Source organism: Helianthus annuus, chromosome 15 (assembly GCF_002127325.2).
Source record: "Helianthus annuus cultivar XRQ/B chromosome 15, HanXRQr2.0-SUNRISE, whole genome shotgun sequence".
NCBI lineage: Eukaryota > Viridiplantae > Streptophyta > Magnoliopsida > Asterales > Asteraceae > Helianthus > Helianthus annuus.
In genome coordinates, this window is record NC_035447.2 from 6,133,187 (window position 1) to 6,203,823 (window position 70,637).

Sequence of the window (70,637 nt, forward strand, 5' to 3'; positions counted from 1 at the left end):
GAAGTTTCTTAGGATTGGCCGGTTATTATAGAAGATTTATTCGAGATTTTTCTAGAATAGCCATTCCTTTAACTAAGTTAACCTGTAAATCTGTTAAGTTTGAATGGGGACCAAAACAAGAAGAAGCCTTTAGAATCCTTAAGCAAAGATTAACCCATACACCCATACTAGCATTACCAGAAGGAACTGAAAACTTTGTAGTCTTTTGTGACGCTTCTAAGTTAGGTTATGGATGCGTATTGATGCAACGTCAAAAGGTTATAGCTTATGCATCTAGACAACTTAAGAGTCATGAAGGAAATTATTCGACCCATGATTTGGAATTAGGAGCCATAATTTTTGCCCTTAAGATTTGGAGACATTATCTTTATGGTAGTAAGTTTACCATATTCACTGATCATAAAAGTTTAAGATATGTTTTCGGGCAAAAAGAGTTGAATATGAGACAAAGACGTTGGATGGAATTGCTTAGTGATTATGACTGCGATATTCAGTATCATGCAGGAAAAGCCAATGTGGTGGCTGACGCTTTAAGTCGAAAATATTATGAAAAGCCAAAAAGGGTACGTTCTCTTAAATTAAATCTGCAAGTAGATTTAAACGAACAGATTAGAAAAGCACAAGAATCAGTAATCAAGGAAGATACTGAAAAATTAAAGGGAATGATTAAGGAATTAGAACAAGGAACGGATGGAATTTGGAGATTCCATAAAAAGAGAACCTGGATACCTAAGTTAGGAAACTTACGTTACCGTATATTAGAAGAAGCTCATAAATCTAAATATACGATGCATCCAGGAAATGATAAAATGTACCAGGATTTAAGAAAAAATTTCTGGTGGATAGGAATGAAAAAGGATATAGCAGTTTATGTTTCTAAATGTTTAACTTGCTCACAAGTTAAAGCTGAACACCAGAAACCCTCAGGTTTGTTACAACAATTAGAAATACCAGTTTGGAAATGGGAATTGATAACAATGGATTTTGTTACCAAATTGCCTAAAACAAGGAAAGGAAATGATACAATCTGGGTGATTGTAGATAGGTTAACCAAGTCAGCTCATTTCTTACCAATAAAGGAAACCTTTAGTATGGAACAATTAGCCAAATTGTATGTAAATGAAATCGTTTCTTTACATGGCATACCTTTATCAATTGTGTCTTATAGAGATAGTCGTTTTACTTCTCATTTTTGGTCAAGTTTTCAAAGAGCAATGGGAACTAAGCTAAACTTAAGCACCGCTTATCATCCTCAAACGGACGGACAAAGCGAAAGAACAATTCAGACGATGGAGGACATGCTTAGAGCTTGTGTAATTGATTTCGGAGGTAATTGGGACGAACACTTACCTTTGATAGAATTTTCTTATAATAACAGTTATCACACAAGTATCAATGCTGCACCATTCGAAGCAATTACCTGGACCCGAGATAGTACAAGAAATAACCAATAAAATTATTCAAGTCAAGGAACGACTGAAAGCAGCACGTGATCGACAAAAGAGTTATGCCGATAACAGACGTAAACCCTTAGAATTTCAAGAAGGAGATAAAGTATTATTGAAAGTTTCACCCTGGAAAGGAGTGGTAAGATTCATCAAAAGAGGAAAGCTAAGTCCCAGGTATATTGGACCTTTTGAAATTATCCGAAGAATAGGACCTGTAGCTTATCAGCTACGACTGCCAGAAGAAATGGCAGGAATACATGATGTGTTTCATGTATCCAATCTTAAAAAGTGTTTAGTTGACGAATCACTCGTAGTACCTCTCAAAGATATAGAGATAAATGAGCAACTCAAGTTTGTGGAGAAGCCTCTACAAATTGAAGATAGGAAAATTAAGAATCTCAAACATAAAAGACTAGTTCTGGTCAAAGTGAAATGGAATTCCAAAAGAGGACCCGAGTACACATGGGAACTTGAATCGGAAATGAAAAAGAAATATCCACACTTGTTCCAGTAGATCTCGAGGACGAGCTCTAAAACAAGGTGGGGAGGATATAACAACCCTCGGTAAAACCGACATTCTCATAATAATTCCGACACCCTAATATATATCAACTTGTCTTTATATGCACCCCGTATGTGAAAACCGAGCCCGAAAATAGATTATACTATATAAAATAAATAAAAAACAAAATTTGTTAAACTGAGGCGGGCCGCGTAGGGCCTCACCTCAAGTTCATACGGGCCGCGCGAATAGGAAAACCTGATATCGCCAAAACCATAAGCCCAAGCGGGCCGCGTACATGTTTGGTTTAGTTGATGCGGGCCGCGAGTGCCCAGAATTGTGGCACAGCCCGGTGCGGCCACGTGTCCAACTCGTGTCGAGCCTATAGGGTGACCCAGCCAAGCTACGCCATTGACCTAAGTCAATGCGGGCCGCGTAAGGCCTGGCCAAACTTCACGCGGGCCGCGAGAAACCTCGGATCAGACACTATAAATAGAAGGCAACGGCCTTCAGTCCGTTTCGTTCAATTTTCTTTCTGTCTCTCTACACTTTTAAATAGTGGGCATTATACCCGAGTCCAATACCCCCTAAATTAGCGAGGTTCTGCTACGATGTAAGTATTATAACCCCTGGAGACGTATTAGATACGCTGCCCGATTGATCTAGGGTTCCGTAACGGCTGTCGTGGTTCTGCCCGACGTAGTCGTTGAAATGCCGTCTCGGGGAGGGTATTACTAATGTTAAAATGGGTTATTATACTAACACACGTGCATTTGTGTAAATTATAGATATTCACCAGGAAATCATAAAGGAAAACCCTAAAATAGCAATGTGAGTAATCTCCTTTTCGTTAACAGTTTTTACAAAACCTTAAATGTTTTACAATGCAATTTAGCAGTGATTGAGTCTTTGTAATTCTACAATTACTGCCGGTATGTTGGGGTTTTGTATACAAAATTTGAGTAACGTTACCATTGGACGACGAGTTAGCCAATGTGTAATATGACCCTCAGTCAGACGTGGCACTACTGAATGAGTAATTGGGTAGATGGAAACATTGTAATCGCCCTCAATACTGTTTAAGTTAAATTAATAATTCTTGATTAAACTGAGATTCATTCACCAGTATTTTCCACTGACAAAACCTTTTTAAAACGCGTTTCAGGTAACAAAATGTGAAAGCCAAACTAGAAGCCAGCTGGACAGCACTGAAGGCTTGGAAAAGTGGCTATAAAAGTTACCTAAATAAAAGAAAGCGTTTAGTTCAATAAAGTGGGATTTATTCCTGTAATTCAGTGTGTAATAAAAACTTGGGTTTCACCCATGTGTTTGATATTATAAAATAAGGTGGTTTACTCTGATTTAAACATTTCCTAACTACGGTCCTGATGAAATTTCCGCTGCCAAATAAATTAATAACGTGATACCACCGCAACTGGCTCACGGCCGCCCATTCCCGGGAAAGAGGGATCGGGGGTTGTGACAGTTGACTTACATGATAAAAAGATAAAACCAAATTAAATAAAAAATGTATATAAGAGTACGTCAATCTTCAATGGAAATGCATAAAACAAATACAAATGAAGATTGTTTAGTAAATATATTCTGGAGTTTTAGATGAAGGGAACAAGAGAAAACCCTTTTTTCTTGGTTCCGGAGCCGGAGTATATAAATATTGGGGGTTTGGACGAGAGGATCCAAAAAATGACCTGAATACGACTTGTACCCACATAAAGGTATGACCCGTATTGGACCTAGTGCGTAAAAACCCTAGATTTCGATTATAAAAGCAACAATGATGGCCATAAACCATGGGGGCCTAGAGGCTAAGAGGTGATCGTGAACACTTTTGGGTTAATCAAAAGCTTCAAATCATTATTCCAAACCCGAAATCAAACCTAAACATGAAGATTTAAGGTCAATCACCAAATATGCAAGGCTAAATCAACTATGATCATCTTTAGGACTAGGGCTTGTGTTGCTAATTGTGTTCGTCTTGTTCTTACCTGCTTTAGGGTTACCTTATATTTTCCAAGTCACTTATCATTTATATTTCATCACCCTCAATTCATGAACAAATCCATTTCCCTTTTACTTAGCCTTAGAATCCACTCTATTAATTGCTACATACATATCCATATGAATATAGTAGTCAGTGACTAATAGAACTCATAAAAACAAGGGTAAATTGCATTTTACGTTCTTTAAGTTTCAGCAAAATTTCAGACGTTGTTCTTTAACTAACGAAATTACAACAGATATCCTTTATGTTTAAGTTTAGGCGATTTGGAAATAAATAATCTCACCTAACTCAATTTAGCCGATAATAATCCCAAGTCAGTTATTGGCCGATAATAATCCAAACTGTTCAATTTTTTTGGCAAATTGGAAATAAATAATCCCAACTCACTGTTATTGGCCAATAATAATCCCAACTCATTTAATCACCAATAATAATCCGAACTATTCACTTTTGTTTGTAAAATACTCCCACGTTAAAGAAACACTAACTAGATTAAAATATTGCTGATGTGGCTTAACATGTGTGGACTGACGTGGCTGGTTAACATCTTACCTGTGTATAAAATGATTATCAGACTCATTTGCACACCCAATCGCACTCTTCTTCAAAACCCTAATTCTACAAATTGGGCAAATTCAGCCAATTGTGTGTGCAAATAAGGCTGATAATCATTTTATACACAGGTAAGATGTTAACCAGCCACGTCAGTCCACACATGTTAAGCCACATCAGCAATATTTTAACCTAGTTAGTGTTTTTTTAACGTGTGAGTATTTTACAAAAAAAAAAAGTGAAAAGTTCGGATTATTATTGGTGATTAAATGAGTTGGGATTATTATTGGCCAATAACAGTGAGTTGGGATTATTTATTTCCAATTTGCCATTTTTTTTTTGTAAAATAGTCCGTTATTAAAATAGCTTAACGGAGTTAAGTTTTTTTTTCCCGAATTACAAACCGATGTTTTACGACTTTTGATCAGAACGAGGATACAAGTCGATTGATGTAAAACTTTCCTCGAAATTGTGCTCGAAATAGCTTGATTTTTGTTAATTGAAAGTTTAAACGTCCGAATTGAAGCACCGTTTTCGTGGGTTGGGGCAATATATCGACTCGTATCCTCATTCTGATCAAAAGCCCTAAAACGTCGGTTTGTAATTCGGAAAAAAGCTTAACTTCGTTAAGCTATTTTAACGGCGGACTATTTAAAAAAAATTAACCAGTTCGAATTATTATCGGCCAATAACTGACTTGAGATTATTATCGGCCAAATTGAGTTAGGTGAGATTATTTATTTCCAATTTGCCTTTAATTTACAACAAATGGTCTTTATGTTTTAATTTCTTTACATCGAATGTCCTTTATTTTTTAATCTTTTTGGGAGAAATGACCAAATCTGTAAATAATTTAGAACATAAAGAACATCCGTTGTAATTTCGTTAGTTAAAGGACAACGCCTGAAATTTTGCTAAAATAATGGATGTAAAATGCAATTTACGCTAAAAGAGTTTATTAAATTAGATTGAATTCGTGTATGTTTTGACTAAGTGTTACTTGCACTCCTTTCTTTCAATCATGATTCTTTTTTAATACGATAAATACAAAATCCTGATAATAATTATGCTTTATAAATAAAGAAATAAGACACAACTTCCATTAAAGCTGTTGGGTCGATTTGGAGGAGGGTGATTTCCAAGGTGGCCATGAAAGGTGTTGGGAAGGAGATAGCCAAATACCTTGGCGATTTCCAGTTTGGGGTAGGGATTCCGTGTGGGGCTGAGGCCGTTCTTCATAGTGCGAACAGGTTCCTTAATCAGTACCACCAAGATGGGTCTCTTGCTATGCTTACTGTTGATTTTTCGAACGCTTTTAATTTGGTTGATAGGACAGCCCTACTGTACGAGGTTAGGAAAAGGTGTCCTTCTATTTCTACGTGGGTCGATTTTTTATATGGTCAACCAGCTAGATTATATGTGGGGGATGAGTTTATTTGGTCTACTACTGGCGTTCAGCAAGGGGACCCCTTGGGACCCCTCCTTTTTGCCCTTGTTCTACACCCCCTTGTTCACCGAATAAGGGATCGCTGCAAACTTCTATTTCACGCCTGGTACCTAGATGACGGAACGCTTATTGGAGATGCCACCCAAGTGGCTAATGCTTTAGATATCATCAGAGCGGAGGGTCCTTCCTTAGGGCTTCAACTTAATATAAAGAAAACTGAAGTTTTCTGGCCAACCTGCAATGGTGTAAAGGTTCAGGAGGGCTTATTCCCTCGGGGGATTGGGAGGCCGGTGCTGGGTGTGAAACTCCTGGGGGGTGCCGTTAGTCGTGATGCAGGTTTTATTAGTAATATGGCTCTTAAAAGAGCGAACTGTGCAGTCGAGCTGATGAGGTGCCTTAAACGCCTACGGGACCCTCAGAGCGAGCTCCTCTTGCTTCGTTCTTGTATGGGTGTTGCTAAATTACTGTTTGGTCTTCGAACGTGTCAACCTTCTTTGGTCGGGGGAGCTGTCTCTGTTTTTGATGAAGGCCTCCGGGGAGCATTAGAGGACATTGTTGTTTGTGGGGGTGCTTTTTTTGGAGATCTCCAGTGGAGGTTGGCTTCTCTCCCGACCCGGTTCGGAGGCTTAGGGATTTGTACGGCCGAGGATGCCTCTTCATATGCTTTCGTGGCTTCAAGGGCCCAATCTTGGGGTTTACAAGACCACATACTCCGAGAATGTGGTGGGGATGTTTTAGACTCCGATTACAGGAGTGCGTTGGACCTTTTGCATAGTTCTCTTCCCGACCTTGATATTGGCGGTTTCTACATTAAAGACACCGCCCCTCCTAAATCCCAGAAAATTCTGGCGAATGCCTTATATGGCGAAATTGTCAAGAGGTTTGAAGAGAAGTTTGTCTTATCCCCTCGGCAAAGAGCTGTGTTTGAATGTCTACGTGCCCCACATGCTCAAGATTTTCTGTCTGTCGCACCTATTGAAGGCTTGGGGCAACACATGTCGGCAGTGGAATACCGTGCTATCCTTAGATACCGACTGATGATTCCTTTGTTCCCAGTTGACGAGCCATGTCCGGTATGCCGCAAAGCGTGTTTGGATTCTTTCGGCGAGCACGCGATCCACTGTAAAGAGCTACCAGGGTTTAAATATCGGCATGATTTGGTGAGAGATGTGTTATGTGATGTTCTTAAGCGGGCCGGGATCTCTGCCAAAAAGGAGGCTCCAGTAAATTTCCTGACTGACCCCTTAGAGGGGAGGTCCACTTTACGCCCGGCGGACATCCTTGTGTTTGGATGGGAAGGGGGGAAACACGCTTGTGTAGATTTAACTGGAGTCTCCCCCCTTGTTGGGCTCAAGGACAAGGGCTTTGTCGTAGGGCAAGCGGTGCTCAAGGCAGAGGCGAGCAAAGTGGCAAAACATGAGAAAGCCTGCCTGGAGAATCAACATGTGTTTGTCCCGTTTGCGTTTGATACCTTTGGTGGTCTCGCTCCTGACGCTGTGCGACTTTTGAACCGGGTTCAAAAAGTCGTTAATAGTAATTCTTCGGCGCTAAAGGTTTCAAACTTTGTATTTAGTAGAATTGGTTTTTCTATTCAAAAGGGGGTGGCGGCGCAACTTGTTGCCCGACTACCTGCCATTGCTTTGTAATTGCCTTTTTTTGTGTGGGATGATATAATGATGTCAATTTATAGATTAAAGCAAACTATAGGTCGAGAAAATTAAGTAATGTTTTGAAAACTGTATATCATACCGGTTGATCAGACTAGTTATTCAAAGTGGAGTTTTAAGTGTTATTAAACTTAAAAAATCTTTATGTTAGATGAATTACATATTTGCATTCATATTTAATATCATATATAGTATCATACAAATATATCAATATACACGAGTTTAAGTACATCAGTAGAATATGATAAAACTTTGATACAAAGTAATTAAAATAATGTCATGTTTGATTTAGTTGAATCAAATATGTAAGTCTCTATTTAAAAGTACTCTTCATCATATCATAGTTACTTGTTACTCTTTTAAGGTTTTGTGTTTGAATCTACAGCACACAATTGTATATTTGTTACATTTTTTTTATCGAGTCTAATCCTTCTAAACGTTATAATAACAGAGGAATAACTTGATTCAAGACAACCTCGAATCCATTTAAGTCAAACATCCTTGAATTTCATTTGGAACATAACGGACCCTGAGAAATCCTAGCTAATTTAATCAAGAACACCATTAGGTGGGAAAACAACTCACTTAGAACCAATGACCCATGTAATATGGTCTACGAGTGATTCAAATTTGACGTTCAAAAAAAATCTAATATGTTCCCCCAACCATAAAAGCACTTTATGGCTAATTATTGATTGAATCACCTTTTTAATCGATTGGCCAAAGCTTTTGGAATTACCTAGTAAATACAATCGATTAAATTTATTAGTCGACAGTCATCCAGAATTAGAGGACTATTAATTTTAGAAATTAAGGTGACGAAAGATGAGTTGACACCCTTGTTAATCGTACCTAAATCGTATAACTCGCTCATGATGCACGAGTCTCCTGCCAATTGATCCCAATACTGTTTTATAAATTCGAACATCAAACCATAGGGACCGGGTGATGTATCATTGTCACAACCCCAGACCACTTCTTTAATCTTCTCCACGTAAAACTTTGCTATTGACAACTCCGAGACAGAGTGTGTAGTTTTTCTAAACCATCACTAACAAGCTTTGGCCTTTAACCCATCGTTTCAGAATACTCTACATGCACGCAACTCATGATTTACCACTTTGACTGAACTTTTGAGACTTTAAACGAAAAGATTTTGAATTATTTTTTCCTAAGGCTATGTGTTGTGGTTTTAACATAACCTTTTAACTAGCTAATCTATCCTTTAACTATCACATGTCATGCTCGTCTCTTAACAAGTCGTATGATACGCTTGTAAATTAATTTGTGTCTTGACAGGTCGGGTTCGTGTAACCTGTTTATTATCAGGTTCGTGTTCATGTTTGGAAAAACTGACACGATAAGATTTCGTGTCCTGTTCTGTTCGTGTTTACCTGTTTTGTATTCGTGTCTTAATAAGTCGTGTTTGACATGATATACCAGCTAATATTCAATGAATCGATAACTACAAAATAGAAATACTTGTATGAACAAGATCTTGCTTGCATCATCTTTTAGCACATGGCTACATGAACTTCCCATCAACTGATGACCTCATCAAACCGAAGTGGGAATGTGGATTAATTTAAGCCATTGTTTTTATAATTAAGTGGGAAACTTTTCTAAAGGCTAAATAATTGCAACAAAATTGGGAAGAAACTACCCTAGGTATTACCTTCTTTTTTTTGGATAATCTAATCATGATTAATCCAAGTAATTGCTGCTTTATACTGTTTATTAATGGATTCAGATAACAAGTCAAATATGGATTTTCAAAGGTAGAAGAGGCAATTAAAATATCTACTTTAAGGTCGGTGTCTTAATATTTTCCAGTCATGAAATAATTACGTTTAAGTGTGTTTTATTATACATCGTAATATAGCATATCATAAAACATTAAATTATGTAATTAAACATAACTTACTAAAACCGGTAAATAAACTTTTTTTTTTGTTGAGAGGCGGAGATTTCATGTACCAGTAGATAAAAAGCTAAAAACTAATAAGATGGCCAAGGATGTTTCTGAGAATTTATGTAACTTATTCGAGCTCGAAAAAAGCCTATATGTAGATCGTATCTCTTATTTCAACACAACCACTTCTAAACCATAAAAACTGATTTGTAAATGGGCCGATATTGGAATTGGTATAAGTATACTATTTAAAAAAACTTAACATATATTTAGATCGTATCTCTTATTTCAAGACAATCACTTCTTAACCATAAAAAACTCGTGCCACTCGAGATCACGGGCCCTGTGCGGTGGTCCTCTCTGCACCGCATAAAGGCCGCCCATGAAGATGACATGTCGAATGGTCACACTGATCCATGGACTAAGATTGTGAATGATGTCTCATGTAGTAGTAAATAAAAAGTTAAAATGTGATAACTTTTAAAAGTTAATAAGATTGTTATTAAAATTACGTTACATGAATAATAGATGACATGTCGATGGTCACATTGATGTGTGGACTAAGATTGTGAATGATATGCTTCATGCAGCAGTAGATAAAAAATCAAAATGTAATATCTTTTAAAAACAATAAATCAAATATCTTCAAACCCACATATCCATCGTCCATCCTACAATGTCAATAACTCTTAACTACCATTGTTGGCTCCACCATCAACTTCTCCAAAATCATGGTGGTTGTTGACCTCATCTTGAATCATTTTCTTGAAGACCTTTGTTTGTCCACATATCATTTTCCCATTATCTTAGAGAAAAATGCCCGGATAGTCCCTGTGGTTTCGCCTTTTTTCACCTATAGTCCCCAACTTTCTAAAACTACCTGAATAGTCCCCGACTTTTCATTTTTTGTTCCCGGATAGTCCCTGGGTCTAACTTCAGTTTGTTTTCTCTGTTAAATGGGTGTGAAATGACCAATTTACCCTTTCCTTTAAAATGCCAAACCACAGGGACTATCCGGGCATCTTCTACATTTTTAGAGAAAAACCCCACCACCACACTTCATCTTCAACCACCACCCACCATCACCCTCCTCCACCCTCCACCCTCCACCATCACCTTCTTCTCTGCAATTTTCTTTGAAGAAACCCTAAAACACGCTAGTCACCTCACACCCCCTCATCACTAAAAAACACACAATTATTAATCAACTAAATCTGTAACCAACAATGCATTAAATTGAATACAAAAACCAGTAAAATTACATACAATACTGACATTCTCGAAGAAAAGGCCCCATTGGAAAGCTTTCTTTATGTTTAGCGGATCCCAATGAGCAAAATGACCAGATGATTGATACCCAGAAGCTAAAATGAGGATATCAACAAACCCTTTGATCAATTTTAACAGTTCTTCTAGTGAGATCTCTGGGTGAGACCAAACACCCATCTTCGTCTTCTTGCTCTTTTCCCGCCCTTTTTACATTCCGCGGTCGATAACATAAAAAAAATTACAAAAATATTGATGATTTGGCTTTGAAGTTTAAACGGTTGATAATCATTTATTTATTTCGGTTCAGTTTCGACTACAAATAGAGGTGAGTTTCTAATACTACACGAAACTAAAGACGAATTTAATAGGTTGGGTGAAGTATAAACATGCTCGGGTCAGACCATAACTAGGTTTAGCTAACACAAGTTGGTTCAGGTCGACGGGTTAACAAAAACTCAAACCTGAACTGAGCTTCCTGTCATCGACGGTCGGACCGGAGCTCCGGTGTCCACCACAGCTATCACCACCCGAATCACCACTGTCAACATCATCTCTTCCTCGTCAACAACATCTTCATCATCTCCAGAGCTTAACGTCCCGGCGAGACACCACACCGACCACCGCCGCCGTCGCTGCATCTAGCGGCTCTACCGCCGCCGCACACCACACTTTCTCTGATATGTCTCTCTCGTCCCTCTCTCCGTCTCTTCTTGTTCTGCCGCCACGGTGCCGCCGTGCGTGGCGGCTCTCTTTCTGGTTCCATTAACCGACGTAGGGGGTTTGATTGTTTGTCAATGAAGGGGTGTGGTGTGGTTTCTTGTCTGGTCGGGTTACGCAACACCGGAGCGCCGGTTAATCGGCTCCGGCATCTGTCTATCGGGGTGGGAATGAGGAATCGAGAGGGGGAAAAGGCTTGTTGTGGTCTGTGTTTGTGTTGTTTGCTGTTTTCAGGTGGTGGCAAAGAGGACGACGACAACGATGGTGGTTCTGCGCGGCGGAGACCGGCGGTGATGGTGGATGGTGGAGGAGGGTGATGGTGGGTGGAGGTTGAAGATGAAGTGTGGTGGTGGGGTTTTATAAATAAAAATGAAGAAGATGCCCGGATAGTCCCTATGGTTTGGCCTTTTAAGGAAAGGGTATTTTGGTCATTTCACACCATCTTAACAGAGAAAACAAACTGAAGTTAGACCCAGGGACTATCCGGGAACAAAAAATGAAAAGTTGGGGACTATTCAGGTAGTTTTAGAAAGTTGGGGACTATAGGTGAAAAAAGGCAAAACCACAGGGACTATCCGGGCATTTTTCTCCATTATCTTATCACTAGTAGTGAAATGGTTATACGACGCGGTTATAAGTAATCCAAAAGTGTAATCTACTTGAACAATGACTCAAAATCTCCATATTTCTAATGTGGATTATATGATGTTAAAGGAGTAACTTTAGAAACCCTAAATTTTGGAAGAGGAAACGAGAAAACGTAGGTTTCATCTACTATCGTTGAGTGATCATGCGACAAGTGAGAAGGTGTAACGATAACTGAAATGATTATTTAGTATTCGATTTATATTTATATATGGGCACACGATACGAGAGGCGCCAATATAAGTGAGTTATGTTCGTCGATCAAAGCAGATTATGGTGTATTTATCCTAGAAAATGTATGAATTGTTTTTTTTCTAAAGTGAAAAATACTAGAATAGACAAGCTGATTTTCAAAGTTAACGGAATTAGTATGCATATGCAGCCTTGGCAAAAATAGACAAAGACAAAAAGTGCCAATCAGATGACGCCAAACAAGATCCGTGGGCCAAGATGGCTAGGCGTAGCCTACACGCAAACTCATGGTGAAGTTACAATGGGGTTAAAAAACCAATAAAAATGAGTAAAGCATAGGCTAAATAGCCGGCGGATCAAAAAGCGTAGGCTAAATAGTTGGCGGATGAAAAAACATAAGTAGGCTAAATAGCCGGCGGATGAAAAAAAGTGGGCTAAATCTTATCCGTCGATTATTTAGCCTGCGTTTTTGCCTATTTTGTCACGGGCTGAAATATGCATGTCTATTCTGTTAATGTCAAAGTGAGCTAGGTCGAATCAAATATATCTTATTCATCATTTACAAAGAAAAAAATGAATAAATAACACTTAAACAATTATAAATTATAAATAATTTTGGTATACTAAGGTGAAGGTCTGGTACATAACCAAAGCAGAACAATAGTTTTGTTATACAAAGGATAAAAAAAATAACAATTTTGCTACATAAAAATGAAGAAATCATAAAGGCCTTTCCAACATTTCGAGCCCTCCATTAAGACTAGAAGGTATGGGGGCCGGCTGATGCCCGGCTAGGCCCGGCGCCGGACCCCCACACCGCCCCCTGGGGCTCGGCTCGTCTAACCCGGCAGCCCACAGCCGGGCTTGCTGCTCCTCTCTCCTCCTTTCTTCTCTCACATATACCTATACATACATACATATATATACACAAAGTGGTTCATCCCCCACCCCCCAGGTTCATCCTCTCCAAGCCACTCCTACGTGGCGCCTACGTGTCGGCTCATCCCCTCCAAGCCCATCCTCTCCATACCCTTTAGTCTAATATACGTGACTATATTGTAGCCACATTTGTGTAATTGATCACCTTGCAGAGAAAAGGTATGTGAATAGTAACATGTATAATAATTGATATATGTGTGTTATCTTCAATGCTTTGATTGTTTGTGTTTAGATTTGTTTACTTCCATATTTACGGTTGGTCAAGAGCATCAGGTGAATCACTTGTTTTAGACAAGTCTTATTCCTAAGGCTATAAGGTATGGTGATGGTTCATCCTTAGAGGATGATCCGCCACGTAGGCGACACGTCATAGTCCTCCCAAGGATGGATCATCCTCCAAAACTAGAGGGCATGGGAGGATGGTCCTAGTCATAGTCCTCCACCACTTTTATGTTTTTTTATTTTTTTTAATCTTCAACTTTTATGATGAGTTTTTATAAAAATGGAAGAGTGGTAATAAAATGTGAGAGAGAATGGGTTGGTAGAGGGTGAAAAGTTATGAAAAAAATGGTTAAAGAGGTGAGTATTTATAAAAATGGAAGTGAATTGGGGTGTTTTTTGAATTATGACCGTTTTTTAATTAATATAAATTCTGAATTAATTTTTTTTTTTTCAAACGGTCAATTGCGCAGCATGGTCCCCACAATTTTTTGTCTTTTGTGCGCGTCTTGAACGAAGGTATATGGACGTTGAGGACGGGACGTGGGGGGGAGGGGGGGCGGCACGGTGTTGACACCGGCGCCGATGCAGGACGGTGTGGGGACGAACCCCATACCGAGTAGCCTAAACTTCAGTCCACTATTGCACTATTTAGAAAGGAGTTAACTGTTGTCAAATTTTCCATTTATTACGTTTGTTACAATAGATTGTTTTGTAGGTTTAATGTGTTGTAAAATATATTAGAAAAGGTTGCATACTTCATGCCCTATCTCAAAAAGTTACATAATTTTGAATGTTAGAATGCATTCAAAAACAATGAATGTCCATACGTATGTATACTAACGTAAGAAAGCATGTCATGATATTTGCCAAAACACTGTATAAAAACTAACGCCTAAACAATAATGCATAATATATTAGGAAAACAATAAAAAATAACTTTACTACGTTAAAATTAACAGTTTTGCTACATTAAAAAGACAAAACTGCTACAAAAATGAAGAAAACATAAAGGGGTCCTACTCAACACTTAGATCCTCCCATTACAATACATAACTACATTGTAGCCACATTGTTTTATCACCATCATTGCACCCACATTGTTTTATCACCATGACAAAAGTATGAATAGTAACATTTATAATGATTGAGATATCTGTGATTTTAACTATGCTTTGACACAGTACCCGACATGATTTGTGCTTCAGGTTTCTTAACGATCCGTCACGAACATCAGGCATTGGAACACTTCTTTTAGACACGTCATATTCCTAACTTTATTCCACTAATACAGTTAGAATTTGACTATGTTAGTAAATTTATAATTGGGAAAATTACGAAATTCTTGGTTGACCAAGAGGATTTTCAATTTTGTCACTCTCTTGCGTACTTGGAAGGACCACTGAGCTTCGGAAGAGTCTACATGTTATGTTGATGCGTCCATGTCCCTAGAAGCTGACACGTGTCCCATATGTTTATGGGAAGACTCGGTGACTCTTCCGAAGCGTCGGTGGACTCTTCCGAAGCGGCGGTGACTCTTCCGAAGCGTCGGTGGACTCTTCCGAAGCGTCAGTGACTCTTCCGAAGCGTAGGTGGACTCTTCCGAAGGAGCGTGATACATGGACTCTTCAACATGATACGCCGACTCATCCCATGCTCAGTGGTCCTTCCAAGGACGCAGGAGAGTGACAAAATTAAAAACTCTCTTGGTCAACTAACATTTTCGTAATTTTCCTTTTATAATTACATACAATAACAAAAGCAGGCATCTCTTTTTAAGTGTGACGAACAGTATGGACAGGCCAACGAGGGCCAAGCGACATGTTCATTGGATCATTTTCTTCTTATAAATTTTCCCTTTTGTTATGTGTTATATGTCCCAATGTAAATTTCATTCCACCGAGTTTTGACGATGATGTACAAGTCATGGAAGATCGAGCTTACAAGCCGTCAAAGATGCTTTCAGGTTTTATGTTTTCAATTAGTTTTTTCTTGCAAATTTTAGCACTAGTTATCTAACAATATGCCTAATGTGGGAAGGATAGTTACGGAACAATATAGCCAATAATATAGTTACATTAAAAAAGTTAGCATGCATCATGCTCTAAAGAGGTATGACCTAAAGTCACCTATAGATCCACAAGATTTGAACCAACTCGACAAATCCGTGTGTCGACCCAAATTAAGTTACGTATACGTGGCAAAAAAGCACAACATGGCAAAAAGAATGTTCACATCCTCTAAAACCATGTGTAGTGGTTAAGAAAAATAATGCCCCCACCATGGGGCATTATCCGACACGTGTCATCCCAGTCAGCATGGTGCGTTATTGCAAAAGTGGCGTAGTGGGAATAATGCCCCTTCCAATCATTAAAAAAAAACTTATTTAAAAAGCTTTTTGGTCAGACCATGTCAGCCCACTTGGACCAAATACTCCTTCCCATTGGTCAGCCCACTTGGACCACTTGTATCTTTGAGCGTTTTATATAAAACGCCGGGCTTCTTTTTTTTCAAAAAAAAAAAAATACAAAATAACGCCCTATGTAATGGGTGGGGAGGCGTTTTTGGGCGTTATTTTTGAATTTTTTTAAAAAAAACGCCCCACTACACATGGTCTAATAGGGTGAAAGAAGTAATTGTCAAAACAATTGTCTTTATAAGGCCCACCACCACATGATAACGACAACGAAACTCAAACTTATTTGATATAAATACTCCATGATGAGGCAATACAACTGATCACTTACAATTACTCTCACTTATACTTAAAATTCTAGAATATTTGCTTCTAAAGAGTTGATACTTCATCTCACATGGACCAACGGTCATGAGGAGACCCCTTCATGCTATATCTTACAAAGTGAATTTTAGTTCTTTAAAGTCTAAGTTTGTATGTTACTAAGAAAGAGAAGCTAATGTAGACCTCTTATTTGAAAAGATTATAGAATGGTTCTAACTGTAAGGTAGTTGGATCAACAAATAATTGAGTCTTTTCTAATTGGCCATTGGACTTTTAGTGTATTATTATTCTCTTGCTTTTTTTCTCAACATATATGTTTGTCGGATGGTGTTTGACTTCGATAGATCACTATCTTCGATCAAATAGTAGTGCATCTCAATTTTATTTCAACATATAGCTTCCAATCCTTGTCATAATTTGGAAAGTACAGTGACTTAGCTAGATTCTTCAATGAACATGATTGAGATTGGTGGCCACAGCATTTGTGTGGTCACTTTGGTCTATTGCCACACCAAACAGTAGCCATTGTTATGGAACTTCCCTGGAGGGTTAGCTGTAAACCATGAAAGTTGATTGTTGATTCCTCGTACGTGCACACCCTTTCTTGGGATTCAAGTGTGGAGATAGCTAGATAGAAACATTTATTTGTATTTCTATAAGTAATGGTTAAGTGTTGAATGAGTAAGAGGTCTGAACCATTAAGTGCTGAACTAGTAAAAGGTTTGAAACATTAAGAACTAGTATAACGCTTAACCGTTCAAAGACAAATGTCTGACCAATATAGATTAGAGATCTTAACCATTCAGACTCAGTATAATGCTTAACCATTCACAGGAAAATGTCTGAACCATTCAGACATATGCTCGCGAAACAAACAATTTGAACTATTAACTACTGAACCAGTAAGAGGTATGAATCATTAAGAACTAAACAAATTAAGATTAAAAGTTTTCGTATACAAGATTACTAAATTTATAACCTGGTCATTTTCTAGAATCTCTATGAGACTATGAGTCCAACTGAACTCGTACGGTTGCAATGTAGGGCAGCTAAAAGAGTCGTGTTCTCTAGTTGGCGAGTCAAGCCTGAAAATTTTACAGGAACCGAAAATTGTGTCACAGGCATGAATCTAAACACGACATGTGTAATCACGGGTTAACACGAATACAATGATTTTACACGGGAAAAAAATTATCTATTTATTTTACACATTAATACTTTAAAGTTCTAAATTGATTAATTTATATATTATAATTATATTTTGAGAAATTATGTCTAAAGTATGACACTTTGATTTTTAAACTTTTTAGATCTGACTTAAAAGTACCCAATAGTTTAAGTTAATATATAAAACATATGTTAAAAACTAAAAATAAATAAATAGGTTAAACAAGTCAACCCACGAGAACATGTCGATTTGCACAAACACGACCCTTTTAGCTACGGACCCCGAATTTGTTAAGAATAAACTCTAGCCCACGAATTTTGTGTTAGCCATATAGGTTCATTCAAAATGACCAAACCTTTTCAATATAGTTTAAAAGAATCATGCATGTTTGAAATTCACATGTACGTATTTGTAGTAAACCATATCAGTGTTATTATCAATTAACCGAAGATAGTTTCATACCACCAAGGGGTTGGGCTTTAAGAACATGGAAGTGATCATTGCTTAAGTGACTGAATGAAAGAAACTTTGACAAGGCCCTTGTTTGACTTAGTATGTCCCTAATGGCATTATGACCCATCAATGTATCATAACCCTAATAGTGGTGGAGAAGAAGGCATGAAGTTGTGGTCGAATGTAACCGCGGCCCGACTGGTGGTCCAAAGAAGGCATATATCTATCGTGTGGACGCGTCTCGACCACACCACCATCTCATGCTACTATATATACATCACTTGCTTTTTGGTCATGTCATGTTATTCCAATTTGAGATCTTCTTTCACATTCTAAATGATTCACACGTCTTGTTACTGTAGATGTTACTGAAAATATATTGCAAAAGAGTTTGAACAAAAATTTGAAGTAGAAAGCTTTTGTATGAATTGATGTTTCTACAGTTTATTTATTATTTTTTTTTTTTGGGCCCTGTAAAATGTAATAAGCTAGGTTCCTGTAGAAAGGTTCTTTTCTTGTTTAACTTTATAGTTATAAAAAATTAGTTTAAAAAAAAATCTAAAAATGTATTGAATTTGCTAAATTTTGATTCTTATAGAAAACCAGTTGGTTGTTTTTAAGTTTTTTTTTTATTAAATATAATGATGACTTGTTTTAAAAGATCATCTATTATAAATTTTAGTTGATTTATCACGTTTATTTTTCGTCATAAATATCATTGTAACTTTTCTTAAATTACTCTTAAATGTCATTAAAAAGGCAAAATAACAAACGAATGACAGGTCCATCGTCACAAAAGAAATAGTCTTAAATGTCATTTAAAAAAAATAGTGAGGAAATTATGTGCGACCGGTTTATCCATAGCAAGTCATTCGCAAAGGGATAATTAGTGAGGAAATTATATGCGGCGAGCTTTAATCGTCACAAATAGGACTTATGTTATAATGTTATCGCTTTGGTTCTTTGTGTTTTATATCATCTATAGATTCTTTTTAAAGAAAGTTGTGGTACACACTTTCATATAGTCGATAAACGAACTTAAGATCGATGCATTATTTTGAACTTTATGATTATCTCAATAGAACGCAAAAGACAATTTTATCAATTTCATAACGCAATTATATGGGGAAGAATTTAGAGATTTATTAAAAGTTTAATATTTTTTTTAGTAAATTATATATTTCATTCCAATCATCAGGGAAAATTACATAAGAATAGCAGGTAGACAGCAACAAACTGCGCCGCCATCCCTTTCTGAATAGAAAACCCTAATCTAGACGAGCAACAAACTGCGCCGCCATCCCTTTCTGAATAGAAAACCCTAATCTACTAAAAACAAAGCCTCGCCCCTGAGGGGTCGAAAGAGGGGTCGAAAAGTTGCTGTGGACCACACGCTGAATTCTAGACAAGAACCGAACTGCCTCCGGCGCCAATGAGCCGAACGTGTCAAACGCCAGGGGGACAAAGGCATGCTGATTATCCTCACAAGCTTTCGCGTGCTTTTCGCGTGCTTTTCCACCTTGATTATCCCCCCCCCCCCAAACCCATTTACCCGGAACCCGGCTAGGGGGGATACACCTGTGAGATCGACACAAGCATGTTTCCCGCCCTCCCAACCAAAAACTAGCACGTCAGCTGGGCGTAGGGTGGATCTCCCCTCCGACGGGTCTATAAGAAAATTAACCGGCGCCTCTTTATTTGCCGAGATCCCTGCTCGTTTGAGGATATCCATTAACGCGTCTCGAACAAAGTCATGGCGATACTTAAACCCCGGCAACTCTCTACAGTGTAACGCATGCTCCCCGTATTTATCCAGGCATGCTTTACGACAGACTAGGCAAGTTTCATCATTCGGGAACATGTGGATCATCAAACGGTAATTAAGGATTGACCGGTACTCCACCGCTGACATACGTTGACCCAAACCTTCAATAGGAATAACAGTTAAGAAATCCTGAGCGTGAGGCCTCTGTAGGCATTCAATGACGGCTTTCTGGCGGGGGGACAAATAGAGATCTTCTCCAAAACTTTGTGCGATTCGACAACAAAGGGCATTCACCAAAGTTTTCTGTGGCTTTTTGGGGGCGGTGTCCTTGTTGGAGAAACTGCCGAGATCAAAGTCAAGTAGAGATTCATGTAAGCGTTCTAAGGCGCTGGCATAATCCGGATCAGTGTTAGCAACCCCACTGTTGCGTAAGATGTGGTCCTACAACTCCCAATATTGAGACCTGGAAGCCACAAAGGCATAGGCAGCCACATCCCGGGCCGAGAGAAGGCCCAACCCACCAAACCACATTGGCAAGGTCGCGATCCGCCACTGTAGTTCACCAATAAAAGGACCCTCACATACGACAATGTCTTCTATTGCCTCCCGAATACCTTTATCAAAACATGAAACAACATCATCCACAAAGGAGGCTGACAATTATATTAAATACGAAGTTGATCGAATCATTTTCGACCAACAATCTTGATAGTTTGACTTGCACTTCAAGTTTGATCTCCCAAACAACCCTCGATTAAACCCTTGATGGTATATAGGACTTAAGTAACTCTCATGTTTAAATAGACTTTTATCATTAATAAATATTATCTTTAAGTGTGATTCTAACATGATATGAAATGGATTCAAAATAAACTGCATGATAAGATTCAACGAATTTGAAGCAATATAATCAGCCGGTTTCACTTCAATTGGAGGAACAATTTCAGACATTGAATAAGTGTCGACTTAGTTTGACCTAAAAAGAAGAAAAAAGCATAATAATACAAATAAATAATCGATTCCCATCAAAAGTTTAAATCATTGAACCAAAAAAGCAAGAGGAGAATATACATAAAGAAAAAGGAGAAAACGTCATCTCAAGCCCCATTCGATCCAAGTTTTATTTTATAAGACAATGAAAATTATTACTATAGAATAAAATGCACGGATAATCCTTGTGGTTTGGTGAAATTTCACTTTTAGTCCCCAACTTTTCAAAATTACACTTTTAGTCCCTGTGGTTTGACAAGTTGTTACTCGGATAGTCCCCAAAGCGGATGGAGGTTAGTTTTTCTGGTTATGTGGGTGTGAAATGACAAGGACTATCCGGGTAACAACTTGTCAAACCACAGGGACTATCCGAGTAACCTTCATCCGCTTTAGGGACTATCAGAGTAACAATTTGTCAAACCACAGGGACTAAGAGTGTAATTTTGAAAAGTTGAGGACTAAAGGTGAAATTTCACCAAATCACATGGACTATCCGTGCATTTTACTCATTACTGTATTATATCTGTAAGAACAAGAGATACTTACGAATATTGGATCAAAATTCTTAAACTTATGTAACTTGGGTTTCGCTCTTATTTCTAATTTGCGAACTAGTTTTATCCTTAGAAATATCACGACATATTACTAAACGCGGTGGGGGGTTTGGATCCAATGACAAAGTCATTGGAGTTAACAATGGGAAGCTATGGGTTTGAAATCTCAGTAACATCGTTTTTAAGACATGTTAAAATTTGTATATTGAAACCTGCTATATATGATTATAGGCGGACAACTGTGTGACAATACTACAAAGAAAGCGGCGCTTTCGTGTAACATGCTATGGTCTCGACGCTTTTACAAGGTAGTAACCTGACGCCTCTTCTTGTGAATTGGATCATAAACCCATATATTGATAGGGTCTTTTTTCATATAATCCTGAACAGTTGTAAAGAAATCTGTTCTATATAGAACTTGAGGTACAAAGAGGATAAGGATAAGGTAATAGAATTGATAGAGAAATTCATAGACCTAGGTGGGATAGGGGAATTGATAAAGGGAATAGAGATGATGATAGAGATCATACTGAGAAGCTAGGTGGGATAGGGGAATTGATAAAGGGAATAGAAATGATGATAGAGATCATACTGAGAAGCAGAAGAATTCCATACAGATACAACTTATTTAAACTAAGTGAAAAAAATGCGATCTTTGTTATCAAATGCCTATCAAAAACTGTTATTGTTGGTTAATGATTATTCAAATAATTTTTTTTTTGCTATAAAATGGTAACTATATATGGCTTAGTTCCATACACATGCAACTACACATACCAAGAAATAACATTTAGATAAGTTTTAGTCATGCATATAGTGGTGTTATGATTATTGTATTTTGAGAAAGATACACGAAATTTATGTTACAATAACCATACCAGTTACAGGTTTCAAGTAAATTTTTTCTTCTTCTTTTTTTTTTAATTTCCGAATTTGTTTTTGCAAAACTTACCATTAAATATTATTCATCCTGGATTGTTCCCATCAAACACTTATTCTCAAGTCATTCAGAACTAACACGTCCAAAATGCTTTTTTGTGGTATTTGAGGTTAACGCTAGTATATCTCTTGCAAACAAACACATTAAATCTAACTAGCTATATGATGTTTTAAAATTAAAAGCAACTTGAATGATATTATATCGTATTTTTTTTAAATATATTAATTGCTAAAGTTATAAAAACAATTAATTTAGTATTTAAATTCTTCTTTAGAAAGAATATTCTCTTTTGTTCTTATATCATATATGTTGACAGCCAAAATTCCAAAGTCCCATACTACCAAAAAGCTCTAGGTGTTGTCTATTCTAATCATTCTTCCTTTTTTATATTTTATAAATTAAAATAAAAGATATTGATTTCGTAATTATTTTTTGTCCCATTCTTAAACCATGTAACAGTTCAGGATCATGACCCCTTGTCATGTGAGTCTGTGACAATGGCTAACCGGTTGGTAATTAAAAGGTGACTCGAGACCCTTTTGAGCACATTATCATCTATGAGGCTCATATTGCACTACAAGAAATCTTCTCTGACATGACCACCCTATCCCGACAACCTGCTAGCGTTGCTACATATCACCTATGCCGACGACAAGTCGTCGGGAAATGGTTGGGCGCCATTGACATAGGAGCCAAAACCTTTCCCGGCGACTTGTCGTCGGGACAAAGTTTTTTTTCACTTTACCATTTTTTTTTAAATCTGGTTAAAAAATAAATTTCTATTCAACCCTTTCCCGACGACAAGTCGTCGAGATACGTTTTTTCCTCTTTTTATTTGTTTATTTTCTAAACGCTGATTGAGCAAGTGTATGAATACGCCGTCGTTTTATAGATAATTTCCCGAGATAAGTTTGAGATTTGATGTATATGTTTCAGATTTGTTGAAAAAATACCATTCTGGATTTTAAAATTATCTTTAGCGTATTTGTCGCTAAAACGTTATCTAATATTTACAATGATCATCTGATATTTAATATCTATTTTTGAATTATTTTTAAAATTCATATTTTCTTCCAACAACCTTTTAGCGACAACATGTCGTCGCTAAAAGGACTATCCTGACGACCATATGAGCTATGGCGTCGCAGCTTTGCTGACCAGACTTTTGTCGTCGCGAAAAAGGCTGATTATTGTAATTCATAAACCTTGTAGTGTCAGAGAAGATTTCTTGTAGTGTCGATATCGTAATTCATACACCTTTAAACCTGATTAACACATATTTAACCATAATAAAGAATTAATGATACAGAAACACATGTTTGACAAATTCAAGGTAAACAAACTTAAGAAATAACACTTTCGATTCTACAGTCACAAAAGCAAACTCCATAGAAATAATATACATAGATAATAACATATTTAGAGGGTGTTTGAGATTACGTTTTGAAGTGATTATTTGATTATTGCGTTTGTAAAATATAAATAATCTAAAAAGTGTTTGGATGAAAAAGTGATTAATTATCTGCATTCAAAACGCAGTTTTGGAGAAGCATGTACCTACATGCTTTTTCAAAACGCAGTTTTGAAAACGCAAAATCTATTTTGAAAACGCAACACCAAACACCCCCTTTATCTCCCTTCATAGTGCCCCCTTGTCTTATTGTTTTCATGTATATTTGAACTTGTAACTTAATATTTGACTTAAAACATGTACAAATGTTTATAATATAAGGGTTTTTTCTTTTTGTCTTTTCTCCTTTTAGTTGTTTTCATCCTTATGCTACCATTAGTATTTCAATAAAATAAACTATTAGTTCTTAAACCCTATAACCAATAGGATTGATGGCCAATTGGTAAAGGCAAAGCCTTTAGGTACAACTAAGTTTGAAGGTTTTCGGTTCAAGTTTCACGGACGACAAGATTACAAAGTAATTCGTCTTTAAAAAAATAGTTCTTAAACCACTAATAACCTTTAGATAAATCATTTATATATCCTCTATGACATATATATTACTGTGTTCTATTGATGCTAATGTTTAAAGATGAACCACACGGTTATCTTTTTTATTTGTCTCATTATATAAATAAATTATGGACCAATTATAATGCATCTACAAAAAGTATTGAACTTGACTTTGAGTGAGACCCATCACCCATGCTTGCTACATTCTCCAACACATTTTTTTTAATAGTAATACAAAAGTGTGCTTGAAACATCAAATGTGGAGAAGGTGAGAAAGTGAAAGACCAAAGAATGTGGGAATTTAAGCCGACCATGTGGTGTAGAGCAAAAGGCAAGACATGTGCTTGTAAAAGCTTGGGTGCCTATTATTATTTTTATAACCACAAATTGACTTATCTAAATTTGGAGGTCGTTTTTGGTTCCTTAAAAAGAAAAGTTAATCATCATAGGCAATTAAAAAAATTTTGTAACCACAATTTGACTTACCTAAAATAAAACAAGATTGAGAATCAAACAATGAAAGTTTATGTAATTATAATATTTTTGGTTGAAAAATCTAAAATTTCATTGTTAATTTGTGATAACCTCTTATTATTGGTTGTGAGCCTCACAATATCATTCGGTATAAAGGTTATAACCACTCATTATTTTCATGATGATACTTGGTATCCATGTTATGTAAGTGACTAAGTGACTTAGTCACTTACAATTTCATTCAAATCAATTATAGCTATCATTTAAATCATGTTTATTTTAGTGAAATTTACTTAATTGTGTAAATACCAATCTTTATAAGTAAGGCCAAAAATCAATTCAACGCCTACTTGTTCACTAGTTCATAAAAAGTTGAACAATTTTCTCTGAATATATTACAAGAAGGTTGTTAATTGAGGTTTGCTGATGACATATTGATGTAATAGGGTGTTACCTATTTGGCTATCCCCATGACATGTTATCGCTTTAGGGTTTGTGGTCAAAGGTGCGCATAGGTTATCAATGTCGTCACTATAGATGCCGTCGTCATAGCTTAGCTTATTCCGATAAAATGTCGCCGCTAAAAGATTTGCATCATCCTAGATGAAAGGATAAAGAGATTAATATATATTATACAATTATTGCCACGATTTAGTTTTGTTATTCAAATGTATTTTTGGTTTTTTGAATTGCAACTCTATACTCACATGTTTAGAGCACCCCCAATAGCCATTTTCCCCATTTTTAGAAGCCTACGTGGAACATTTTTTTGGTTTTTTATTATTGTTGGTGATGTTTTTAGGCACTATTTTTCTTTCATGTTTTTTGTTAAAAAAACTAGAAAAATGAAAGAAAGCGGGAGGTTAACATTTCTCTTTTGATCAAATGAGGATGGCGATACAAGACGAAGACGAATAACTTATGGAGGAAAGTCATCGATGTGTTTCATACTAGTAGGGTGGAGTGGGAGTGTATCCCCTTCAAGAAGTCATTGAGCGGCACTTGGAATAACATAGCGAAGGTATGTATCAACACCAAGGTCGGCGGGCGTCCTATTAAAAACTTTTTCCAAGGAATCTTAGGAAACGGCAAGGAGATTCGTTTTTGGCTTGACCCGTGGATCACTAACGAGTCTTTAAAGGAGAGATTTCCGGACCTGTTTGGTTTAGAGAGCGATAAAAAAATGCAAGGTGGCTGACCGGGTTTTGGCTGTTGATGGCGGATCTGAATTGAAGTGGGATTGGAGGACATCAATATCTAATGTGGTTACTTTGAACAACTTGCTGCAGTTGTCGTTGTTGTTGGACAACGTGCATCTCTCGGATAGGAACGATAAGTGGGAATGGATGTCAGGATCGTCCGGGGAATTCATGGTTAAGGCTGTTAAAAGTCTGTTATTTTCAGACTACGAGGCAGTGAATTGTTATGTTATGGATTGGTGCCGTTGGATTCCGGCTAAATGCAACATTCATGTTTGGCGTTTGGAAATAGATAGGATCCCGACCAGAGTTGCGCTTAGAAAAAGGAATATCCAAATCGAAGACTCTTTGTGTCCGTTATGCAAGTCGGAGGATGAAAACACGGATCATCTTTTCATCTCATGTTTCATCGCTTCGAATGTTTGGAACGGTATCAGCACGTGGTGCAAAATTCCTAATATTTTTGTGTTCTCGATCAGAGATCTTCTTGAATGTCACACGGTCATTAGGGGTTCAGAGAGGAAAAAAGAAGCGGTGCAAGGCATCATCATTATCGCCTGTTGGAGCCTTCGGCGTGCTAGGAATAATGTTTTGTTTTCTAACTCGCCTGTTAAGATTGATAGTATTCTGAGTGAAGTTAAGGCTTTGGGTTTTTTATGGTGCTCGAATAGATCGAAGTTCAAAGGGTTAGAATGGAAGGATTGGTGCTCTTTTGTAAATATGTAATTTTGGTGTAGTTTTGTTTGGTCGGCCAGGTTTGGGTCGGCTGTGTTGTTAATGAAGTTTACTTTTCAAAAAAAAATGTGTGTTTTTCTAATATAGTAGCTAACTAGACATGTTTTTAGATGTTTTTAATGGTCGTTACGTTACACTGAATAGTCTTATGGACCATGAGATGTGTACCTAACTTGCTAGTATGTAGATGGACCACAAACTATGCGTCATAGTTTTGTAATATATAATGGAACCACATAACAGATTAAGAACCTATTTAAAAAAGTCAAATATATTGTGATTTGGACGTAGGGATGAGATCGGTACGATACCGATACCGTAAATACCGTTACCGAAATTGAGGAAATGTGGATACCGATTACCGTACCGTATTTATAGATTCGGTACCGGTATCGGTACCGGTATTTCGGTATTTTACCATATTGGTACCGCTTTAGTATCATCCACTGTGTTACCTAAAAAAAATTTATGTGCAACCCATCCATCCATTATTAATTGAACTAGAGTAATATATAGAGAAATGTAAACAAAGGGTAAACATATTAAGTAGTCAAAAAAATCAAAAGATAAACATCCATGAGTTCGACGTTTAACATTCAAATTCCAGCATGTCTAAAAATCATCATAATTGATTAAAAATAACCAAACAAAAGAAATTTGATATTGGTTTTTGTAAAACAATGTTCAAGAAAATATAACTTCATAGTGGGATCTAAGATAATAGCAAAATACATAAAGTCATTATTAAATTCGGTATTAATACCAGTATTTACCGAAAAATACCGGTACCGATACCGTTTTTTACCGATACCGAATTTCAAAAAATCTATTACCGATACCGGTACCGTTTATGATCGGTACGGTACGGCATCGGTACGGTACCGGTATTTCGGTAAAAAATCTCATCCCTATTTGGACGGAACATCATGTAATAGAGTATACGTATTTTTCGAATGCTATGTAACATAGTAATACGTAGAAATATGTAATAACAATATATTTAATAGTTACAAATTTCGATCAGGTCCAAACTTTTAGACCCAAATAATACATAAGAATATCGTATTGAGTTATATTTAGCCACGCTCAATCCACAGTTAACCGACCATAACCAACCCTTTGTAACCATTAAAACCGAATAAACAAAACTGCCATAACCGATTGGTTATGGTTATGATTATCCATTAACCGATATCTCAGTTATGGTTATGATTTTGGGTCAAAACCGACCTATGTTCACCCCATCCAACGGTTAGTTTACTTGGTCATAATGACCTGATTCCCCACTTTAATCGAATAAAAGTTGATATTAATGCTACTATTGTTAGTATTGTTGCTTTCATTGTCGGATTATTCAAAATTCGGAATTGTACCATTTATATAATATCAATTTGTAATATAGTTAGGCTTTAAGTGGTTGTAACTTTTGCATTAATGGTGTTTCATGCTTAGTTTTGTTGTACCTTTATGTGTTGGGGTTGTACACTTTGTTAAATCATATTATATACTATAAATTTGTAATATTTGAAACATTTGTGTGTAAATTTGGTTGTAAGTTGTGCTTAAATACTTGTACCTTAATCAAATATAGGTTGTAAGTTGTGCTTAAATGGTTGTACCTTAATCAAATAATAATGGTTTCATTACCTAATCAAATTCAATATGTTTTCTATGCATATATGGTTGTCAATTGTGCTTAAGTGGTTGTACCCTAATCAAATAATGGTTTCATTATCTTACCATATTCAATCGGTTTGATCCATTCAAAGTTGTGTTATTTTATTTATAAATTATTATTATCTATAATAATCTAATTAATTTAGCCAAAATCTTATATATATATATCATTTGCAACATATTGATGCAATGGTTGTTGTAATGTATGCATTATGGTTTGTATGGTGGTAATGATATATATTATATATAGATTACGATGAACCTGTCAAACGGGAAAAAATAGACGCGGGTTCATCATAACGCACGAGTCCTAGATCAACTTAGTTATTTTATCCTATGTTTTACGTTTCGGTTTAATTTCTTCGCATTAACACCGCAACTTCAGTGTCGGTGGTCGCTGACAGTAGTGTAGCATTAGTGCTCACCCCCGCCGCAACGCGGGGGGTGTTTAATACTAGTTTATTATTAATTGTTAAAGAGGTTGGTTACCCATTTTACAACAGTTATGCTACAGAATTTTGGTAAAAGAAACTTCATGTACAAATATTTGTATCTATACTATATAATAAAAGAAACCAACTTTTGGACACTTGTCATCATATTAGGTCATGTCTTATAGATAATTATTATTTAAGTTTAATCTCTTCTTATTAGTTATAAATAACCCTCCTAGAAATATTATTTAGTTTAATATCTTATGGGTAATTATTATTTAATTTAATCTCTTCTAAATATTTATAGATAACTCTTACTTAACTATAGATAATTAGTATTTAATTTAAATTTAATCTATATTTCTCATTTATAATATTATTTTTTTGATTTTCTATAAACAAGGAATATACTAACAAATTACTAAAAGATTTTTTTTAACTAAATACGTTAGAAGGTTATAGATAGTTGAATACATTTCAATTGAAGTTCAACTCTTTGGCCATCTATTTGACTTGGATAATTTGTAGTGATTTTTGTTTGTTTAATCACTTATTGTTAAATATATCATGCATTCACTATGTCATCTTTAATTATAATTGATAATAGCTAACCATGTTTAATTAAAGTATGATAATATTTAATATTAATTTATTATTTATTTAATTAATATAAGATAAGTATAGATTTGAGGATACCTTTAATGAATGACACGTATCTAAAAGTTGATTTCTTTTATTATAGTAAAAAATAGATTTAGTATATAAATTAGATTTTTTACTATTATTAATATTTTTATTATTTATCAAATACATTGATTACTTAAAATTTATATATAAGACTTTATCCAAAATTATATTTATTTAATACACTATTAATCCAAAATTATATGTATTTAATATACTATTAATCTAAAATTACATTTATTCAACTCATGTAATACATAGAGTTTTTAAAAATTTAACTTTTTTATTATTTGGTATATAGATTACAATACACGAGGTTGTTAAAAATATAATATTTTTTATTATTTAATATATAAAATTATATTTATTCAACCCGTGTAACAAATGCGGTTTTTAAAGATATATTGTTTTATTATTTAGTATGTAAAATTACATTTTTTTTTCAACCTGTGTAATACATGGGGTTCTAACCTAGTTGTTTAATATATGAAAATATATTCAAATTGAGTTTGCCAAAATGTAAAGAGAAGTAGGTGACAAGCCTGACGATTAGGCGGAAGGGTGAAACATAATTACGTAATAAATTAATAACAGTATGTGCTTTTGGAAAAGGTTTTATTTAAAAAAAAAATTCTATTTGTTTGAGATGAAAGAAAAAAAAAAGTCGTCTTGTTTAACCAAGCCGATCCACTGGGCCTTTTGCAACTTCTACAGTCTAGACCATTAGTTTTGTAAAAATGGGCTTGGTTTTAAAGCGTGAAGCCCATATTCAAGTTGAGTTAATGCAGTTCTTGATTATTTTCTTTTCAAGAACGCTCTCGATTTCTTTCCTATTTGCTTACTTCCTTCAAACCATCAAGAACAACATTCTTGATTACTTTCTTTTCAACAAATTTACTTTTCTTGTGTTATTAAAGAAACAAATTTACTTTAGAATCTAGAGGTGAGATTCGGTACAAACAGAAACGAATATAAGGGTGTAAGGGGCACTCCCCTAAGAGGGGAGTCCCCTCTCTTACGCATAACCAATCCTCGTGTGCCACGTCAACTCCCCTCTTAAACTCCCCTAACACCCTAAATTGATGGCGGCACTCCCCTCTTAAACTCCCCTAACACCCTAAATTGATGGCGGCACTCCCCTCTTAGGTGACTTGGTTTTTATTAAAAAAAAAAAAAAAAAAATTTTCATTGGTCCACTCCTCCCTCTCTCCTCCCTCTCTCTTCGGTGACTTCCCACCGATTTCCTCCCTCTCTCCTACCTCACCGCCTTGATGGCAGCACCCCCCTAATCGGCAACATGCTTCCCGCAAGGGGTCACCGCAGGTGCCCCGAATCCCGATCCCCCTAAAAACAATAAGAATAATATTGTGCGTGCGTCCATCATTTTTATCTAGGGATAAGATTATGTGCACATCACCAAATTGAATTGATTACAATTTAAAAGAAAAAAATAAGGGTATAATTGGAACTTTGAAGAAACCCTTAAAAGAATCCTTGAAAATTGCAAAGTACCTCTTGAACGGTTTAGAGAATTAAAAAAAATCAAAACAAAATCAAAATCAAGATAATTATTTGGAAAAAAAAAGGTTTCACCACGATTGTTAATAATATTTAACATTCATGCTTTTATATTTTCAATTTAGAAAAATATATCAAATAGTTTCTTCTATCCACTTAAAGTCTGTGAAATTGACTTATCCATATACGATTACCCGTAGTTGAAAGTAATGAAGAAAAAAGTTATGTTATCTTTAGAAAAAATCATAGGGCATTGAACTGAGGGATATCACATCATTAAACCATATTTAGTTGTTCTTCCATCATAACATTTGGTGATGTAATTAGCATAATTCATAAATTTAATTTAATGGCAGCAAGCTGCTTCATCTTCTTCTTCATGGTTATCTCATCATTAAAAAAAGCTAGGAAAACATTTTAAAGGTACCCTAAACAAAATAAAGAACATCATTAATATTCAATATCTTATCAGTACATTAACTATTTACATAATACAAAAGATAACAAAAGAAAGCATTCGATATATAACCAATATGTATTTGTAATTGCATGAAATTAATTAATCAAACAAGAGACTCACTGATGTTAATACTAATTTCTTCTTCTTCTTCTTTAACTTGACTCGTGTCTGGGTACACAACTCGGCTCCGTCTCGTTAACAACAGGCACAATGTCTATTCTAACATCAACTACAACTCGTTCCGACGTTGTTGTTGTTTGGATAGATGAAGTAGTACCAGGATGAGGCGTTGTCTTCAAACTCGGACAAACAGACTGCACAATCTTCCACAACATTGGTTTTGGTTTTGGAGTAAACAAATACAGGGAGTGACTTCAATATGGAATCGTTGAGCCCGCTTGAAGAACTGCGGTGGTTGTCGCGCAAATGGGTAAGGAAGCCCCCCAAGAAGGCGAAGATGAAAGAGCTGGTAAACATGGCAATCATGATTTTAACGAAGACAGCGTCAGGTATCCCTACGTTATGTTGATCCACATGATGTTCACTGTCGGGCCATGGGGCCATGACCGCCGACATATCGAAGATGAATGAATCCAAATTTATATGTTTGGATTATAAATGGGAGTAATCTTTAAACTCTGATATATATCTAAGCAAATCAAACAACATGCATGAATGAAAAACTCAAAAGTTCATACCATCTATTTATAAGTATACATACATTATAACTTGGAAACGAAGTAATAGAATTTGAAATAATTCAAATACGAAATCCAAAAAAAAAAAAAAACTATTAAATTCTTTGCATGTATATAGTCCATGCAGGTTTATCGTTAATCTCATGCATAAGAGGTGATTCAACTTCCAACATTATTATAAATACATGTTTAAGTGGTTTTTCACTAGTACGTGTTTATGGGCGGTTGAAAATAATAATGAGTTTGGAGCGGTTTAGAAAAAATAAATAAATAAACCACCGAGTTAAGTGGCGTAACTAGCCCATTAAATCAGTGGTATCCTAAAAAAATTTTTTATCGTGCAATCATACAATATTAAAAAAAAGACAATAAATATATAAATAAACTAAACAAATAACTAATAGATTTGGCCTCTTCTTTTTCATAGATTGAAATCGTTCCATCATATCGTCGTCTTTTACTTTATGAAAAAAATCCTTTTCGACAGCATAAACATGCCATTGTTCAAAAATTACGGGCCCATTCGATTGCGTAAATCCCTCTTGATAATCTTTAATTTTCAAAAAACATTTTTCAACGGTTGCGGTTGCAACCAGTAAAACCAAAGCTAGTTTTACTACCCAAAAAACCAAATGACAAGAACTATGTGTTCTTATTTCAACCATAAGATGCACAAGATCACTCTTTCTATTATATGAGCTTTATTAATTATTAAAATTTGGGCTTAATTATCATAAAACTAATTATTTAGGCTTTGTTACTAAATATGTTTTGGGCTTAATGAATGATATCAAGTTTCATAATTTTCTCTTAGGGGTATCCTCGTATATATTTTTGGGTAGGCTATGTATAAAATCGAAAAAAAATTACACTGCGAATATGAATACGGGGTTGAGCCGTAGCCCGTGCTACGGCTCATTCTTAATTAGTTCCGCCCCTGACCGAGTTGTACCAAAAAAGCGGGTCAATAAAAGTATTTTTTGGCCTGGTTTAAAAAAATCGAGTTAATGTTGGAGCGGTTTAGATAATTAATCTCAATCACGGCGGGTTCCATTCATATGGATCATACTTAATAAAACCTAAGTGTTTGTTACATCAACATTCAACAGTCACATTGCCTAGCCCGAACTCAGACTTAGAACAAAACGTTTGTTCCGACTATTTTATTTATGATCAAAACCAATTACAAAAAACAACTCTACGGCAATTATCTACGGTACACACCATTAGCTAGCTTGGAGTCCAAGCATCCTCTCCTGACTCAACCATAAAGCAAAATAATTCAATTAATTAAATTTAATAAACTTATCTAATTAATTTAAAGATTTTAAATGTCTGGTTGGTCCCTGTGGCTGTGGTTTGCAATGAGCGTTTAGTCGTTTGTTTTTTGGTGTTCATCATTCTAGTCACTTATTATTCTAACCTTTGGCAAATATCTCATCTATTTTTTTTGGTTATATATGGCGACTATTGCATAAATTTGCAGCTTGATTTTCAGCAGTTCAAGAAAAAATATCACCTCGCTGCACACATGAAGATATCCATCTCACCATTCTTGCGCATCAGCCAAAATGCGGTGTTTGCCAGGAGCATTGCGAATTATTTGAATCGTTGAGGGAGCATATATGGAGTATGAAGATTTGCTACTTAACATTAGAGAAGGTAATCGCTGCCCATTTATTACATGAAAATGGGTCAATATGGGCTAGCCTACATATATGTTGGTGTGTTAGATTGTTGCTTTAGCTAGAAGTAAGCCTGGGTCGAACGCTTTTAACAGTTTGCACATAGCACACCCAGTATTGCTACGTTTAAACATCTGGATCGTTATTTTGGTAATAGTTTTTGTAACATATTTAATGCGATCCTACCCACTAAACATCAACCCTTTTGTTGACCCGACCCTTTACCCAACCCGCTCATATTCGCCTACACCCAGCATAACTCATTCCTTGAAGTTTTGACTAAATGGGTCGAACGGTTTAGAAGCCTACTCACAAAGCAGAAACAAGTTTTGTTTAATCAAAAAAATGGTTCAAGTTTATCGAAACCGGGTATGCTGAAAACCCGGGTACGAAAAAAACACGGGTTCAGGTTCGGGTTTGGGTATTGAACAGAATATGCATACCTGGTCCCTACCCTACGAGTTGAAAGTTATAATCCCTACACATCCTAAACTACAAGGGTTTTTATGGTAATTAAAGAAAATAGTGGAGGTTACAAAGTTGAGGGACTATTTGTGACAAATCAGAACTTGGTAACTACCACCCCAAGGGTGGCGAAATCCCTTGGAGACACACCTGCAGATTTTCGCAGCCACACAAGGATTCAAGGGACATGACTTTTCAATCAAAGGACACACCCCTTCATGTTTAATTACATCCACATATTCAAGAGACGCACCCGTTTGTGAAGAGACACGTCTATTGAATCGCACCCTTTAGAAACTATAAATAGGGATAGATTTCTCATTTGTAAATCACTATCATTAATTGTATTCAGATATTCAGTTTATATTCAAGTTATTCGATTGTATAGAGATCAAAGATCCATTTTGGGGCCAACAATTAGTATCAGAGCATCAGACTCTAGGCGTCGCAGGGAATTCGCGATCAGGTTTTATTGTTCTTTCTCAATTCGCAAGTTAGTTTATTTTCGGTTCAGGGTCGAACCAGGGTTAGGAATCTAGGGTTTTGATTCCGGGGTTTAGTGCGAATTAGATTGATTGGTTATTACGCATTGGGGTTATACGCGGGTTAAGAATTAAAGGTTCTAGAAAGTCAAAGTTTACCGGTACAGTGGTTCGTATTGGTGGTAAGGAAATTATTAAAAACAAAAGAGGTTGTTTGTTTGCAAATTTTGTAAAAGTCAAAATCGTTCGGAAACATGTCTGATAAATCGAGAGGTTCGGGCCAAATTGTAATTCACAAGGATGTGGGATCTCTGACTCACTACCAATGTCCAATCTTAAAACCTACAAATTATACCGTATGGGCAATACGCATCAAAACCATACTAGAAGCAAATGGACTTTGGAAGATGATAGAACCCACAAACACTACGCAACAAGATGTGAAAAAGGACAAAGCAGTGATTGCATATCTGTTCCAAGCAATACCAGAGAATGTTGTATTGCAAGTTGCAAGTTGTAAAACTGCAAAGGAAATTTGGGAAAATCTCAAGACTAGACATGTTGGTGTAGACCGTGTGCAAAATGCGCGTTTACATATACTCATGTCAGAATTTGAGTTATTGCAAATGAAAGAATATGACACCATAGACGAGTTCACTGAAAAGATTAATAGTATTGTTACACGGGCAAGCAAGTACGGAAGAACGTTGAATCAATCTACTCTGGTACGAAAACTTCTAAACGCCGTGCCAGATCGATTTATTCAGATAGTTGCATCAATCGAGCAATACTCCGATCTAGACACAATGACGTTAGACAAGGCTATTGGTAGATTAAAAATGTATGAAGAAAGGTTAAAATTGAAGAAAAGGGTAAGCCCCGTGAACAATCTAGAAGAACTCTTGTATGCGGGTCATGGACAACATGTTGGAAATCATGGACGAGGGAGATTCCGTCCGTCACGAGGCCGAGGGAGAGGCAATTTTCAACATAGGGGTGAAGGACACACCTCTTACGAGTCGGAAGGAACCGACAAACCACAAAGGGATGATAGCAAGCAAGAGACACCGACTATGAGAAATAAGTCGAAAATCACTTACTACAGATGTAAGAAACTTGGGCACTATGCCTACGAATGCCCAACCAAGAAAACCAAAGAAAATGAGACACTCTTGGTTGACATGGAAGATGATGAACCGGCACTTCTGATGTGCCTACACGATTGAAGAGAAGTAGAAACATGGAATTTGGTCGTGTGAAACGATCAAAGAGAAAAACCGTGTGATGCGGAGGAAGATAACCTGTGAAATTTACAACAAAACAATCTAGTGAATGGATCAAGAAAAAGTGAAGAACCCGTGAGGGAAGCAATCAATGATAAAGAACCCGTTGTGAGAGACAACCGTGAAGAGGATATTTAATCTGTGATAGATCAAGAAGAAGACACAAGTAATCCTGTGACTGGGTCAGAAAAAGGAATTGTTGTCTGATACAACCGCAAGACAAATCTGAGTGAGTTAGATTGTTTAAAATCTATGTGAGATGGATTTAATTCATGTGATATGATGATGGGGAAGTTAATCCAGACCGGTGGAGTTCGTGTTGAGACAACTACACAAGAGGAGGTTCGTGTGATACAAATCAAGTACGGTCAAGACAAGTGTGAAGCAAAATATTCGTGTGAAGCGAGTTCGAGTGAAACAAGGTTCGTGAGGAGCAAGGTTGGTGAATAAGAAGATCTGTGTGAAACGTTGGATACCGAGGAGTTTCAAGAAGATAAAACTGTTCGGAGTTCAAGATCTACAACAACTCAAGGATGTTCGTGATTAGGGGGTGAATGAAAGTTATAATCCCTACACATCCTAAACTACAAGGATTTTTATGGTAATTAAAGAAAATAGTGGCAGTTACAAAGTTGAGGGACTATTTGTGACAAATCAGAACTTGTTAACTACCACCCCAAGGATGGCGAAATCCCTTGGAGACACACCTGCAGATTTTCGCAGCCACACAAGGATTCAAGGGACATGACTTTTCAATCAAATGACGCACCCCTTCATGTTTAATTCCATCTACATATTCAAGAGACGCACCCGTTCGTGAAGATATGCGTCTATTGGATCGCACCCTTTAGATACTATAAATAGGGATAGATTTCTCATTTGTAAATCACTATCATCAATTGTATTCAGATATTCAGTTTATATTCAAGTTATTCGATTGTATAGAGATCAAAGATCTATTTGGGGCCAACACGGGTAGGGTCGGGTCCAGGTTTAAAAAACCCAGTTTTTCTAAGACCCGGGTTCGGGTTTTTTTTCGGATTCGGGTTTTTTGTGCACATCTAACATCTTTATTTTTATTTGATCTCTAAACAGATTTAATGTCATATATTACCCTTGACCCACTTTTCGTTTGATTAATCATTAGTCAAGTCTAAGAACACACACAATGGAGTTCATATCCCTTCAAAATACCTTATTTATAAAGAAAATATGAGATTTTATTCATTTTTACTCTTACATTGGACCGTATACCCATCCTCGTACCCTATACCCCAAATTATATGAAAAACAAAAGTAAACCCTTATATAGGAGGGTTTACTGTTCATCTCCTATCCTATATTTTAATGTGGTTGTGAATGTAAGAATGTATTATTTAAGTGATTATGAATAATATGGGGAATCAATAAAAGTGAGGATCTTCATAACCAAGTATGGAAACAACGGATTACCAACTTTACTCTTTTGAAGGCTCTTAGTAGAAGCATCAGTCGCTACAGGAATAGGCTTTCAGGCCAAGGGTGGCCACATAAATAACATACTGAAGTCCTGTTTTAGGCCGAGGGTGACCTCGCCCCAAAGAACGTCAACCTCCATGTGACTATCTTAATCATCACATAAGCGTCTAAAAATGACATTTATGGTTCAAAGTGTCTCCAGTCAAGTTAACCCGATGATCAAAAAGGTTTGTTTCTTATGGGGATATTCATCCCCAGAAACAATAATAATTCTATGCTCTTTTAACCATGTTGTCTACATTTAATTATTTAAAAAAAATGGTAGTTTTCTCAAGATTGTTTTTCTCCTAAGATCATTTTCAACGCGGGATCCATTTGTCGCAGCCCTGGCTGATGTGAAAGAGAAAGGAAGGGAGAGAGACGTTGTAGAGAGAACGATACGAGGAGAGAGAATAAAATAAAATGAGATAAAAAAACTCCAAGGATTGTTTTTATGTTATGTTTTTTTATTTACTATGTTTTTTTGTAATTTCACTAGGCATATGATTTTTGTTTTATAGCAACGTGAGGATCTGAGTCTTCCACTGCAGTGCAGTGGTTGTTCCCATCTCGGTGAAGGCTTGGCCCGGGGTTTTACCCGGGTTCGAGTCTGGGGGGGAGGGGGGTAGTTTTACCTATTCTACGGGGTTTCTGCGCATCAGGTGGGTGTGCTACGCTTTCTAGCGGTGGTCGAGTAGTCGGTCTTTGGACATAGCTCTGAAATGGTGGATTTACACATGAAAAATAGTTAGCCGTTTAAAAAAAAGCAACAGAGTTTAACCTTCAATAGTTTATTCAAGAAACTCAGACTTATATAAATTTTAACTAGAGTTTTATCAATCTGGTATTCAAAGTCAAATTAAGAAATTTTTAAATACGTCTTTTAATATAATATTAATAATAGATTCTTGGTAGAAGGGTCAGAATCTCCAAATGGAACCCATGCATGTGACATCAAATCTAATCGAGTCAAACGTTTAGGTTTACATTAACCCCCAATTATGACATTTGTCATCTTGTCTTATGTTTGTTTTTTTTATTCAACTAGACATAAACTAAAATAACACGTATAAATGAATGGCAGTTGCATCTACTTTTGTAGCGATTTTTAAATATAACAATATAATTTATGTTTCATCTTGATTAAAAAAACACTTGCTTAGCCGGAAATGGGACTCTACAACAGTACTAGAAGTAGGGCTGATAATTCTGACACGAACATGATAACACGATACAAACCTACACGAAGTTATCATGTTTCGTGTTTGACCTTAACATGTTTCGTGTCTAAACAGGTTAAAACTCGTTAACCTGTTAAGACCCGTTAAGTACATGTTAATAATTAAAAATTAAAAAAAAAAATATTCTATGTGGGTGTAGACATGGGGTTGTCAGTTGTGGAACCTGGGATGAATTATTCACAAACATACGCAGTTCTTTTTCCACAATCCAAACACTAATTTTTAAATCTCTCTCACAAATACCACCATTCCCAATCTTGTTCACAGCTTCCCCAATTTGGTCGTGTTCGTGTCTTAAACAGGTCGTGTTCGTGTCTTAACAGGTCGTGTTCGTGTCTTAAACAAGTCGTATGATACGTTGGTAACTTTTTCGTGTCTTAGCAGGTCGTTTCGTGTGACCTGTTTATTAACAGGTTCGTGTTCGTGTTTCGAAAATTTAAACGATAAGATTTCGTGTCGAGTTCGTGTTTACATGTTTCGGGTTCGTGTCTTATCGTGTTCGTGTCTTAACAGATCGGGTTGACCCGTTATGCCAGCCCTAACTAGAAGTATTGGTTCCAAATGTTTTCATTCTCTTTACCTTTGATACTTTCAGGTATCTTGCCTCTGAAGCTATAGATGGAGTGCAGAAGGTCGTGCACGTCAATTTCTCAACGTCAAAGAACCAGAATTTTGTTTTTGATAGAACTAGATTCGCTATAAAAAAATAATGAAACAAAGAAAAATCACCTTCTGTTTGTTAGATTAAGAAACATGGATACTCAAATGTACATCTAGTATATGTAATACTTAAATACTTAATATTAATAAAGGTATATGTAATACTATAAAAAAGCAATAGAAAATTATAACTTTTTATAATATTATTAAAAATATTTAATAATTAATATTATTAAAAATATTTAATAATACATAAATAAATATTTAAATAAAAGTTTTTATGAGGACAAATGGGTGAGCGAGGAGGCTCCTACAAATGCAGCAGGGTCTTTGAAGTGAGGGACGGTGCCAAGTTACCAACACTAAGTTACAAAACACTTGACTCCAACAAGACAAAACCATAAACACTTAGGTAGCGTTCGTTTCATGGAATGGAATGGAATGGAATTAGGAAGTTTTTCTTTGTAAAATTGATCTTGGTTGGGGGAGGGAGGAATTTGAAATCCCATGAATTTCTTTAATTAATGAAATTTGTGACTATTTCAACATTCCTTAGAAATCCTTCACTCTAATGAAGGAATGGAATGGAATGTTGAAATAGTCACAAATTTCATTGATTAAAGAAATTCATTGGATTTCAAATTCCTCCCTCCCCCAACCAAGATCAATTTTACAAAGAAAAACTTCCTAATTCCATTCCATTCCATGAAACGAACGCTACCTTATTGATTTTGTTTCAATAATCCTAAATTTTAGTTTAATAGACACTTAAACAAAATAATAAATATAAATTGTTTTAAAAAAAATTTCTCTAACAAGCGTGAGACCGGTTAAGACTAGGGCTGTAAACGAACCGAACGTTCAGCGAACAGTTCGTAAACTGTTCGGCGGGAAGTTCGTTTATGTTCGTTTGATTAGCTTAACGAACGAACACGAACAAAAAATTCCGTTCGGTTAGCTTAGCGAACGAACACGAACACAGGTTTCGTTCGTTCGACTGCATTCGTGAACGTTCGGTAATCTGTTCGTTTACATTTGTTCATGTTCGTTCGTTCGTGTTCGTTCGATTATATTAAAAATAATAAATAATAAATCTTTTATCTAAACATATTGAAAACTTGAAACCCTGTCTTTTTTTAAGTTAGCTAAAATTTGGACACTCGAAGACATTTTCTGGGATAGTTATGTCTATGTTAGTTAACCTTGATTTATCGCTTAGTGGTGTAGTAGACTTCTTGTGTTTTGATTTATCATTTGATGGTTGTATTTAACTACTTATATCCAATGTTTAAGGATAACAATGTTTTTTTTTGTTTTTTTTTATTTTCAAGTTAAATGTTCCTTTACATTCGTTGTTATTTGCTTGCATTCGTTTGTGTTCGAGACCAGTGTTCACGAACTGTTCGTGAACAACTGAATTTCCTTAACAAACAAACACGAACATAAACTTATGTTCGGTATTCGTTCGTGAACAGTTCGCGAACATGTTAATTTCCTTAACGAACGAACACGAACATGGCTTTGTTCGTGTTCGTTCGGTTCGTTTACAGCCCTAGTTAAGACAACATAGACTGGTCGGAGTAAGCCAACATTACTCCTCCAATTTAAGAAGTGTGGTGACCAAAGAGAAGAAAGTCATCATCCTAAAAAAATAATAATAACTAGCAAATTATTGATATCTTGCTAAAATGAATCTTACTATCTTAGACGATCAATATTTCCAGATTGAATTATCCTCAAATACTTCTTAATCTTTTTTTATAATTTAATAAACAACTAATTTTGTAAATACTATTTTAAATTTAATAACCTAATATTTTCAGTAGTTCGAATCATGAGTTATACCTAGTTTTATCTAGCAGTGTAAACAAGCCGGTCCACTTATGAGTGCCACTGGCTCGCTTTAAAACTTTGAGATAAATGTAAACAAGCCTGAACTTAATGAGCTTTATATATTTCTGGCTCGTTTTAGAACTTTGATATAAATTTAAGGGTAAATTACTTTTTGCGTTCATGTTTTAGTGGTTTTACTATTTGAGTCTAAAATTAAAATGTTCGCCCTGAGTCCCTATAGCCCCTTTTCTTAACCATTTGAGTCCAAATTTCTAACATAGTTAGATTTATATTGTTAAGTTTTGTTAAATAACCAAATTACCCCTATAATTAAAAGATAAAAAACTAATTTCAACTAGGAACCCTGCCACCACCATAACCGGCCCGCGAACGGCGTGGGTTTTTTTGGCGTTGTGGCCTCTCCACGTTGGGCACACCGGCCCGCAAACGGCGTGAAAGGCGGCGTTATGAGTGGTGCGGCAACATCTCCACCGGCGTGGAATGAATTGTGGTGATAAGGTGGCGTAGTTCAATTGATTGAGGTTATTGTCGTTGAACCCCAACAGCTCTTTTTTTTAATTCAATTTAAAATCTATACTATATAATAAAAGAAACCACTTTTGGGACACTTGTCATCATATTAGACCATCTCTTATAGATAATTATAATTTTAGTTTAATTTCTTCTAATTAATTATAGATAACCCTCCTACTAAATATTATTTAGTTTAATATCTTATATTATAGATAATCCTCCTACTAAATATTATTAGTTTAATATCTTATGGATAATTATTAGAGTTAATTTCCAAAATCGTCCATGAGGTTTGGGCATGTTTGTCATTTTCGTCCAAAATGACTTTTTTGTACCAAATAGCCCCTCACGTTTGTAACTTTTTGTCATTTTCATCCAAATGCCTAACTGGGTTAGAAACAATAGGGTTTTTTTTTTTTTTTGAAATTTCACAAGTACAGGGTCTGAAATGTAATTTCTTTTTAAACCTAAAACTATCACCCTCTGCTTTCTCTGTCTACAACCTTCAAAACAAACCATCAACTACCACTCACACCGTTACTCACCTCCACCGTGTAATGTTCATAAATAGAATAATAGATATAAAACTAAGATGTATCGACCAATACCCATCATTATATTCCCTTCAACGAAACCTTTTATGTATCGACCTGTACGTAATGAAATAAATTAAACTGAACATATTAGCTGAACTCATATTGCAGTTGGGTAGATCATAAACGAAAAAAAAACAAAAAAAAAACAACTAAATGGGTTTAAACTGTCATCACACTGCAGCTAAATGAAGTGGTTACCGGTTTCAGCCTTTCACGTTTTTGGGATACACGCATACCTCAGACAGAAAATAAACAAGGAAATTCGAAGTAACTAACAGAAACCATGAATCAAATGGAAATTCCAATAATACTAAGACTACCTAGGACATGATTATTTTCGGTTTCATAAATTTGTAAAACTAGCACATGATGATATTTTGTTTACAAAATATAATGGAGAGGGATAAGAGGAAAGAGAGAAAGTAAACATGAAACTAAGAACACTTGGAAGGTGATGTTCACATGTTTCTTATCAATAAGCAAAAAGGATAAATATGTTAAAAATAGTCATATGACTGTAATACTCTAGAGTATATACGTATAATTCGTCAAAACGGAAGTTAAAGATACCATGATAGGCCTATATATAATTCTACAATTATTTAGTTTAATCTCCTTCTCATTTATAATATTATTTATTTGAATTAATTATATTTGAACGTTTTGTTTAGTTTGGTGTCAAATAGATTTTACGAAACTTTTTATTATTTAGTATAGATATAAAATTAGATTTATTATAGATATAACTTTTTATTATTAGATATATAAAATTAGATTTATTCAATTCGTACAACACACGGGGTTTTTTAAAAATATATATTTTTTATTATTTAGTACAGAAAATTACATTTATTCAAACCGTGTAATGCGCATATTTTTAAAGATGTAATTTTTTTATTATTTGGTATATAAAATTACATTTATTCAACCCGTGTTATAAATAAGATTTTTTAAAGATGTATTATTTTATTATTTGGTAAACAATTGTACATTTATTCAACCAATGCAATACACGTGGTTTTAAAGATAAAACTTTTTTGTTTGGTATATACAATTACATTTATTCAACATGTACAATATGGTTCTTATAGATATAACTTTTTTATTATTTAATATATAAAATTATATTTATTCAACACGTATAATAAATAAGGTTTTTAAAGATATATTGTTTCATTATTTAGTATATAAAATTTATTTATTCAACCTCGTGTAATACACGGGGTTATAACCTAGTATATATATATATATATATATATATATATATATATATATATATATTAACTCACCTTATAAAGCCCAACCTATTCAACAATTTTTATCACATTTTTTTTGAAATTTTTTATTTGTTTGGTTTTTTAAAATTATGTAATGGTTTTTTTAATTAATGTTATTTATTAAATTAGTATTAATGTTTTTTTTTAATTTTAATAGATTTTATATAATTTTAAAAATGAAATAATAATAACAATAAGTGTGCGTCACGTATCGAATAACGTCACACTTTCACCCCGTCCCACTTCTCCGTTTTTTGTACCAAGCTATTTTTCTGACGCGTACTAACGTAACATCCACCTGGCGTATAACCCCTCCTTTTCAAGCTCCGGTATCGTCTCAAACATAAGCCATGGCTAAGACTGTGGGGTATGGTGGGCTTGGGTTGGGGCATTTGTTGACACGTGGAATGGGAAAAAAATGGAAAAAAAAAAACTCACGCCTATGGGGTATGGTGGGGCTTGAGTTGGGAGCTTAGGTTGGGGGCATGAGTTGACACATAGCCATTGAGAGCCTGCCATGTCACCTTGCTAGTCCGCTCCACGCCTGGCTTCAAACCCACGAAAAAGGGGCCACGCCCAAACCCATGCCCACCCGGGGTGATGGCTTGGGCGTTTTCAGCCCACCCACGCCCAAACCCCCGCCCCATACCCCGCAGTCTAAGCTCTATGTTCTGCTCAGAATGCATCAGTGCATCACCAATGTTTTAAAATAGAATATTCCAAAATTTATATAAAAAAAATCCTATAAATGTACTGTTGTTGGAACTTTTTATTTATATCTTTGTTACATTTTTAAAGCGATTAATTGGCATAGTAAATTTAGTGACAAACAACTCATTCCGTATCAGAAGGGTACCCCACCTCCGTCTGTCCTCACGACCACTTGGTTCACCCTTTAAAGTATCTATCACTTGCAGCAAATAAAAGCTCAAATAGTGATGGAAAAGAATACCGTCGAATTATGCTTTAAGAAACAGTAACAATTGTGCTGCTGGTGTAACTAACTGTACACACGTTGGTCGGTCGGAGCTCGTCCAGAAACAACATAATGGCCGAGCTCGTTCACCGACACAATGACAAGAAACGAATGGAGAAACAAATCGGTTGCATGTCTAGTTTTCTTCATATCTTTGATCGGCAACAGATTCTGGCCCGAAAACGGATACATTCCGCTAAACGCCTCACACCTGTAAGATCTTCTTCACCTTTTTTTCATACGTTAAATGTGTAAATAAATAAATCAATATATCTTTAAGTCTTTGATTTAGTTCAACCGTATACACTAACTTCTCAATTTTTTAAATCTGTTCTACAGAGTGTCGGTGAGTCACCGGAGCCGATAAGTTCCGGTGACTCACAAGAGTTCTGTAAAGAACTCGAAAAACTAGAGCCGGAGAAAGACCGGACAATGTATCCGGTAAAATGCATCAATGAATTGGATAGCATGCCGACAGTTAGTGTGGTCGCAAGACTCATGGGACTCGAGTCTCTGTCGACAACACTAGAGAAACCGATACGGAGAACGGGCTCGGAGTCTAGGGTTTCGAGAGATCCGGTTCACTCGAAGTATATAGACATAGACTGCAACAATTTTCAAGTGAAACAGCCGAATCAGGCACATAATTTGAAGCCGGAATGTTCTAGAACATCTCCCCGGAGTTTGGAAAATCGGGTGGCATTGACGATAGATGGAGAGTTGGAGAAGAGATTGAAGATGAGAGGAATGGATGAACAGTTTAATGACTTGAATGCATTGAAACAAATTCTAGAAGTTTTGCAGCTTAAAGGTCTTCTACATTCAACGAATCGTTCAAACCGAGACAGCCAACAGAACTTTGTTTACGATCCGAATGAATCCAGCATTCAGCTGAAAAAATGGCGATCATTAGCCGCGAAAGTTGATCAACATAGATCTGTAAATGATAGGAGTGTGAGGATTCCGGCGAGAGTAGCAACAACTTCAACTAATAGAATCGAAAGCAACTTAAAAAGTTGCAACTCGATTGTCAAAAGAAGACCATTGAGCATTGAAATTGAAAGAAGATCTATCGCGTCTTCTAATATATCAACTTCACCACTTGATTCTCCCAAACTTACACCGAAAAAACCCGGATCCGGGTATCACTCCATCACCAACCGATCTCCGAGACACCATAAATTAACGGAATCAAATTCCGTTAATTCTCCGAAGCAAAATTTCATCAAAAAAGATGTTAGGGATAACGAATCATCCCCAATATCAAAAAGCATTGCTAAATCAGCTTCTGCAACCAATCTAGAGGTATGCAAATGTACAATATTAAGTATATAGGGTAGGGGTGAGCAATTGGTATAAAATACCGTCCCGATCCCGAATTTTTTCGGTACCGGAAACGGTATCCACTTTTTGGCATTTTCGGTATCGGTACGGTACGGTATCGGTAAAATACCGAATTTTACCCTCAAAATACCGATACCGTACCACGCCGACATATTTCGGTATCGGTACCAAGTTTACACAAAATTCGAGATCGGTATTTTTCGGGATCGGGACGGTGTCGGTATTTGCTCATCCCTAATATAGGGCGTTTTGTCTAGCAGCACCAAGGTGTTAGATAACGTTGTGGTGTGCAAAATGATGTAAATTAGTAGCAGAATTAGAGGGCGTGTGAGTAGTCGTTTTATTATAAAAAATTAAAAAAAAAAAAAAAACTGTGTAATTTTAAACTAATTACGCCAAATTGCAGGTATCCGAATGGAATGGTTACAAAGATGGAAAACTTTTGTTAGAGAGATGTGATAAGCTGCTACATAGCATAGCGGAAATGAATAATGCCTCCTCCGCCAGCGAGTCACCGCCGAGTTCAGCCGCAGTTTTACCGAGTCCAGTGTCGGTTCTTGACCCGGGATTTGACAAGGACGAGTCATCCTCTCCTTCATACAGCATTGATTTCAAAGGTAACAAAAAAAAGTAAAAACAAACTTTCATTGTGTTGTTCACATGATACAGTTGTCAGTTGGTTATAGTGGTTGATCAAAAATTAAGACACTGTCAAAAATGTATATACAATAATTTTTGTTTTATTTACTATCATATCTGCCACTGAGCCATCAAAACAAATTTTTACAGCGTCTGGATATAATGAGTGCATCTACTTGCATTCAATTTTTGGAAAATGAAAACAAAGGGTATGTTATACCCACATCCTCGTTTTCTACGTCATCAAACGGCCGTTTCACGAAGAGGAAACGGCCGTTTGAAATTCAGGAGGAGGCCAAACAGTTGTTTGGTTCAACCTCAAACGCCATTCGACGAGGGTGTCGGTATAGTCGACCCCATAACAAAACTAAACCAAAAACCAAACTAAACCGATGGATCTCGGTCCATCGGTTCAACCAATAGTGTCTTGAAAAACCAATCGACTCTCAAACGAAGAAGACAAGATAAATATGATTTAAGTTAATAAATATGTTTTTATGTTACTAATTATGTTTCTAAATAGATTAAGATGTATTTTCGTCCCCGAGGACTGACCACTTTTGCGACTTTCGTCCCTGAGGTGTCATATTCATCTAAAAAGTTCGAAATTTTGTCATTTTCATCCCTGAAAATCAAATTTTGAAGGATGAAAGTCGCAATGAATTGCCAATCTCAAAGATGCAATGGTAATAAAACGCAAATCTCAGGGGAATTTTGGTATGTAACAAACAAAAATGATTAAACCTCAGGGATGATTTTATCATTTTACTCTTCTAAATATGATTATTTTGAGTTAAATGTCATTTTAGTCCCTGTGGTTTGGGTCATTTGCCAGTTTAGTCTAAAGGTTTGAAACGTTGTCATTTTAATCCACTGAGTTAACTCCATCCATTTTTTCTGTTAACAAAAAGAGAATTTCGGTTATTTTATATGTAATTCTTTTAACTAGAAGGCCAATTCAGCCATATATAAAATGACCGAATTGCCCTTCTAGCTAACATAAAGAATGGATGGAGTTAACTTAGTGGACTAAAACGACAACGTTTCAAACATTTGGACTAAACTAGTAAAATGACTCGAACCACAGCAACTAAAATGACGTTTAACTCGATTATTTAGTGTATAAATTTCTAAATATAACTAGTAATTATTTTCTACATAATGATTGTAAGTTTGTAACTCATGTGACAAAAAATAGTCCTACAACGAGTCTTTCACTCTTTTCAACAATAATCAGTGATGGAAAACCATGTACGGATTCTGAATAGTTTTTCTTACTGTTTGCAAATCAGCATCTCCAGCCATTGATTTCGATGACGACAACTGGACCACTCAAATTTCACCGACACAACAACAAGAACACGAAGAACTCATATCAGATGACTCCGATTTCATTTACATCTCGAAGATACTTCGAGCACCACAATACCTACGAGACAATCCCAACGTCTTCTTGTCAATCGAGAAACAATTCTACGATTCCAAAAACATATCAGACGACGTCTTTAATATATCAAAAGGCCACCGAAAGCTTGTGTTCGACGTGATAAGTGAAATGCTGGATAGAAATAGACAAATGCCACCATGGAAGGTGTCGATTAGAGACTCTCGAGCTTCGGTTAAACAAATTTGGAATGAGTTCCAAAAGATTCGGGAGTTGATTATAAACACGGGTGATGATATTGACCTATTGGAATTAATTGCGCGCGTTCTAAAAAAAGAGGTTGAAGTCAAGGATTGGGATGATTATCCGATTGAGACGTCGGAAGTAATACTGGACGTCGAGCGATTAATTTTTAAGGATTTGGTTGGCGATCTGATCGGAGATCTTGTTGAATTTTCCGGCGAGTGTGTGTTTTCTAGGACTCGACGGAAATTGGTCTTCTAAAAGTTTACTAGATGAGTAGCAGAAAAGAGTTTATTGTAATTTTCATGGTGTTTTTCTGCTCTGATATGGTTTTGTTTCTTTTGTTTGTTCGTGTTTTCTTGTTAGTTTAGTTTTTTTACGAGCTAACTCACATACCCTCTTATCTTACTTATTTTTTCTGGTTTGAGACTTGAAAGCTTAATTATTTGGTGAAGGATACATTTTCTAATATTGTAAATATTGAGTTATTATAAAATTAATGTTTATTTTATTGTTTTTTGAGAAAACTTTTATATCCAACTTTTATATACTAATATTTATAACATTATAATAAAGGTTGTCAAAAGGTATATATTATTATAATATTAAAATTAATATTAAAATTACTATTCATTAGCTTCTATAATTAATATATAATATATAATATATAATAGGCAGCTGTGTGGCACGAATAAAAACTACACTGAGTCAACCAAGTAAAATAAAACATTACCATAGTTTTGTCAAAAAAAAAAAAACGATGGCAAGATTGCAATTTTGAACTGGGGTAAAACCGTAATTTTGAAATGGCGGGAAAATCATATTTTGAACTGAGGGCAAAACAATAATTTTATTTTGAACTGGGGGCAAAATCGTAATGGTTAAGCTGCGGAAAAAAATAAAATTTATTTTGAACTGGGGATAAAATCGTAATTTGGCAGGACCATAGCTGGGGGCAAAAGTATAATTTCATTTTGAACTGGGGTAAAGTCGTAATTTTTAACTGAGGGCAAAATCGTAATTTTAAGCTCGGGGTAAAACCGAATTTTTAGTTTAAACTGAAGGCAAAATCGTAAATTTAACTATATATATAAAAAAAATATATAAACCTTGCATTGATTGCCGCCACTTTTAGCCAACCAAGTAAAACAACTATTTCCACGGACATATCAAAGTTATGTTTGTAGTAGTTGTAGCTATTGAAAAGTAACAATATATATTATATATATATTTGATATGTTAATTCATTCAATTTACTGTTGAAAGTTACTGTTCAAAACCGTGAAAAATTAATATAAGGATAATTTACCGTTGAAAGTTACTGTTCAAAACCGTGAAAAATTAATATAAGGAAAAATTAATATAAGGATAATATGGAAACCATCCTAACTAATTGTTTTCTAATGATATCTTTGTAGTTGTCACACTTTGTTGGGTGGAATGAAATCCAAAAGTTTTTAGAATTGTTTAGACACATTAAGAAACTAAAAGGGGACAAAATGTAAATTTTATGAGAAGATAAACTAGATAGCGTACAAAAGAATCAATTTGAAAGGGTCGTTGTTGAGACTTCAGACTATCTGTAAAGGTGAAAATGATATTTGAGGGGCATAATTATAGAGTTGAAGTTTTTGAGGGGTGTGGGGGTGTGTCATAGATCATGTGGGGGGCCGAGTGACATGTGAAATGATTTACTATTATGTAAAAGGAATTCTATTGGTAGTTTGGTACACGAGCATCTATCTACACACTTTGTATTTCTAATACGGGTCGTGTAAGTTCAAAAGTCAAATCTGCGTATGTCTCTAAAGACAGTTGCCCTCTCTACAATTATTCCGATGAGACAGTTGAACACTTGTTTTCCTCTTGTGTGATATCGTCTGTTCTTTGGCAAAAAAATCAGCTCATGGTGCCTGGTCCCAAATTGGATTGTTTTCTTTGAAATGGAAGCGGTTCACGGCATAGTGGTGATATCGTGTTGGTGCATTTGAAAGGCGAGGAATGCGGCCAGATTTTCCGGGAAACAAGCTAAGGTGGAAGAGATTTTCAGTGACGTTAGATCCTTGGGTTTCTTATGGTTTAATTATTTATAGATCGAAGTATAGTTCGATTCGTTGGTCGGATTGGTGTAAGTTTGTAATTATATAGTTTGTTTGTTTGTTTTGTGCCGCTCTGGTCTTCAGGGTTGGTTTGTTTCTAATGAAGTAAATAGTCACTCAATTGTATTTTAATGTTAGCACATAAAAATATATAGTTCTAAAAATGAAGTTGACGTTTAAAAAAAATCCCATAATTTTATTAATATCTTAATTTTTCTTTTTCGTTTTAAGAACAATGATTTACGAGTTGGTACGAGTGTACGACACCATTGCAGGTGATGCATGTCAACGTCGTCATTAACTGCATTTAAAACCAATAGTCAATGTCCCACAAAAAAGGGAATATCACGAAAATCCTCAAAATAAACTATTTTAAATAATAAAAAAAAAATCTTTTTTCACTTATAAATCGTGATTTTCACCTTTTAAGATGGTACCTTCCTTTACACTGTTATTTGGCTTCAACAAGATTTATTTTACACCTTCAAGGCATGCATGCCATCATATTGTTATGTGACAAGTCATGTGATTGGTTTATGCTCTATGACAAAAGTATACATCTCGATGAAAAAAGAAGTAAAATTACACTTTTTTGATGTCAAAATAGGAAAGGTCCGCGTCTATAAGCGGACAACACATCTTTAGGACACGGGTCATATTTCATTCGTTGTTATCATTTATCGTGAACAAAAATATACAATACATAAAAGAAATTGTTAACTATTTTATTTTTAAATGGTTGAAAAACTAAGTTATTCTTGTGATTAAAAAACAATTCAAAATACACTTGACATAGATTTAAATACATCGGGTATTATTTTTCTAAACCAGTAAAAACTCACACGTGTATCAAAGTATGTAGTTTTCGCATAAAGAACACTTTTTGAGTAAAATACAAATTCTCAAAGGGAGATTCGACTAGAATGTAACATGTGGCCGAGATTATGTAGTTACCACACATTGTGTATTATTAGACATGATAGGAAACAAAAACAAAAAGATGTGTAACATGTAATGTTGGGAAAAGCATTGTATATTAGTATCCAAACCAAATTCAAAATACATTTAGAAAAATCAATTCAAATTTGGTTAATTTAATACGACAGGGAGCCTGTAACTATTTAGAGTTCAAGACTTCAAGGGACATAAATGAGTTGTGAAATGAGATAACCACACCTTAGCTAGGATTTATGGTAAGTGATGAGTCAATTCGCCTAATATCATTGTTAACGGTTCACATCTAAATTTAAAACTAAAATCCAAGCCGTATTCATTAGCAAGCCCAATATTTCTCATAGCCAAAGCCAATTACTTTTCAGAGTTATATATGATTTTAATTTAAAAAACACAAAAATATTTCTTATAAACAAAGCCAATTACTTTTAAGCGTTATATATTTGTACCTTGAAAATGATATTCATTCTAAAATGTGACAGACATAGAAATTATGTTTTATTTTTTAAATCAAACTTGACCGAGTTGACCAACTATATCCGATTATGGCCGAGGTTGACCGCGTTTGATCGATTATGAGTAATTAGGCGGAGTCTAAGAAAATCGTCTCGGCATCCCACCTTGTAATGATTACTTAGAGAGTACTCGTCTTGTAAATCTTGTTTTACAACATTGGATAGGACACGAATTCTATATTATATTGTTCCCGTTGTTGCTAACCAACTTTTGGGCTAATTACAGCCGTAGAAAGTCATCAACTTTTAATCTCAGCCGTTTAAAGTCTCTAAATTCCTTCTAGAAGCAGCGGTTCTCGGCAGTTCAGCACTCTCTCACCCATGATCTTGCGGTTTTCTGCAGTTTATCAAGATGTACCAATCAGAAATGCAGGTTGCAATGCGGTTTAAAATGTGTTCCTTATTTTCAGGGAGTTAGTGGGGTAGTGGACACTTAACTGCATTTTTTGGTGCCTATATAATACAAGTTCAGGTAGTGTAATCTTCTGAATTTTTTTCGCTCTTCCTGTATTCATACAGCAACACATCTGCAGCAATGGATATCTCGGATGACTTCGTGGACATTTATGAAGACGATCAGCCTGCAAAGAAAGTAAGTTGGAATGTAAGTTGGAATGTAAATTATTAGTTAGCAAAGCATGTGGATGGTTTCTAATTGTTTGTGAATTGCACCAAATATTTAGTCTTCTAATATATGGTAGCAATTGTAATTTTTTTCAGCTGGGTTTTGATGCAATGACACCGAAGAAGAATCAAATATGCAGCCCAATGAAAGATTCTCCGAAGGTAACGTTTTAAGTCACAACTAATGTATAAAAATTGTTTTGATATTTAGTCTGATTTGTTAAATTCTATCAATTTATTGTTTCAGACGGACAGTGGAAGTGTAGAGATCATTTCATATGGACAGTATTTTAGTCCATTCAAATCTGAAATGCATAGGGAGGTTATTGAACAGGTGGTGTTTTTTTTAAATAAAGTTTTCATTGCATAAGTGCATCATGATTGTTTCACACCTATATGTTTTTTTAAAATGTATTATACTAATGTTTTTAGTTCTTGTAGTTTCAGAACATAGAAAAACAAGCTAAAAGAAAGCATGCGCTCCTAACTTGGAAATGGGATGAGGTCATTGATATTACCCAAAGTGAAGATTCGAATGGTCAGAAAGATGATTCTAAGGCAAAACAACAAGATGATTTGGAGTCTGAGTTAAGTGATACAGCAGACTCTTTGGATAGTCCATTGAAAAGATCAAAGATTCCACGTATAACTAAAAATTGCAACGATCATGTTGGATGGGTTGAATTTTAAGTTTACTCAGTTTAAGTCCTGTTTTGTCATAGTCATCTTTTATGTTTTGCCTTTCAAGTCAGTGTTTGTTAAGGTTTGTTTGTTCAACTATTTTTAGTTTAAATGTAGTTTCCTTTTTTCAATTTATTTTTCTATGTTTTATATGTTAACTATATTACTTATTACATAATGTGTTATCATCAAAATCAACCAATCAATTAGATTAAGTTTTCCTAACTCATTGTTTTTGTTACTATTATAATAAGTTTTAGCATATATGTTGATGATTAATTGTTTATTTAATAATAAACATTTCTGTTATGAAAAAAAAAGAAAATGTAGGTAGTGGTTTTCACCAATTTGTATGTATGTTTATAAAGGTTAAATCTTCTTTTACTTTCAAAATACGTAAATAAAATTCCAGATATGCATAACTTCAACAGTTATATAAGTAGTTACACATAAGTCATAGAAAAACAATCTAGAAAAATTAAGTACCCAATAATATCCTGTTTCATGTTAACAAATTCCGTGTTCTCAAACAAGAGGCCTATTTAGGTATTTTAAAAAATATTTAGTCCTTTATAGGTTTTTTTAAAATGATAAGTTTTGTATTATTTAGAGTGAAAATTAGCATTCAGTTATATAAATAACAACGGAAAAAGAATAAGATATTTTGAAAAAAAAACATATAAAAAGACGGTTATACTGAATTAATATTGAAGTCAGCCTTCTTAGTCACGTTACCATGATCATCGGGCCACTAAGCGATGATCAAGTAACTAACTTAGGGTTTTAGAAATTAATATAATCGTTCGGTTATGTTAAGTTTATTTCTAAGTCAGTCCACTTACCCACTTGTCATGATCCTTGCTCACTAACCCATGATTGAATAACTACCTATGTTTTATTCAATAAATGAACTGTTTTCATTAAAAGTCGGACATGTAGCTCTATATAAGATATCACTAATATCCCTAAAATTCGTGTATTACTGTATTTCTAGATCTAATATCAGAAACTATCGAGTTATGAAAAAGTTGAAGGGGTATCTCTACTCAGCCTCTGAGTCGAACACTAAGTTGCCTGACCTTGGTCCTGACTTAATAATGTCAGAGATACTGCCAAGACTTCCTGCAAAATGTGTAGGTCGTGCAAAGAAGGTATGTAAAGAATGGTTGTCATGTATATCGTCGAAGGAGTTTGTCATGATGCACTGTAGACATATGTGTAAGGGGTCTAGACAAAAAATTCTTAGTATTGGACAGGAATCATGCTTTATTTCCAGCACGGGTGTTGATTTAGTCGATGAGAAAACCATGATTACCCTACCGTTTCATGTTCGCCCTTCTGATGTGTGGATTTTATCAAGCTTGAATGGGCTTCTATGTGTTTGTTTACGCAATACGTTTGAAATGCTTATTTGGAATCCGTTGATCCGTAGCTGCATCAACATATCTGATTCTAAGTCTTATGGTTTTTTCAAAATCTACTCCGATGCTGTTGGCCTATACATCGATTCCTCTAATGATTACAGAGTTTTACATATAAAACGTGGTCGTTTTACAGTTGATGTTATGGCTTATTCAAGGAGGACCAGTCATTGGAAGAGAATACCGTTTTTACAAAAAAGGCATTACCATACTAATGGTTATGTGTGGTCGGGGGGGGGGGGGACTTTTTGTGAGGATGGTTTATATTTTACTGTATTCCAGTTTTGGCTTGCTGGTGATATTGTCATAATTCGATTTGATGTGAGTACAGAGACGTTTTCAGAAATAGGGTTTCCATATGTTGGCAATGGTGAAACATGTCAGGGGAACTTGGTTAATATGAATAACAAACTTCACGTGTTTGTTAGTCATGGGTTTATAGATATGGCTGTGGATCTATGGCGTTATGAAGGTGAGCATTGGACGAAGGTCATGTTGTTTCCGAAGATCAGTTATATTCCAACGCCAGTTTGGTGCTCAATTACACATGTTAGTTCAGAAGAAAAGTGTTTTGTGATGACAGATTGGGGTGAGGTTTATGAAATAGATTTGAACAAGAAGACATGTGACCTTTTCATACCAAGCGATTGGAATCATGCTATACGGACAGCAATGTATGTGGAAACTATTGTGCCAGCAAGTCTTCAGTAATACATGTTGTTTGGTAATCCTTTTTTTTTTTTTTTTTTTTGCTTCGAAGTGTTTGTTGAATTTTGAAAAATTCCTTCATCGGATGTAATGTTCTTTTTTTAGTTAATGTTTGCTTTTTACTCTACTATTTGTTTGTGTATTATTTGTTTATAAAGAATTGCTTATATATTATGTTTAGATAAATATAAAATTATATTTTTATTGTTATTGTATTCCAATGTCAGTACACATAAAAGTTTTTAATAAATATGTCTTCATTAGCGGAATTATCAAATAGTTTAATATTTTTGTTGATACATTTACAGAAGTTCAGCTTTGTTTATAAAAAATTCAAATGAAAATTTAGCTGGTATATAAAACTTATAGGTTTAGTAACTGATTATGCAGTTATTTTAAAAATATTTTCAGTTTAGCCCACTTTCCCACTATCCCATGATTTATTAACTGTCTGAATTAATATTAACTTCCATGAGAAAAATTCGGATATTAGCTCTATATAATGTAGTTCTATGACCTTACAGTGTCTTTCTTTCTTCGAATTTTGTTTACGATAACAATCATCATATTGAGTAGCTTTGGAGAGCCAGTTGGAGAATTAAGGTATGTTTTCCTAATCTCTTTAGTTCATCTTTTTTCTACAAATCAATTTGAATGTGTGTTTGCTTTTTTAGTTTAAACAATAGAATCAAAACCATTTAGGTGTTTGCTATATGTTCAAATACATGTAGACCGATTTCTTATTAAATGTGAACATTCTACCAGTGTCAGATCAAAGCTAAGTACACTTAAGTGTTATATCTAAAACGCAGTCTATAACTTATATGAAAAACATAAATTGTGCAAATTATACCTTTAAATTTAAACAATGTTTTATTAAAGCAAACACATAGGCATAATAAGAAGTATGAATCAGTGGTTAGAAAGACTTACAGTGCCATAATTTTTTATTAAGAGCATGGGTTGCAAGATTCACAATATGTCCGTAAGCTGATTCAAACTCTCAAGGATAAGCCTAGCTTCTGTCTTTCATATGATCCCTCCTGTTAGCCCATTAAAACAGACAAAACCTTACTACTGATTCAATGATGTAGTCATAAGCATAACAAATAAAACTTACAAAGTGTCTGCCAAGTTTTGGATCCAACCCAGCCCCCATTTGTTTATGTTCTAGAGCTTATCTATGCCATGTCTTTAACTCGGTGGTAACATATTGAGGACAACAAAAAATCCTAAGCCCATCAATCTACCGAAACACAGATCTGGCATGTTTGCATAACTGAAGGCCTAAATTCCGAATATCTCTAATCGAATATGAATAAGCATAATAATATCAATCCACAACCGTTAACCCTAAAATTGCCTTATTACAGTTCTGACATGTTTGAATAACTCAAACCCTAAAATCCGGAGGTTATTTATCAAATATGAAGATCCACATCCATTAACCCTAATCGATAATCAAAGAAGGTATTAATCGAATATGAAGAACCCTAGTCGAACAAAATAGTATGATGTATAATATGCTAGGGTTTATAGAGGTAAATACCTTGAAATTTTGAATCGATTGAACTGCTGATACGTATGACGGAGAAGAATGGAGTGTACACAAGTATAACCATGGTGAATGGCCGTGGAATCTGTTGATGTCTCGATGAATACGGGATGCAGAGAGGAGCGACTTGGACAAGAAAGAGGGATGAATTCATCGCATATGTGGTTAGGGTTGAGTTAACTGTCGTTATGTAGTATCTGTTTCTTAATTTGGATTATCCGTATTCAGTATCCAAACCGGCCCGTCTCATGTTTACCTGATCCAGTTTGTTAACCTGGCCCAAAATGCTAATGTGATATATCTGGCCCATTTTGATACAAATTCATACTTTAGTTTGTATAATTGTTTTATTGTTATTAGTTAACATATTTTTGTTGATTTAATTTTTATTTTTAATATTTTTATTATCCTATATTGTGATAATACATGTTTTTTTTGTTAGTTATATTATTATATGAATATTCAAGACCTATTATTAGTATGTAGTTTATGCTTGAAACTTACGATGATTTAATTTTTTTTCTTTTTTGTAAATTGTGTTTTTAGATAAAAGCGGTATGCCGTGCCTTCCATTTTTAGTAGTAATGTTGGATATAATTGCAAGACTTCCACCAAAAAATGTTGCTCAATGTAAGCTTGTCTGCAAGGAGTGGTTAGATTTCATTTTAGAACGTAAGTTTGTAAGGGCTCCTTGTCATTACATGCGTGCATCGGCTGATCAAAAATTGTTGATGGTTGGTTGGAAGACTATCGAAGTACATTCCTTAAATTATAAGTCCCCGGGATTTATTTTACCAAGAGGTGTTGCCCGCCCGTTCTATGCTCATCCTTCTAGAATGTTTTTTTTGGCAAGTTTGGATGGTATGTTGTGTGTTTGTCTCCAAAACACTTGTGAGTTGGTTGTTTGGAATCCATTGACGACTAAGTTCAAGAAGTTGGCAAATTCTAATTCGCAAGGTTTCTACAAAGTTGATAGTGACGCTCTAGGATTTTTTGTTGACTCTTCTGATGATTACAACATTTTACATATTAAACGTAGACGAGGTACAATGACCGTTTATATTTATTCAATGGAGTTGAATTCATGGAGTATTGTACGCTTCCTAAAACACCGCCCGTACCACCATTATACGTACCTTTGGTCGCCAGCAAGGTAGCCAGCAACTTTGTGTGGTGGTGGTTTGTATTTTGTCGTTACCCAATGTCGTGGTCGTTCAGATGGATTGACGGTTATTCGTTTTGATGTGAATTCAAAGTCGTTTTCTGAATTGTGTTTCCCCAATGTATATGACGATGAAGTTAGTGGAAGTTTAGTTAACATAAACGAGGAGCTTCATATGTATGTTTGTATCGGAAACTATGACTATAGACGAGAAATTGTATTGTGGAGGCTTAAAAATAAAAGTTGGATGAAGGTTTTTGCATATCCTTATAAGTTGTGGATGCCATTATCAACTATGTGTTCTTTCACATATTACAATTTGCCAGGGACATGTCTTGTGATAACGAATTTTGGACAAGTGATTGAAATTGATTTGCAACGGGATCATCTAGGTTATTTCTGCCGTATGTTTTTCTATAGGCAAATGCATGTGCGGTTTACATAGAGACCATAGCTTCCCCGAATTATTAGTTTGAGAAAGTTTTATCTTGTAATTTTCGTAACTTTGAGTTTAAGTGGTACCTTGTAGTTGTCATAATGTTACTTTTGTTGTTGCTTCTATTTTGGTAATTTGATGTTGCAATTTTTAAAGTTTTGGTTGTCCTTGAGATATTATATATGTTTCTAGCATTTTATGCTTTGTGTGACATTATAATTGACTCTTGTCATGCTTTTCTAAAGATATATGTATCTGAAGGTGTTGATATGAGTGCACCTATATCAAATGATTCCGATTCAATTTCTTCGGTCCCTTCGCATGAAACGTCAGCATCTACACGTGTTGAATGTCGTAGGGGCCATGGACGTTTGGGCCGTCCTCGATTGCGGGAGCGACTTCCTGTTGTGACGCCTGATGTTGCATCCTCTCAACGGTGTTCTTACGGTGTGGTTATCTATGTTCTTGTATTTCTTATGATTTTTTTCATATACTAATACCCCTTATTGTCCGTTTGTTATGGGGTTTGCATGTTTATATTTACCATGTAAACCCTTTAAACCTGTTAGTGCTACTGTTGCTGTGTATGCAGTTGGTAGTTCTAGCAGAAGTGTGGTACGCTATATGCGTATGTCAAATGAAAATGTGCAACCTTCTCCGATCACTTCAATTTCGGATTCATTTGCGGTTATACGTACCACTCAGGAAAATATATCTTCTAATGCAACGACTGAAGTAGGGCGTAGACGGACGGGCCAAATGGGTCGTCCTCGATTACGTGATCGCCCTTCTGATTTAACATGTGAGGCTACAAGTACTCAAAGACGTTGCAATGGTACGCTTGATTGAGTTCTCGTGTTTGTTATGTGTTTTCACCCAATAGCACCCATGATTTTATATTATGTGGGTTAAGCCTTTTAAATTGAATAGGTTTATTGTTATCTTTGCTTTTTTTAGTTGATCGTATCAACAGAGGTGTTGTGCATTATACCAGTAGAACAAATGGAGCTGCGCAATCTTCATTAGGTTCAACGGTTTCACAAACATCTGGATGTCTACATTCGAATCAAGTTGAAGTACCTTCCCGTGCAAATGTCTTTCAAGACGAAAACAGATATCGTAAACATCATATTTTTTTCTTGTGATACTTTGTATATATGAACACCTTATATGACATTGATAGTGTTTGCTTACACTTCACTTACCTTTTTTAGGGCGATGTCCGTCGTATTGGGATATCGGTGATGCAAACCATAGTTGTGTTCATTGTGGAGCTATGCTTTGGTATGAGGAACGAACTATTAAAAGTTTAACTCCTCGTGTTCCAAGTTTTTCATTATGTTGTAGTGAAGGAAAGGTTTGCTTGCCATTTCTTCGACATCTTCCTCAAACATTGGGTCGTCTTCTTGATTACAATGGGGAAACACGATCTCGCGTGTTTAGAGAAAACATAAAGCTTTTAAATGCGATGTTTGCATTTACCTTAACCGGTGGGAGAATATCTACGGATTTAAATGATGGTCGTGGGCCTTATACATTCCGTTTGAATAGCCACAACCATCATAATATTGGATCATTGTTGCCTATGCATCCTGATGGACGCCCTAGATTTGCTCAATTGTACGTTTATGACACGGAAAATGAGATTGATAATCGCTTTTATGCTTTGCGAAATTGTGTGTCACCAACGTCTGATCAAGTCATCCTGCGCACATTAGTGAATGACTTGCTGTTGATGCTTGATGCGAACAATGCATTAGTGCAGGCTTTTAGGATGGCACGTGAAAGGTTTAATGACAACTCAATGCAACGTCTTACGCTTCGCTTGCTTGGTACGCGAAATAGAAGAGAAGGACAATATTCTTTGCCTACTGTTCCTGAAGTGGCTGCATTGATTCCAGGTGATGGAAATCCTACGGACTCACGTGATATTATTATTGAAGAACGTGGTAGTCGTAGTGCAAAGCGTATATCTGAATTGCACCCAAGTTTTATGGCGTTGCAGTATCCTTTGTTGTTTCCGTATGGAGAAGACGGATTCCATCTTAATATTCCTCTATGTAATATATCTGCATCAAGTAGGCGGCAATCGGTTTCATTAAGAGAATATTATTCTTACCGTTTACAACTTAGGAGGAATGAAGGTAAGACATTACACAAATCTGGCCGTTTATTTCAGACGTATGTTGTGGACTGTTATTCAGCTATCCTTGAACATGAGATGAATTGGTATAAACAAAACCAAAACACTATTCGTTCGGATTTGTATAATGGTTTATGTGATCGTATCGCTGATGGTGAAACAAGTTGTGAAGCAGTTGGTCGACGTGTTATCCTGCCAGCAACATTTGCCGGTGGGCCAAGATATATGATTCAACAGTATCAGGATGCAATGGCTATTTGTCGTTGGGCCGGGGCTCTGGACCTTTTTATTACTATGACATGCAATTCAAAATGGCCGGAAATTACCCGACACATTCAAGCAACAACCCCTGGCATGAGTGCATCCGACCGCCCTGACATTGTTGCCCGTGTTTTCAAAATTAAACTTGATGAACTTATCAAAGACATAAGGAAAAGGAATATTTTTGGACACACGAAAGCAGGTTTGTTACTAGCATTTCCATTGTCTAAATATTATACGATTTTTTTTTATTCTATAGCTAGGTGTAATATTTGTTTTGGTCATTTTTTTAGTTATCTATACAATCGAGTTTCAGAAACGAGGACTTCCACACTCTCATATTCTGCTTTTTTTACAACCTGAAGATAAGATAAATACGGTTGACAATATCGATAAATATATATCTGCTGAGCTTCCTTCGGAGGTGGAAGACCCTATAGCTTTCGGTATTGTTCGTACACAAATGATGCATGGTCCATGTGGTTTGCTCAACCCTTCAAGTCCTTGTATGCATAATGGTGTATGTAGTAAAGGGTACCCAAAGAATTATTGTGAGGAGACATTCATCCGAAATGATGGTTGGCCGTGTTATAAGAGGCCCAATAATTCAAGAGTTGTTAAAGTTGGTTCTCAAGATATTAAGCTTGATAATCGGTATGTTGTTCCGTATAACCGTGAATTGTTGGTGAAATATGGTTGTCACATTAATGTGGAGTGGTGCAACCAAGGGATGTTAGTCAAGTATCTTTTTACTTATATAAACAAAGGTCCAGATCGTGCAACTGTGGTTTTGGAAGGTGCTCAAAATAGGACAACGTTTGCGTCCTTATTACATAATGAAAATGAAATTGAGGAATATTTAAATTGTCGGTATATATCTTCTATTGAGGCATGTTGGAAGATTTTTGAATTTGAAATGAAGTATCGTGATGTTGCTGTTGAGCGATTACCTTTTCATGAGGAAGGGTGTAATAGAGTGTATTTTCATGATAATGATGAGGTTGAGGAAGTTGCCCAACGTGCTACGGCTAGCATGTCAAAATTTACTGAATGGTTTCGGGCAAATGAAAGGTTTCCGCATGGTCGTTCTTTGACATATGTAGAATTTCCAACAAAGTTCACTTGGCATGAAAAGGAGAAGGAGTGGTTGCCACGACATAGGGTGACTTCTATTGGCCGCATTTATTATGTGAGCCCATCGATGGGTGAAAAGTATTACCTCCGTATGTTATTAAATGTTCAACGTGGGCCATTAAGCTTTAAAGACATTCGTACGGTTGATGGTGTTGAGCATCCAACTTATATGTCTGCTTGCAATGCGTTGGGTTTGTTAGGAGATGATGTTGAGTGGGTAGATTCAATACGTGAAGCTTCTCAATGTCAGTTGGGGAATCAACTTCGTGATTTATTTGTCTGCATTCTATTGTTTTGTACGGTTAGTAATCAACGGAGGTTATTTTTTGATTGTCTACCTTACTTATCAGATGATATTGCTTACAATCGACGCACAATGCTGCAGAATGATGATGTGGTATTCACAGATGAAGAGATTCTCAATTATACATTGATTGAGATTGAAAGAGTTTTAATTGGTCATGGTAAAAGTTTATTAGATTTTCCTAATTTGCCTCAAATTGATCGTCAATTGGTTGATACTATGGAAAATCGGTTGATTATGGCTGAGCGCACCTTCAATATTGAAGAAGAAATGACGTTTTTTCATGATTTATTTCGTGGATTGAATGCTGAACAAAGGGAGGTGTTTGATTATGTATGTGATTGTGTTGATAGACGGACGGGTGGTGCCGTTTTTGTTTTTGGTAGTGGAGGGACAGGAAAAACGTATTTATGGAAGACTCTCATTTCCTGTTTTCGTTCACGTGGCCAAATCGTCTTGTCTGTTGCTTCTTCTGGGATTGCCTCTCTTCTACTACCTGGTGGTCGTACAGTGCATTCGCGTTTTAAGATTCCCTTTGAACTTGATAAGGATTCTTGCTGCTCGATTGATGTTGGGACGGATCTTGCTGGGCTGATTAATGATGCTGCGCTTATAATATGGGATGAGGCACCGCTGCAACATCGTTATGCATTTGAAGCGGTTGACCGTACTTTTAGAGATATTTGTCGAAATAATATACCTGGTGCAGACCGTCGAGTATTTGGAGGGAAATGTGTCGCTCTTGGAGGAGACTTTCGACAAATTCTTCCTGTTATTCCGCTTGCTCCGCGTAGTGAGATTGTTGCTTCGGTTGTGAATAAGTCATCGACTATATGGGGTGCGTGTAAGGTGTTTTCTTTAACGATTAATATGCGGTTGAATAGTTCAAGTGTTAATGACGATGTTGTAATACAGCATCGAGATTTCAATAAGTGGATTTTAGATATGGGGTCTGGTCGTCTTCCTGCAATTTCGCTAGACGGGGAAGATGAGAGAACTTGGATTAATATACCTCGCGATCTATTGATTCCTGTTTCAGATAATCCTATTGAATCAGTTGTTTCAGATACATTTCCTAATATAGAAGAACGATTCACTGATGTTTCTTACCTACAGGAGCGCTGTATTTTATCATCGACTAACAATGAGGTTGATACGATTAATCTACATGTTCTTGATAAGTTGCCAGGTGACAATCATGAGTTATTTAGTCTCGATTCCATTTGTGCAAGTACAAATAATATTGAAGAAATGCAGGCTATGTATCCTACAGAGTTTCTTAATACTTTACAGTTTTCTGGCTTACCGAATCACATATTAAAGTTAAAGGTTGGGGCACCAATCATATTGCTACGTAACTTGAATCTCAAGAAAGGATTGTGTAATGGGACCCGTTTAGTGGTTACTCAAATAAGTCGTCGTGTTATTGAGGGCGTTATTATTACGGGTACGCATGTTGGAGAAAGAGCTTTTATTTCTAGAATCGATATGACTCCAACTTCTACATGTTGGCCTTTCCACTTTAAGAGAAGACAGTTTCCCGTGAAACTATGTTTTGCTATGACAATTAATAAAAGTCAGGGCCAAACATTTAAACATGTTTGTGGTTACTTGGTAAAGCCTGTTTTTCACATGGTCAACTTTATGTGATTGCCTCCCGTGTTACATCTCGAGCTGGTCTACGATTTTATGTTGATAATGATGGCAAGTGTTCTAACCAATTAACAAGAAATGTTGTTTATAAGGAAGTTTTTTATAACTTACCTTTGATGTCAAGTGATGCATTGGTCTGAGTGTTTTGTATGTTGTTATTGAGAAGTGGAATTGCTACCGTGTACGCTTCTATAAAGGTAGCATATTATGTCTCTCTTATTTGAACACTTGTATTTAAAGTTTATTTACTTTATATATTGGTTTGGTTGACTAAATATGCCATTTGTAATTACGTTGTTTTGCATGTGGTTTTTATATGTTTGGTTGTTATATATAGATATATATTTCCTTTATGTATATTTTGTTATTAATATAAGCTTTCCATAACATTTTTTTGTTTGCATGTTTTAGGTTCTCATAATATAGAATGGGACATCGGTACATTTCAGACTTGATGCCTGGTATTACTGACCAATGGCAAGTCACTGTAATGGTCACACGTTCTTGGACAGCATACATTCCTAGCTCAAATCGTATATTGTCATTTGATGTCATCCTTTCAGATGAACGCGTAAGGCATTTTTTTAATTAATTAAAAAAACTATAATATATATGTTTTGTAATGTTGCATGTTTTCCTTGCAGGATTGTTCAATTCATGCAAAAATTCCTTTTCATTTGATGCATCTTTTTACTAATCGTTTGGAGGATGGTTGCGTGTATAGGCTATATGGTTTTGAGGTTCTTGTATACGACTCATGGTATCGTCCGTTGAAACGTGATTGCTATGTTAAGTTTATGCGATCTACGTCAATTAGTCCATCAAGAGTTCAACCGAGCTTATTTAGACGTCATGTTTTTGAGCCGATGCCTTTTAACATGCTTGGATCACGCTTGAAGAATGACATATATCTAACAGGTTTAGTTGTTGTTTTTCTCTTTGCAGTCTTCATGTCTATATATAATTATATTTTTTATGTAGATGTTGTGGGTGTTCTTCGTGTGTGGGGTTATCTTGATACTGATTTGCGGTCTTCACAATCAAATAATCGGGAAGTACGACGAATTGTTTTATCCGATGAAGTGTAAGTTTTTTAGACTGTTTTTGTGGCGCATTCTATATTTTTTATTTTTTTTGTTTTTGCTTATTTTGGAATGGTTGTGTTTTTATTAAATATAGTGGTAATAATCTCAATGCTTCTTTATGGGGCCAACTTGCACTTAAGTATACTGATGAGGACATGAGGCGCCATGCCACTAATGCAGTTGTTGTTGTATTAACATCTTGCAAGGTTCGATTGTTTGAAGGTATGTGTAATGTAATAGATGAAATATTTGTATGCATATTTTTAATATATATACTTGATCCATTGGTGTTTTTTTTTTTTTTGTTAGGTGCTCCTTGTGTGATGTCAACAGTTGCATCTCAATTATATATTAACTTGTCATCATCAGTTTGTGATGTCTTCAAGACAATGTATAAATTCCTTGTATTAAAGGTTATTTATGTTTCAAAGCATTGTATGTTTTAATGCAACTTATTTTATGTCCTTTGAAGGTTACCGGTGCCTGTTTTATTTAAAGCTAACACACCCCAAAATGAAGACTCGCAAGTTGTTAGTATTGCTGATGTTTATCGATTTATTCAGGCAGGAGTTTATAAGGTATTGGCTTTTAACCTATCTTATATCTTTTGTTTTTGGTGTAGATCAATTATTTTAATAACGTTTAACTTGCTTTTTACAATGTTTTTAATTGATACCATATATTTTTTGCTTTGCAGGGGACATTTTATAACATCTTTGGTACTATAGTTGATATTGATTTGTTTGATGATTGGAAGTATGTTAAATGTTCTAAATGTCGAAAGAAGGTGCGGTTCATGGATGCTACCTATTATTGTGTATCATGTCAACAAAATGTTCTCAATCCTCAGATAGCGTAAGTCTTTATATATTGTTGTGTTTTTATATTGTTTTCTTAATTATAAGATTTTGACAGTTTCAAGTTGGTTGTCCGCGTGGTTGATAATGATGTTGAGATGACGTGCGTTCTTTTTGATGATGTTGTGATTGCACTTATTGGGATTACTGCGGAGGAGTTGCTTTCTAAAAGTTTGTCTGAGGTATAAACCAAATATTTCGTTAACATCTTTTTTTATATGAATAAATGATTTGCTTTATTTGCTAATGTTTATTATGTCAATAATAATGTTATTCTGTTTCTGCAGGGTGTTAATGATCCTTTATGGGCTCACACATATTTGGTTGATTCTTTATGTGCTAGGAGTGTTACATTTCGGATTAAGATTGATGAATATAACTTGGCACCTCACTATTCTTATCGCTTTACTGTGTCAAAGTTCATTAAGGATTATATCGAATCGCCCGCGAATAACATTAGTTTATCTACGGTTAGTACTTGCACGGATGATATAGATCATGTTTTTGAAGGCAATGAAGATGAATGCACAGAGTTTTTTTCAAGAGTCTCAACTGAAGAAATGGATATGGCTGATGAATTGTTATGGGGTCCAATCATTTCATCAGTCTCGTCTAATGAGACACCAATGGTATGTTATTGTTTTTTTATTTTCACCTATTGCATTGATTGTACTTTGCTTTATTGTATTGAATATTTTTTCTTAGCAGGTACAGTCGTTTGATTGTGAAGCGGATAATGGTTCTATCATTAATACAAGAAAGTCGAATACTAGGGATGTTACAACTGCTTCCACATCTGTTGTTGAGTGTTCTAATGAGTGTGATCAACAAGTGAGGCCTAAACGAGCAAGACGAAAGCCAAAGAAATATACTGATTAGATAATATGTGCTTTTTTGAATCATTATGCATGTTTTTTTTGTTACTTTTTGTGATAAGACTTTTGTTGCTTTCTATGTTACTTATGTGAACCAGTTGCAAACTAATAAACTTGATGTAGTGTTGTTTATGCACTTATTTTCATAGTGTTTGAATTCAACATAAAATATTGATTTTATAAGCATATATGTATTTATTAGAATTAGTGAATTATTGATTGTTATGATATTGTTAATTTTAAGTTGTACGTTTGGTTAAGAAATTGAGTTATTAGATAGAGAAGATGTTTGAAATTGATAAGTTATTTGCGTATGTCATTTTTTGTTTGTAAATTTATCACTCATAATGATTTAACTATAGAAAATAAAGGTAACCTAAACTCCCGCTAAATATACATGTCCGATGTTGCATAGATGGGTCATAAGCCTGCCTTTTTGATAAACAACAAATACATTTTGCAGCCAATATTGATTAATTTTAACGTTATTTGGCAGGTCAGGCCCAAATCATATATCAATTTATGCAACCTTTTATTAAAAGCTGGTGGCCAAAGCCGAAGCCTCAAAACGATTGGGCTTGGGCTGGCCCTGTTTGTATCATAGCCCAAGACAATTGACATAGATATTTAAGTTATATAATTTAGACATCCCGAACCAAAATTACGATAACATCGTAATGGGATGTGACTGTTAGAGTTCTACATGCAGTTAGAAAATAAAAGTTGTCCATCAAACATAACAAAAACATAAACCAGTGAATCTGAAACAGTTCTTCGAATTGATATCTAACAAACTTCGAAGTAGACCGTATCACCTGCGACACTTTTTTCTCCCACCAGCTCAAACCTCATCACTTTGTCCTTAGTCATCCCCGCTTCGTCTAGGATATGCTGCCAGTCCGCATACATTATGACATGGTTTTCATCATCCACTCTTCTTGGATCTGTCCTTACACGTAGCGGTACCAGAAACTTAACATGGCCAAATGACAGCATAGCATTACAGTAGTTATTGATTTGGTGATCCCGAACAAAGTTCTTCGGTATCGTCTGTAAAAATAAATTGTTGGTTTTGTTATTCAATCTCCAACATTATAATGAAAATAAAGTATATTAATAGTTAGTTTTTAATTACCAGCATGTGTGTTTCTATGGCATGGTGTTCAAATTGTTTCTGGTAGTTGGGGCGGCTGTTGTGGTGGCGGTGCTTGGTGCGGTTGCATAGATGTGTAGTGGCTGCGTGAAGTCCGATGCCATCTTTGTTAAATATCAGGACATTGAAGTTAAAGTGCTCTTGTGGAGTGCTTCCCATCCATTGTAAGAGAAGTTGGTAGTCCTCTTCAATGTCATTTTCAACACAAAAGGTGGTCCAACCTGACCCCATGAAACCGACAGCTAATCCTTTTTCATTTCCGGGAGGGAAAGCATAACACACATCGACCTTGCAACTTTGCTTAGGGCCGTGTACTTTAGCAAACAAGTTGTCGATTTTTAAGCGCCTCTCGGATAGCAGCCACAGCAAACCATGCGGTAAATCCTATAGTTCTCACATTTCAGAAATGTGAGATTAGATTTTATTCAAAACAGAAAATATAAATTATTAGTTTCTCTTTCAGAAAATAGAGGCAATAGTATATAAAACAAGGTGGCAAAGTTCTACCTGATGATGGTATGTTTCTGCTTTAGCTTGTACCAAACAGCCATGAATGTAATCTCTTCCTGAGGAATGCTTTCTGATTTCCAAACCGTCAGTGTTTAAAAGAAGTATCTCAAATTTAAGTTCTTTCAATCTTTTGAAACATAGTTTGTCTATATTCTTATGTTTTATAGACTGAAAAACCTCATCCATTCGGGCCCATGTAGTGTTTTTCTTCTTCGACCCAAGCTTTCGACTGCAACCTTGTATTTCATTCCCGTATAATCAACAAGTTTGATTATTTCACAGTTTTTGGGAAGCTGGTTGCTCAATATTTTTGGGAGTTCCTATATATGCAATATTTTTTATTTAAAACCCAGATGTTAGGAATAAAGTCAAATATTTAAAAGAGATGAAATCAGATTTGGGTCAGGATGTATCTTACCAGTCGGTATTGCAGGTCGTTGCAATCAGCTACTTTGATTAGTATTGTAAACTCCATCTGAATGTTTTCAAAAAATAAAAATCTCATACTTATAATAGTCGAAATCAGATTTGGGTCAGGTTGGTAAGGATGAGTTTGGGTAAAGATGATATTAGAAATTTTTTAAAAATGAGCAACACACATGAGCCCGATTGTACAAAGTTCTTGAAACAAAATTCAAATCATGAACTAATGACAACTAATGTTCGAATCATATACATTCAAGCCCTCAAAACTGTTTGAAAAGTTTCTGTTTTTTCAGTTGTTTTAATCATGAGTTCAAATTTATATATAATCTAAAAATAGTAAAACAATAACATTTCTGGTTGCAAGGTTAGAATGAGTCAGGTGGGTTTTGGGTCAAAGTGATCTGTTATTTCATTTTCTTATTTTTATTTTATCCATCTAGACTTATGTGTTTGGGCCAAGATTGCCAGGACCAGTCCTAAATATATTTTTGGAAAAACCGAAATCTTTAAAACTTATAAAACAATCGAAATTCATTTGAACATATATAGGTGATAACTTGCAGCCCCAGCCCTAAATATATTTTTGAAAAAACCGTAAACTTTAAAACTTATAAAAACAATCGAAATGCAGTTGAACATATAGGTGATAACTGCCAGCCGGTTTTGGTAACTGTCAAGCGGTTATGGGAAGTATGTATTTCTGATTTAAAACAAAAACAATAGAAACCAAAACAGTTTTGAGGTAATACTTGAAATTAAATGAAATCAAGATATCAAAGTGAACATAGTAAAACCTAACTGTAAAATATAGAAGAAACAAAAAAAAAATACCTGATTAGGCTTGAAAGTTCTGATCGGCAAGATGAGTGTAGAAGAAGGTGAATAGTATCACCGTAAATGAGAGAGAGCTATGAGTAGAAATGAGTAGATATGTATTATTCTTGATATTTATTAGGGTTTTTAATTTCTTTATTGGGGTATGTGAACTGATTTGATGTTTAATATAATATTAATATAATAGATTTGTTATTTAATTGTAAATTTATATGGTTTGATTAAAATTATTAATAAAGCAATAGATATAGTTTTGTTAAACAAATAGTTTTTAATAGATTTATAAGTAAACCTATTAATAAAGTTATAGATAAAATTTTGTTAAACAAATAGTTTTAATATTTTTATAGTAACATATGTTAACAATATTTATTGTATTATTTTTAAATAATAAAGGTAGAATAAGTAACTAAATAACTAAACTTCTAAATATGTTTATAATTTTGATTCTATTCTATTTTAAATAATAAAGGTATACTAACTAATAGAAAAAAACTATCTTTCTAAATATTAACATATAATAGGTGTGATTATTATAATTAATCCGTAAAGGTACAATAAGTAACAAAAACTACCAATGATTCGATTAATAAAAGCCAAATTAACTGTCCGTTTCGGAATCAAATATCCTTGGTTTTTAAATGAATCCTTTAACGTATTGTTAAGAAAAAATTGTCCTTTATACTGAATAAATCTTATCTCATGGGAGTTAAAACTGTTGCAATCATCTTGATCGGTCATTGAAATATTGGGAGCATCCTTTGCTTCCTTCTTATCTGTAATGACAATAAGATTGAAGTTTAAATAACATGTCTAAGTTACAAGTATTGGGGTGATGAAATATGTAAAAGAGTTTTTGTGATAGCCTTACAGATATGAATGCATTCTTGATTTGATTCAGCTTATAATTCCAGTTAGTTCCCATCTTCCATGTAAATATTAGTGTGATGAATTCATGATACAACAGTTAGCAAGAAAAAAAATTAAAATATTATGTCCTAAATCTAATGATCAAAACTGTGAAAAAGAATAAAAACTGTATATGCGCAAGGTGTAAAAAGTTTGTAAATTGAACCCATTTTTTGTTTCCCTCCAAGTAATTTGAAAGCCAAAAACTTCCTAAA

The 70,637-nt window shown here is 35.3% G+C and overlaps 3 protein-coding genes across 5 annotated transcripts; all 3 read left to right on the top strand.

Moving 5' to 3' along the window:
* The first annotated feature begins 34,870 nt into the window (after window positions 1-34,870).
* LOC110913197 lies at window positions 34,871-35,842 on the top strand. Its single transcript, XM_022158041.1, has one exon. It carries the CDS (start codon window positions 34,871-34,873, stop codon window positions 35,840-35,842), a length of 972 nt encoding a protein of 323 aa, XP_022013733.1.
* Window positions 35,843-44,457: 8,615 nt separating this feature from the next.
* Window positions 44,458-48,510, top strand: LOC110910314 (protein LONGIFOLIA 1). The gene is made up of 4 exons (XM_022154993.2): window positions 44,458-44,726; window positions 44,853-45,818; window positions 46,264-46,474; window positions 47,789-48,510. Exons 1-4 carry the CDS (start codon window positions 44,586-44,588, stop codon window positions 48,382-48,384), a joined length of 1,914 nt encoding a protein of 637 aa, XP_022010685.1. The 5' UTR covers window positions 44,458-44,585; the 3' UTR covers window positions 48,385-48,510.
* Window positions 48,511-51,912: 3,402 nt separating this feature from the next.
* LOC110914700 lies at window positions 51,913-53,043 on the top strand. 3 transcript variants are annotated; one of them, XM_035984119.1, is made up of 5 exons: window positions 51,913-52,113; window positions 52,211-52,295; window positions 52,412-52,477; window positions 52,563-52,649; window positions 52,757-53,042. In XM_035984119.1, exons 2-5 carry the CDS (start codon window positions 52,227-52,229, stop codon window positions 53,003-53,005), a joined length of 471 nt encoding a protein of 156 aa, XP_035840012.1. In that variant the 5' UTR covers window positions 51,913-52,113; window positions 52,211-52,226; the 3' UTR covers window positions 53,006-53,042. The 3 variants fall into 3 exon arrangements, with proteins under 3 accessions (XP_035840012.1, XP_035840013.1, XP_022015160.1); XM_035984120.1 differs by having other exon boundaries at window positions 52,211-52,283; window positions 52,757-53,037; XM_022159468.2 differs by having other exon boundaries at window positions 51,913-52,295; window positions 52,763-53,043.
* Window positions 53,044-70,637: the final 17,594 nt, after the last annotated feature.

Excerpts from the sequence above, each read along its gene's own strand:
- LOC110913197 (XM_022158041.1), top strand. The coding sequence starts at position 34,871 with ATGTCTGATAAATCGAGAGGTTCGGGCCAAATTGTAATTCACAAGGAT.
- LOC110910314 (XM_022154993.2), top strand. The coding sequence starts at position 44,586 with ATGGCCGAGCTCGTTCACCGACACAATGACAAGAAACGAATGGAGAAA. Across the intron at positions 44,727-44,852 it reads CCGCTAAACGCCTCACACCT|AGTGTCGGTGAGTCACCGGA; the intron begins GTAAGATCTTCT and ends TCTGTTCTACAG. Across the intron at positions 46,475-47,788 it reads ATACAGCATTGATTTCAAAG|CATCTCCAGCCATTGATTTC; the intron begins GTAACAAAAAAA and ends TTTGCAAATCAG.
- LOC110914700 (XM_035984119.1), top strand. The coding sequence starts at position 52,227 with ATGGATATCTCGGATGACTTCGTGGACATTTATGAAGACGATCAGCCT. Across the intron at positions 52,478-52,562 it reads CAATGAAAGATTCTCCGAAG|ACGGACAGTGGAAGTGTAGA; the intron begins GTAACGTTTTAA and ends TTATTGTTTCAG. Across the intron at positions 52,650-52,756 it reads ATAGGGAGGTTATTGAACAG|TTTCAGAACATAGAAAAACA; the intron begins GTGGTGTTTTTT and ends TAGTTCTTGTAG.